The following is a 72,089-nucleotide window of genomic DNA, read 5'->3' on the forward strand; positions in this document are numbered from 1 at the left end:
TCATTGGTATATAGTGTTACTTGTCGTCTTATGAGACTGATACTTTTAGATTAGATGATTTTTTCATCAATCTTCGTCAATACTTCGAGTACTTCTCAACCCAATGCAAGTGCCATGGAAGAAGAAGATTGAGCTTATGATGACGAGTGTTAATAATGAATAACAAACTGTGAGACAGCCAGAGGCTGAAATAATGATGATTGGGAGCATTTAGTAGTTTGAAATATAAAAAGAATGTAATCCAGAGTAATGTAATATACTTAATAGTCGCATTAAAAGCTCGCGTCCGAAAGAAACTAAGAAATACTACACTGTTCTTAAAGTATAAGGTATTACGTATATAATACTTTCCAAATTAATGAACCATCATTATTAGTTCTTGTAAAATACAAATAATTGAAATTTTATAATAAAACAGGATATACCTAAAACACCATATTAAATATAATCCAAAACCAGTTTGTAAAATAGTGAATTATTAAACTTTAACTTCACCGCTTTTTTTATTCTTAATTGACTGTTTATTTTCTCCAGGAATTTATAATTACTGGCTTTGTTTCTTGAATTAACTTCTATTTGACTGACTGACTGGCCTATGTTCCTTTCGGCCAATCAGGACTTGTGCCGTAAATCAATTGTCACTATTATAAATCGATGTTCAACTGTTGACTTGAACGGCTAATGCGACCAAAGTACCTACACACATTCCCCGGGAATCGTTTACCTTCATTGCGATATACTCACTTCATCTCGCTCTTTCTCGTGCTTATTATACTTAGTGGACTTCAGGCGTGGGGGAAACCGGAGACAAAGTACTGTTACAATGATAACTTGTATAAATATATTTATATTGTAAATTATTCAGCTCAAATACAATGTTTTAAAAGATTTTTGGCATAAAACAAGTTACTAAAAGGTGTGCTGAAATTTTTGGTTTGCTTAGTTTATCAATCTTACACAGAACTGTTTAGGAATTCTTTAGTTTTGATTCAGTTATTTGATTTTGTTATTTTAGATACTTTTAGCATATACACATATAATATTCCTGCATATTTTTTGTTATTTCTTGCTATCCTCTTTGATTAGGAAGATTTTCAGTGTTTTACGTAGTCTTTTGTTGTAGCAATATCACCTTGTAACCCCTTGTATGAGAAGAGGGCAGAGAAATGTCTTGTGGAGTTCTGTATAGAGCATCATCTTACACCATCTTACGTAATTACAAACAAGTTCCTTCAGCACCACCCACGAAGATTGTACAGATAACGAAGCCTAGATAAATGAACAAGAAATCAAATAGATTACATCCTAATAAGATCATGATGTAAACCCTCGGTCACTAACTGTAAAACATACCCGGGCAAAGATTGTGGAAGTGAAAAGAACTCCTTGTATTAAACTTCCGACTTCAATAAAGTCTCGTTTAAAGTCCTTTAAACGAGACGCCTAAGAAGAATCATATACCAAAACTCTCCAAAAATCGATTAATTTTATAACTTTATAATTCTATAATTGAACACTACACGACACCGGTTTCCACAAACCGTAAGCCATGGATAACTGATGGTACTTAAACTGTGATTCAATGCAAAAAAGAAACTAAATTTGCAACGAACGATGAATACAAAGCGATAACGAAAGAAATAAAAAGGCAGTGCCGCAAAAATAAAGTGGATTACATCTACATCTTCCAAATATGCAGAGAAATAGAACAACAGGGCTGTCGGAATGAACCGAGAGATTTATTTTAAAAGGTAAAACTTCTCAACAGAGAATTTTAACCTCAATCGTGGTTTGTGATCAATAAGGAAGGTTATAATCTAAAGACCAATACTGGCGAAATATTGGAAATACGGCAAAATTATTGTAGCGATTTAGACATAAATAAAGAAACTTCAGGAGAAAATCTATGGCCTTTCCACTACCCTAGAGAATTTACTGCCTTAATCTCTCTAATTTAATCGCTAAAGAGAAATAAATTCCCAGGCATTGAATACAAGGAGATGTTCTGAAGTCACTAGGTGACAAAAGATTACATGTCATCCATTCTATGTCGCTGTTTGAAAAATGGCCATCTGACTGGAGAAAGCGAAAACTGACATCACGGAGTTGCCACCTGAGAAATAAAGTCTGTAAGGACTTTATTTATAGGCATTTTATATATGTCTATGGCATAGAATAGAATGTAGTATAGATTCTAAACAAGTACAAATTAAAATTGTATTAGTAAATAGAAATCTCAAGGTAAACTCTTTTTAGAATAAAAATAGTAAAATAAAACAGAAAGTTGACAAATGAATAAAATTAAAAGAAATTGGAAAAAAATAATTATTTGAAGAAAACTAACAAACATGTGACGTTACAAGAGAGATAATTCCCTTGCCTAAAGAGGAGATCAAGATCTTGGCGCGAAAATTTTAAAGGTTTGGTCTTTTTATCCCACTCCGTAATCTAGTATTTTAGTACTTGTTAAACGTGAGTTTTATGCACAGCGAAGATATATTATTGTATTTTTTTAAATTTTATTGGTAATAACTGTGTTCACTTGTGACCTCCATATCAAATTGGACATCAATTGAATCTTGGACACTTCGGGAATTTTGGAACCTTAGTTTGTTTATGCTTTTGACTTTTTTGATCAGAAACCTTACTTGGTTGTGCACATATCATGCTACATGGTTATTTTTTGGTACATTGTGGAAAATAAGGAGTGAATAATACATAATAATAATAAAATAAAATAAAGAATTAATGAAGTGGAAAAAGTCTAAACATCGGACAAATTTAAGATTCTTGATCGGGAAATCTCTTGCATTATTGAATTGCATTGTTTTGTTTTCTTTTCATGGCAATCTGTATTTTTCACACTGCTGATCTGAAAAGATTTGTTTATGTTGTGTTGAACCATGTACATAGATTTTTCAGCCAGGAAATATTTCGCCTTCCTTGGTCATCATTTTCCTTCTACTTTTTCTTGTAGAATTAATTGCAGCAACCTATATCTTTAGCTGTTCCTCGTGATATGACCGAGGTATTCGATTTTGGCTGTTTTTGTTGGGGTTAACAACTCTTTTCCTTTGTGCATTCTTAATAAAACGTCCTTATGAGTAACGTGGTCGGTATAGGGTATCTTCAGGATTCGACGAGAAAGCCACATTTCGAAAGCCTCAATTTTCTTGCAGGTGCCATCTGTGAGAATCCACGACTCAACTCTGTAGAATAGTATAGGAAAGATATAATCATGGCATTTGAAAAGCTTCGTCATTTTTTAAAATGCAGATCTTGTTTTCTCTATCCTATATTTGATTTCTAGAGAATAGTCCCAATGTTAATTGACGTTACCAAGTAAGTACGTACCGAGTTAAGTGTATGTTTTTACTCTTTCTATTAGTTGACCGTTCACACTTATTCTTTCAATTTGCTGTTCCTTCTTAGAGATCATCATACACTTTGTTTTCTTAATGTTTAGTGAAAGTCCATATCTCTGACTCACTTCTGTGATTTTATTTATTAACTCCTGAAGGGCTTCATAACTGTCAGCGAATACCACCGTGTAATCCGCGTATCGGGTGTTATTGATACATTCTCTCTCGTACCCACTGCATTCCGAAAACTAAACTGTGTACAGCTGATTTTTTCTTCGCATATTCCAATATATTCTTTGTTATATGATTTTTAGAAATAACTTTAAAATGTAGCTCATTGCTGATGGTCCGGAAATCATTGCGGGATACCGATTTTGTTTTCTTTGGTAGAGCGATAAACATTGACTTCAGCCATGATCTCGGTATTACTCCGTTTAAATATATATCATTGAGTATTTTTGTTAGTAGTTGAGTACCGTCGGTGTTAAATAACTTTATGAGTTCAGCATATGCATTGTCAGGTCCAGGAGCTTTGCCATCTAGTTGTGATATTGCCTTTTCTACTTCATCTTAATTTGTTTTGTTTTACTCGCTATGAATAAGTAATAAGTTCGAATTTATCTCATTAAAATAATAAGAAAAATTAATGGGAAAATCCCAGTAGTTGGCTGTATACCATCGTTTAAAAAAACATACAGAAGTTAAAACACTTCAGCATTGTATTTAGGTATATAAAAACATATAGTTAAAACTTTTACAAGTGTCGTCAAAATTTATACAGTATCATAACGTTTTCGAAGATGATCTAATTAGATCAAAAACGTAAATAACACGAGAAAAGTTATTGCTCAATTTATTATTAAATACAACAAAAAATATCTTTGCGAAAAATAATTATCAATAATTTAGTATCCTCAAAAATAAGAAAAAGGCAAGGAATATTATAATTGTATCTATGTCAATATTTGATAACTTGAAATAAAACAAATAAGTGATTTTTACGCTTGAGAATACGTAAACATACAATTACTAAAATGTTTGATTGTGATCACCTCAAATATGTGTAGAAAATTTATGATAAATATAATCTACATATAAAATAAATCTGTTCCTATTCATATGTATTTATTATTCCGTAGTTTCATACTAATAATAGTTCGTTCGGTTGGATTCAAAATAAACAACCATAAATAAGGTAAAGGTACTGAACTGGAGCCATAATCAACTTTAGATAAGCTTTAGTCAATAAAAATATCGGTACTTACAATACAGTCGGCGACAGGTAGGCACAGGTAATGACGTTCGTTCATAGAACGCTCTCAATAAAAGCACTTGATACGTTGTCCTCGCAGGTACATTGAAACTTCTCAAGTAGCGTAGATTATTTAGGTAAGGTAACGAATTACGGTGGCTTCAATCCGCACATTTAACATCAAATTAAAGTAGGTACTGGTAACATATCAGTCAATTCTCACACTAGACCAGACTGAACTGAATGGATGCAGGCAGAAAGAAAAGGGAAAAAGAAGAAGAAGAGAAAGTACGGCAAACAGAAGTGACTCCGTGTCCTCGAATTGGAAGACGTCTGTTTGACAAAAGAGAAAATGGTTAATATAGGAAGCACTGTATAAAGATATATGGATAATGGTGAATTGAAAATACACTTACCGCCGTTTGTTGAAGATAGCCGCATGCCACAGGAACCAACTCGGAAATGAACTCGATTTCTGATACTTGGACAAGCTAGGGATAAAACAACAGTGGGCGTATTGGCCGAAGAGTGCCACGCGAAAATTATACTTAATTGACAAGGCTATTGTGGTCGTATTTCTAACCTTACTTCTTTCTCTCGACAGGAAAGATTATTTCATAGAAAACCAACCTCTCCGCTTTTAGTAGAAAATAGGCTGGGTGGTTCGACAATAGAAACTAACTTCTTTGTTAAGAGGAAGGGTTTCTATTTAACAAATAAAAGATAAAAGAGCGATGAACATATGGCGAACTATTTCGTTATTGATAAAAAGGCATGACAAATCGCTCTTTGCTTATGGGTTATTTTTAAGGTTTCTAGTAAGTATCTTACTATGCTGAAACACCCTATGTAGATTCCGTTTTATAATACAAAAACGTTACTGAAATAAATACACATATCTATAAATAGTTTTTATTTATTTACTGTTATTTGCCAATTATCACGATTATATATTGTGACAAGACAGAACACATTATATCAAACTTGTCACAAATAATTATTCATGCCATTTATTAAACTTATTATTTAACTTGTATACATTATAGTGATTTTTAAACATTAAACCAAGGATATATTATCCCACCAACTAGATACTTTCCATAATTTACATTACACCCCTAGCGTATGTCGTCGGGAGATGACTATCCACGGAAAATAAATCTAATATTTTTATTCGCAAAGGGAAAAATACTTCTCTCACTTGATCTACATTGTATCCCTTTTTTATTCTATTCAACCTTACGAAGGGGAAACTTTCTAATGAAAATACACAAAACTTCAATACGCGGAAGTTTCGTAACTTTTTTCTGGCTTTTTTAGAGGTTACCCTAATAATATCTAATTCAAAATTGGTGCGATATGGTTTTGTTGTCGAGTTATTAATATAAATTATCTGACTACTTTTCAGTAGTTCCTCCTCATTTTTGGAGATAGTTTTTGCAATTAGATGCAGTTATGTACGATGGAGGCTGCGTGGTTCCTCTTCCTTGTTTGCATTGCTTATTTGTTCTTGGTCTAATATTCCATGAGAAGCTAGGAAATTAGTGGTCACTCTCGGCGTGCTAGGAAAAAGCTAATGAAACCTGGATGTCATCTGATACCTAGAGTTGACCCATCTTTAGCTTCCACTAGGTCACACAGTACAAGTATCCCCAGTCGAGTCCTCCAATGTTAGGTAGGTAACAAATTTGAAGGTTTTGTATTAAGAAATACCTAGTCATTCTTTACTTGTAATAACAAACGCAATGCTTTATGTTATTCTACAAAACATTGTATTTGTCAATTATTTACATTATACCAATGTGTAACCTTTTTTATTTTATGTTGCTAAAAATGTTGGTATACTAGATACTGCGAACGGCAGCTAGATGGTTGGTGGAGAGCGAGTTGTGGGTTCGAAACTAGCTTTGAAAGATAGAATTTGGTTTAACAGAGCAAATTATTACAAATAAGAAAAAACAGATAGAAAATGGGCGACAATTTTATACTTAAAAGGAAGAAGTTAAAAAAACTTGGATCTTTAACAAAAAATTACTTTCTGAAAACCAAAAATGTAAAAGATATGGAACTTACAATTGTTGATTAAATGTTGTCAACACACTCTAGAAATAAATAACGAATATGTTCGGTGGAACTAATCCACACACTTACATAAGGCTGACACAGCCTGATCTTTCTTTCTATTCAAAATATAACTCTCAAATTGTTTAAATTTGTTATCTAATCAGGCACTTGTTCTTATTGTTGTCACTAAATGGAATAAAGACATCAGTTCAAAACAAGATAATAAAATTAAGTAAAAGCTATACCTGCAAAAAGGCTGCTATACTGTTTCTGCTTCATTTCTCATGTAAAATCCCATGCTATATATAAAATGCTAATGTTCATTCTGCTCATTTTTTTAGCATTTTGTGATGGGGGTAGAATGATTCGTTGGAACGTGATACATCATTGGAAAAGAGAGAGGAGAGTGAATAGGTTGAGACAGAAAAATCACACTTTACGGCATTGCCAAGAGGGCATTACATCATATCTCCTTTATGATTGGTTCGATTGGAGCTTGTGATGCGTTAAATGAAAGGAAAGGATATAACGAATATATTTAAAAAGAACAAACAAAAAAGGCAACTACCAAAAGTGCACTACAAGGTATCTTCAATATTAATGAACGTATAGCGACATACGAGATATCATAGGGCACTATGATAGAAAGATACGTCGGCTTCCCAAAAGGACACATGCAGAAATGAATCTTTTTTTCCTATTCCAATATATATTGAAATTTATGGAAGAAAATAGATGTATCTAATTGGACCTTTTCGAATTTACCCCCGTGGTTTTAAAGGATGCAATTTCTATAGTACTGTAACCGTTTCAAAAGATTTAAAAGAAACTCATTATATATTTCGATTATATTTTTTTTTAATAAAACTAATAGCCCCATCTATCTGTCAAGTACCTACCTGTAGCCGACTCAAGGATTCTTCTGTAATTCCCAAATATATCCGGTAGATGAGCATATTTTTCAACTTGTCACTCACGCCCAATTTCCAGATTCAGGCGCCATGACAGCGCTTCGCTCTTTTCTGTTAAGACCGTCCAACCGTTAAGACGTGTTTCCAAAGTGGGTCTCAATTCAGAGGTGAGCTAATAAATCCTTTTCTTGTCCATATTTCAGATAGATATTTATTTTTTTAGACCCTTATTGGAGAGGCTATAATGCCGATATTATATTTCTAATACTCGTCGCAAGATAGTATTGCTATGGAGTTATTCCAGATCATGGCTCAGTAGCAGTACCTTTTTATGGAATCCCTAACCCCTCTTATCTAGGATGGTGGTGATTTGATATAGTACGTAGCTGAATCAATGGTTAATTTGGTGACTGATTAAATAAGAAGAGAAACAGAGCAGATTAAGGTTGTACCAATTTTTATTATACCTACTTTCAAGAGAACAGAAATGATTATGAACTCAAAAAAAATGAAAATATAGTGAAGTGTTCTAATTTAATTTAAAGGTTTATTTTCTTCATTGTTCCTAGTTGATAAATAACTATATTATTTTCAATGTAAACAAATTTCGAAATTTGGGGTTAATATATATATACATTCATTTTCTTTATAACAAATTCTTAATTTAATACGATACAAAGATTTTTTGTTTATGATAATGTTAACATAAAATAATATTTTGGAATCCCTTTGGGATGACGTAACTTTTAATGTTTTCTTTTTGTTCATTACTAAGAAATAATAAAGAATAGTTTTCTTGTAAACTTTCAATAAATCTTAATTTTTTTTTTGCTCTTCCCCTTCGAGGATAAACCAAGGGTGGCGTCCAATAATAAATAATAATTTCATATTATCTAATTGTGCTTGAATTTAAAATACGATATAGTTTCTATAACCCCGCCCTATTCTCTTCGACAACGAGCGATTCTGGCCTTGTAATATTATTGTAGCACGGCAAGTGTTACAAAATGGCGCGCCAATCGTGGAGCGTGTATCTTCATTATAAAAACAACGTAATATGTTTATGATTTCTGTTTACATTTCGTATTTTAGACTCAAGTTGTTTGTGTATTTGCTTTTACCCAATTTTCATTAAATCAACACTGCTACTATTTTAGAATTTTTTGCAAAGTATTTATATGTATTCGTTTTTAATCTTCGTAAAATTGCGTAGAAATATTCTCGTCGTATTTTTAATTTTGTGAAATACATAATACGTATTTGGAATGTTTATTACGTGTGCATTTTAATGGTCGTATTTTGAATGGTAAGATAATCGTCTGTTTATTCCCCGTCTGCCTAAGGTAAACATTCCATAAGTGAAAAATGAATTTTGTTTATCTCTTTGAAGTGTTTAGCTTGAATTTATTCGGGCTTATATGTTCAAGCATTTTAATTTTATATTCTAGTCCTCAATTCATTTTCTTTGCAGTTCAGTCTTTTTGTTTATAGGAAGCATAATAATTATATTCCTCAATGTGTTTATTTTAAATAAACGAAATGGCTTTTAGCGTTTGTTATTTGAAAAATCAATTAAGTGAATTTTATTTCTTGACCTTGATTCATGGTTTCTATTTACGGCAAACAGTTGGGAATTATATCTATATACAGGCTGTCCCGACCTACCTAATTTTAAAATGTGTTATCTGGTTTCGTGCAGAATACTTACGCGAAATATTTTTTTGCGAGGATTTGAAGTTGAGTTCTTTGATATTAGGATGTTTTTTTAATATCTAGTCTGTTTTCTGTTAAATTTTCTTTTTAATTTGTTTTTCGTTTATTTTAAAAATTTATTTTTTCATAGTTTAACTTTTTCGTACTTTGAAAAGAAAATTTTATTTCCTGAAAAGGAAAATGCTTTCTATATTTTACAGTCCATGGTTCTTTTGTTTTGAATGTATAAGGAAGTAATGATATGACTTCGTTTTTCTCTGCCTAAGGCGTCTTTGTTGAGAATATAGAGCGGAAATATTGTTATTCTCCTTCTGTTATGTTAATTTTATGTCTTTGTGTGGTCGGATGTAGTAGAAGTATGTTTTTGGTACTGGAACTTATTGTTATTTGTGGTTTTACCTTTTTTTTCTCGAGATGTCCTGTAGGACGTACAGGCACGTGACCTGTATTATTGTATCTTGAGTTATTTGTGTGATGTCAGACTACTGGTATATCCAGCAGCTTTCTTTTTTTGTCGTTGACATTTTTGCGGTCTTCTAATAGTTTATTAGACCACATATATCTTTTTGCTTTGAGACTTTTGGCTAAGGCTCGAAAGCTTTCATTTATTATCTTGTGTTCACGATATGGTACAAGTGAGGTTGAAGTAGTTTGCTGTTGTCTATTGTGACTCTTTGTATATACAGAGGTGAAACAACCCGCTGCCGCCTATTGTGAATTTATCTTTTATCTTTATGTCGACGTTAAGACCACGTTTGTTTAACAATTGAAATAGTTCTGGTGCTACCGTAAATGACCCACTGAGAATTAAAAGTTTATATTATTTTGACTCTGTTAGAGTTCTGCTAAAGAATGGTAAACATTTCTTTGTGATTTGTATGACGACCATATTGGATTCAATTAGGTGTCAAAAATGTTTTACTGTTCAACCTTTTTTATTGTTATGGTGTGTTACATCCAACATCATGATTTTTTATTATTAACGATGGACTGTAATATTTTTCTATTTCTTTGGAAAACGGTAATGATTCTTCCGTTCCTTTTAAGTCTTTTCGTAAGTTTTTGTTTCGTGGAAGACTCTTATGATTTTTTTTTGTTTCTTTTGGAAACAACAGTTTTAGACTAAACTGTTTGTGTATCGATTATGGTTTGTATGCCATAAACCCATTTTCTTTCTTCTTCTCCAAGATTGTGTATTAACGGTTTGGATTTATTTTCTTCTTTTGTCCTTCTGGAAGTCTTCTTGCTTGGAAATCTTCCACTGTGATCAATCCCAGAGGATATTCTTATGGAACTATTGGCCATCCTGTCTTTCTTCTTTTGCGTTAGTTCAATTTTCAACCAGTGGTTGGAAATTCATTCATTGCTTGACTGTCATAGTCAACTTTATTATTGTTTGATGCTATTTAGGTTGTCTACCTAGTGGATAACCATAGCGAAGCTTGCTAAGACTACTTAGTTGGCCACCCGCCTTTGTTGAGCTGGAAGCATCCCTCTTTTCGCTCCCAGAAACTTTAACACTGGTCTGTTCCACACTTTTGGTTAGGCTAGAGCCATGTTTATAGAAATCTGCCATTGGTCGTTGTGCCTAACAGCCAACGAACTGTACCTAATGTCGATTCATCAAATCGAGCATCCAGTTTAATTTTGCATGTTAATATGTCGTGATTTTTGTTTATTTTTTTTTGTTTTATTTAGACCTAAAACTTATCTAAGTCAGTGTTTCGTCGGATAATTCAGATTTGTCCGAAACCGAATAAATCGGTTTTCTTAAATTTTTAATACCTTTCTTCTAAAATGTTCAGTCCATTCTTAATTTTTAATTTTTTAGTTGATTCCCTTTACGCCTTTGCTTACTTAATCTTTGCTACCTTCTCCAGCGACTATTCAACCCCTCCGTGGCCCGTGTACAGGAAGAGTTGCGCTAACGCGAACTTTATCCTGGAGAGGATTCGTTTCCTTTCCAAATTTTTTTGGCGTGGGGTCAGTACAGCACTGATACCCTAGTACTTAGTACATTGAATACCACTTTGCTTCGGCAAATCTGTCCCTTAGTGCTTCTTTCCCTTCAGGAAGTTGACACGTTTCAATTTTTTTTTGAGCTGTCTCGACAACCCTTGTTTTATGTCGGTGGTGTTGACTATTAGTCAGGGAGCATCCTGCTATAGTCAAGTGGATTAGTGGACCTATCCCTATTCCAATTAATAATTTTGTGTATCTCAGATGTTGTCGCAAAGAGACGAGCCTCTGGAAGTAGTGTAGGAGACTCCGCACGTCGATCTCCAGAGCAACTCAGTTTGGCTCGCACCCCAGTTCGTTGAACTGTTTTACTTTTTATTATTATAATATTGATCATTTATTCTGTTCAATATGTCTATATATATATATATATATATATATATATATATATATATATATATATATATATATATATATATATATATATATATATATATATATATATATATGTATATATGTCGTATTTCTTTTCGACATAAATTTTATTTTTATCTTATCTTATTCTACTTCGGTATTATTCTCTCTCTAGTTTGTATTGATCGAGATCTTGAGTTTGTGCTACCCCGACCAAGAACCTATATTGATTTTAAGGGTGTTTGCAAAATTTAATCTCATTTTATTTTTAGAATGCCTTGGTAGAATGTGATTATTTTATGCTTATGTTAGTTTATATTACAATAAATTGTACATACCTTTAGTTGTCTTCAAGTGGATACAAAATTCAATTTATCTTATTTTACGGATTTATAAATCCAAGTAATTTTTTTGGTATCTATACCAAAGATATCAAGATTCCTCTGTCTAGTTACCAATGATAGTTCATTATAGTATCTGTTCATTTGCCTAAGTTTTACTCTTAGTGTGAAGACCTTCGAATTTCGACTCTCTATTCGAAACCCCCCAAAATAATGTTTGAAAAGATTATTGCTATCTAACATCCTATATTCTGAATGGCCAGACACTGAGGAAGGCTAGGGATGAAGTAAGCGGATTCCCGCTAGTTGACTCGTCGGAATGATAAGCCATTCATAATTTTATTTCAGTAATAAATCTAGAATAACAGCCTCCCGCGTCAGGAGACTTTTTTAGTTCTCCAATACTTGTTTAGTTATGTAATCTAGAATTATTTAGACCCTACCCGAAGTTAACCCTACCCGAAGTTGACCTACCGATGTTGTCCCTATTATAGGCGGATGATACACGTTAGTTATCACAAATTCTAGTTGTCATACTAATAACTAAACATCAGCCTTTTTTTTGTTTCTAAATATAGATGTGTCTTACAGAAATTCTGATGTCTACCTTTCCCAGTAAACTTATTAAGGCTTGTCTTTGTAGAACTTTAATGTACCCAATTTTGAACTATTAGTAACTCTTTCCTTTTATTTGTGTATTTCTAAATGTGTCTATAATGACGCGCTGCGTTATTACCTTATGTTATTCGTGGATTAAGTCATAGATGAAAGACTCTATGCTTCCGAACAAACGATGACACATTTGTATTTTGTATTTTATGGCGTTAATGATACGATTGTATTATTATTCTTATGTTATTCGTGGATTAAGTCATAGATAAAAGACTCTACGCTTCCGAACAAACGATAACATTATTTTTTTTTTTTTGTGTTTTATTGTGTTAGGTCTCATAACGACTACGCAGTAAATTATCTGTTTTGTATCTTGGTGACAACACTAGTATGTTTTGCTTTATATTACTTATGAAATTTCAAATAATAATATCTTAATTATATTGTTTCAATTGAATGCGAGCATTTGGTCTCAAATAATGATTTGTAGATATGTTTTGTTTTATTCCGCTTTGTTCATGATATTGGTTATAGGTGAAATACCCTATGCATTTTGAGAGTGAGCATGCAATTTTTTTTGTTTACATTTTTATAGTTGAGTCATTTCTATGCGTTCTGTTTCGCTTTGTTCTGAAATCTTTGAGTTGTTCCCACGTGAGTTGTGAAAGAAGGATTCTGTGAGTCCAGATTGTAGCTACATTTGTCCATTCTGTTTGTCTTACCTCTCCGTATATCTATTCCCACTTTTGAAAAGGTTAGTATGGTGTGCCACCATGCCTAGTCCGATTCCACGCTGGTACCCAGTTGAAATCGTGGGGAGGGCTGTGTAACCGTTTCAAAAGATTTAAAAGAAACTCATTATATATTTCGATTATATTTTTTTTAATAAAACTAATAGCCCCATCTATCTGTCAAGTACCTACCTGTAGCCGACTCAAGGATTCTTCTGTAATTCCCAAATATATCCGGTAGATGAGCATATTTTTCAACTTGTCACTCACGCCCAATTTCCAGATTCAGGCGCCATGACAGCGCTTCGCTCTTTTCTGTTAAGACCGTCCAACCGTTAAGACGTGTTTCCAAAGTGGGTCTCAATTCAGAGGTGAGCTAATAAATCCTTTTCTTGTCCATATTTCAGATAGATATTTATTTTTTTAGACCCTTATTGGAGAGGCTATAATGCCGATATTATATTTCTAATACTCGTCGCAAGATAGTATTGCTATGGAGTTATTCCAGATCATGGCTCAGTAGCAGTACCTTTTTATGGAATCCCTAACCCCTCTTATCTAGGATGGTGGTGATTTGATATAGTACGTAGCTGAATCAATGGTTAATTTGGTGACTGATTAAATAAGAAGAGAAACAGAGCAGATTAAGGTTGTACCAATTTTTATTATACCTACTTTCAAGACAACAGAAATGATTATGAACTCAAAAAAAATGAAAATATAGTGAAGTGTTCTAATTTAATTTAAAGGTTTATTTTCTTCATTGTTCCTAGTTGATAAATAACTATATTATTTTCAATGTAAACAAATTTCGAAATTTGGGGTTAATATATATATACATTCATTTTCTTTATAACCAATTCTTAATTTAATACGATACAAAGATTTTTTGTTTATGATAATGTTAACATAAAATAATATTTTGGAATCCCTTTGGGATGACGTAACTTTTAATGTTTTCTTTTTGTTCATTACTAAGAAATAATAAAGAATAGTTTTCTTGTAAACTTTCAATAAATCTTAATTTTTTTTTGCTCTTCCCCTTCGAGGATAAACCAAGGGTGGCGTCCAATAATAAATAATAATTTCATATTATCTAATTGTGCTTGAATTTAAAATACGATATAGTTTCTATAACCCTGCCCTATTCTCTTCGACAACGAGCGATTCTGGCCTTGTAATATTATTGTAGCACGGCAAGTGTTACAGTACTTATCCAGTGACGGAAGTTCATATTACACTGTTATAGGTTACCAAAGGCAGTTTAAAATTTTCAAGGAGAATGGACCTCAGTAGCGCCTTATATTCAAAACAAAAATTAAAAATAAAAAATTACAAACATAAAATACTATATGTTAATAATGTTGAAAATACTTTGTTGGTCATTTTATTTAATATCTCAATATTTGTCACTTGTCTATTACTGATATCTTCATATTACCCCTTAACAGAGTTATTTTTTTCAACCTGCTCAACACTGTGTTTTAGCTTATAACTACCACGTAATATGAGTTAAAGGCAAAAACAGAGATAATCTGATATGCAAAAAATCGGATAAATAAATAAAAACAAAATTAAATAAAATATACTACAGATCGAGAATACTGAAAGATGCAGATGGAAGACGAGACAAACAGAATAAATCTAGAGTTCTTTAAAGATAATAGAACAGAAAAAATGAAAATAGAAGTAGAAGATGGTGTAGTTTTAAAAATATTAATATTAGTAATAAAAATGTTAAAATGTCAAATCGGTAGACTGTGACCAAATCCCATTAGAGATGTTAAAATGGATAAATGGCGAAACCTTAGATATAGTAGTAGACTTATCTAACACAATATATAGGCTAAATAAGTTGATAAACATTTTTTTTCGTCACTGCTATATCGACGGATTTGACAGTTGAAATGTGTAGTGTGAGATACTACAAAAAGATTAAATCTAAGATTCGTCAATGATATAGCCCAAAAAAAGAATAATAAGAAGAAGAGATTCGTAAATTTTTTAGTGGAACTGTTATTAAATAAACAATTAAGACGCTTTTCCGCCTAAATTAAAAACTTGTCTGTTTAGAGATTTGACGTCAACAGAAAACATTTTTTTTTTTGATACGCCAAGATACGACAAGATACGCAAAATGAAATATACTAAATTAAAATCGGTTACTAAACAAAAAAGTTATTGCAAAATGAACAAAAAAAATGGCTATTTTTAAATAATGTTAATAATTTTTTTATTATTTATTAAAATTTGTTTCAATGTATCGGAACTTGAGGGCCTTATCGTTTTTGAATTGTGTACAAAAGATGGGCCGGATCGCTTACATAGTTTTTGCGAAATTTAATTTGTTTAAATTTTTTTCAAAAATGAGCTAATTTCTAAGGCTGGTCTAGATACTTTGACTTAATTGATCTCAATTATACTGGGATTATTTGTCTCGTAAGACGTATACGTACTAATGACCTATGAAAAATTTTTTAATATTTTTTTTTTATTACATTTATGTATACAAAAGCATTTAATAATAAAAAGCACTTGTTAAGAGTATACTTGGATCTCTCCGCAAGATCAATCGGGAAATATAATACGGAATCAAATTGATTACATAATGGTGAACCAGAGATTCCGTAATGATTCCTATCAGTGAAAAGTTGCTGATCGGCAACTTACGAGTTGGCAACTCAAGTCACAAAAGTGACTCGATCACCCCGATGTTGACATTATCATCAGATAATGTTCCTGTTATTGGTAAATTTAGGTTTTAATTTAAAAAGGTGACAAAAAAGAATAGTAACAAAAAATGTGATATAATAAGACTAAAAGATAAGGAAAAAAAAAGAGGCAATGGCACGGATTCTTCCAGAAAAGCTAACTAACATGGAGCAAACATACAATTCAGAAGAATTATTCCAGAATATATGTGAAAACTTTAAGAACATCAGAGAAGAACATGTAATAAAAAAAATAGAAGAGAAAAAGCTAGATAAATGATAGTATACTTCAATTCAGTATAACAAAAGTAATGTAATACCAAAATCATAGCTGAAGTCAAAGTTTATTGCTCTACCTAAGAAAACAAAATCCGTATCCTGCAATGATTTCCAGATAACCAGCTTAATGAAGCACATTTTAAAGCTATTTCTAAAAATTACACATCAAAGGATATTATGCGAATAAAAAATCAGCCGTACACAGTTTGGCTTTCGAAACGCAGTGGGTACGATAGAGGCTCTCTTAAACATACAAGTCTATTTCAACGATGTAGACATGTACATTGCGATATGTATGCACGCTTCATTGATTACCATAAAGCGTTCGATATAGTAAAGCATGACAAGCTGATGGAGATGATAACAAATATTGGTATAAACACCTGTAATCTAAGAATTATTAGCAATCTTTACTGGAATCAAACATCGTCTCTTCGTACAGATACAGGAGAATCAGATGATATCAAACAGCAAATTGGAAGAATCAGTGTGAATGGTCAACAAATAGAAATAGTAAAAACATACATCTACCTTAGTACGAACGTCAATGAAAATTAGGACTATTCCCTATAAATCAAATGTAGAATAGAGAAAGCAAGCTTGGCATTTCAAAAAAATAACTAAGCTATTCAAATGCCATGATTTTTCAGCACCCATAAAAATCAGGTTACTACGATGTTATATCTTTCCTATACTGTTTACAGAGTTGAGTCGTGGACTCACAGACGCTACCTCCAGGAAAATTGAGGCTTTACTAACCACGTTACTAGCCAGGACGTTTTATTGAGAATGCAAAACGGAAAAGAGTTTAAAATCATGGGGTTTAAAAATAACCCAGTTTAAAAAAAGAAAGAGCAAATTTGGTCCAGTAAAATGCGAGATATGTCATTTTTTCTGAGCATTCTATTTTAAACGTATGTTGGATTTTTTGAAGAGCGCGGCTGGCCCTTCAGTGGGCTACCCACACTCCTTTTACTCTAGTCGGAACGCAAATTACTCTTTATTTAAAAAAAAATTAATAATTTAATTTCTTAAGTTTTGTTAAAAACTTAACTACTGGTTAATTTCAGCCCTTAATGTTGTTAATTAACGAAATAGTAATTTTTTTAAAGGGCTATCTTCGGAGCTCCGAATATCTCTTTTAGGGTGAAATACGTATAAGCGGATACACAGACGCACTATACGTGAAATCAAATCTTAACTGTCTTTCCTTTTATTTCGATATACCCTTTATGAGTACGAGAAACCAATTCTCTAAGGATTTTTACTTAGTTGAGGAGATATGTTGTGGAATGCAATTTTAGATTCCATATGTCTCTAATTACATCTTTATCAACGTGTATTTTGCCTTGCAATTCTTAGAAGGCACAGATTAAAGCAGAAATCTGAATTTGGTTTCGAAAATTAGTTTACGGATATATTTTATATCCTTTATACATTTTTTTCTTCGCCAGTTACATGATTTTCCTCATGCAGTCGTCATCTTTACCTGAAGAATCAATATTATATTTCAAAGCCTGAGACCACCAAAAAATAACAAAAATTTTAACAATAAAATAAATTAGAGCTGACAAAAATTTCAGATTAAACATGAAAAAATGAAAAATGAATAATTTGGTAGAGATATGAATATAAGGATAAAAAAACATTACAAAAAACCACCGCTAAATAGGTACAAGACAAATTGAACACAGACCGATACATCGGACATTTCAACTGAAAAGCGCAACCCTTTGCAGAATCTTTACAGTAATAAGAAACTCCTCCTCCAATACGGAATACGAAGCGAGATCAAAATCAATCTTGTAACCCTCCACATGGCACTATTTCTGGCCCTCTTTTATGCAGCTTTTCAACCAGCTATTTCGGGTGAGAGAGACGCTAACGCGGATGACGGAAAAAAGGGCCGTTCGCGTTAAATTTGGCGTCTCCTTCGTCTCGTGACAGAACTGTGTAAAATCCAAACAAACGTCGTGACAAGTAAATACTCTGTTTCGTTTTTTTAGTTTGTTTCTGGATAGTACACAGGATACAACATTAAACTAAATGGTTTTTGAAATATCAAAATGACTGAGACAAATGAAACTTTCTTATTTATGGCTTTTTTACATTTCTAAAAATAGTTAAAAAGCTTTTGAGCAAATTTTAAGGGTATAAATACTAAATATCTCCTTCTTTAATGTTATCATTATAGCAGACCTGTTTTTCAATATGCCTATAGTATAATTATTATCGTTAGACAGTTTGCATAGTCGTGCTGATCGCCTTTTTACTGGAGAATGATTTCTCACTGTTTTTACTACTCTATCCTCACTCATTCAGCTTAAGTAATTCCACATAAGGCATTGAGCATAAGTTATTATTGGCCTAACAACTGTTTTGTAAATTCTGCTTTTGACTTATTTTCAGATATTTTATTTGATGCTCCATATTGATCGTTCAGACAAGCAGCACATTGTTCTGTTCACTTAATCTTCTACCTTTGTCCCATACTTTCCTGGCTTCATAAATTGGCGTGAGAGATGATAAAGGAATTTGAAGTGAATACGTTGTCCATACGTACCTCCATTATGACCTCAGCAGGTCATTTGAAAAACCATACACTTTATAATGATCTGATGAAATTATCATATTAAATTTCCTAGCAGTTATAGTAAATTCACGAAGCCTTTGTTACTCTTCTTTGTTGTATTTTAAGTTGTTTTCTTCTGATCTGGTATTTTTTAATCCATAGTCAAAATAAACAGCCAAGAAATACAATATGATAATATCAATAGAAAAAACAAATGTATGACAATATCTAAATACCCACTACGATGTAAAATCGAAATTGATGGAAAAATTATAAAGCAGAAAGCAAGGTTTAGATATCTGGGAATATTATATAACTAGTTACGGAGATGTTGAAAAAGAAGTACGACAATAAAGTTTAAAAGCAATTAAAGCTGCGGAATCTCTTAATAACACTATCTGGAAGAACAAACACCTAAGACAAGACACAAAAACAAGAATCTATAAAGCAGCAATTAGACTTATATTAACATACACGGCGGAGACAAGACCTGACACATCCAAAACGAGACGACTACTAGAAACAGGGATGAAAATTCTTCGACGAATATCAGGAAAAAGTCTGTTAGATAGAGAGAGAAACGAAAACATAAGAAGAGCATGCAATATAGAAGACATAAATGGATGGGTGACAAAATGAAAACAGGAGTGGAACAAACACATAGAATCGAAGATAGTAGAATCGAAGAGGATAGGATAATACGAATACCACGAAATAAGTCCCCAAATGGACGAAGAAGTATTGGCAGACCAAGAAAAAGGTGGTGCGATAATTTAAACAATTTAGAAGGCTAATATTGAAGAAAAACCGGCTTTAAAGCCTGTTAGGCCTACATACAAGAAGGAAGTAGAAGAAGAAGAAGAATAAACTGTAGTGGACTCAAAGAATTTCTCTGTCTTATCAAAGTTTCAACTTCGATCAGGTTCGTTATTTCTTTAATATTTGCTTTTATTGTATTGCCTTAAAATACGTTTTACATCCCTTACTTTTATCCTTGCGAAAGCCTTTTTTAAGCCCACAAAACTTTTAATAATTGTCTGGATATGTTTATGCAGGGGATATATGATCTTTCAGATCTAAATGCCTCTTGCTAATATTATACGTTCATTAAGTATATTTGCTTTCAGATTTGTCGTTATTTCTAGCATTATATTTAGTAAGTTAATGTCCATATACTTTTCTGGGTTTTCTGTTAATTTTTTTTATTATTAAAATTCTTAATTTTCATTCAAATTGTGCTATTCTATTATGCATTGTATTGGTGTATATAACTATTTTCTGAATTGCTTTCAAAAGTGGCTTCGTTAACGTGGGTTTCCTGTATATTCTAGCTTATTTGTTATTCCTTCCCTGCAGTTGATTTATTATTGTTTAATTTTCTTGTGCTTCTTGTGCTTCTTGTGCTTTCACTGGCTTCACTTCTTCAATAATAAATATTTTTAGCGCCTTACTAGTTCTTGTGTAGGTGATTTGGTTTGCCTTTAGCAAATAAGAACTATGACTAATCCATTTATCTATTTAGAGAAATTTTGCCCGTACTACCCTTTTAAGGCAATGAAGCACAAAAATCGTCTCAACTTTTGAAAATCGACGCCATAAGATGGATTGAGATGCAGTTGGGTGCATTCGATTCGTGAAAGTGTCAGGCAATTGTATGAACTAATGCTATCAAAAAGAAATGACAAATTGCATTTGGAAAATGCATTTTCCAGTGTTGCAAATTAAAAAAATTTTAACTCGACAAAAATTTAATAAAATACGTCTAATGGTACTACTCGTGCAATGCTGAATGTGAGCCTCCGAGACCACATAACAAACCGACAAATCAGGCAAAGATCAGGAGTTCAAGACGTCATCGAAAGAACCACGAGACTTAAGTGGAACTGGGCAGGACACTTAGCCAGAACACAAGATGGACGATGGACAAGACGAATTATGGAATGGAGGCCCAGAAATTATAAAAGAAGCCGAGGACGACCACCGACTAGATGGACCGACGACATAAAAAGAGTAGCGGGAAACTGGCTACAAGCGGCCCAGTGTAGAGAACACTGGAAAGAACTGAGGGAGGCCTATGTCCAGCAGTGGACGGGATTGGCTGATTGATGAATGGTACTACTCGGAGTTTCTGCGGGTCGCTGAACACCAATTTCATGCCGGTGAAGGCCTCCTATGTGTCTGGTGCCCAGGGCGTCATCGTACTCACCTCGTCTCCGTGAGTTTTATGCAGACTCCATACAAAATCATTGCAACCACATTTCTCGTGGGTTTTTGAGGTCGCTAAACATGAATCTCATGTTGGCGAAGGACTCCGATGTACCTGGTGTCCAAAATGGCCAGAACATACCACCTGGTCTCTGGAAGTTTTATGCAAATTCCATAAAAAATCATTCGAAACTCGTTTGTTGTAGGTTTTCGGGGTTGTTGGACACAAATATTTCAGCATAAGTGACAAATGCAATAAAAATTTGATAAATATATGAAATTTTTTTTTAATTTATTTAAAAAAAGTGTAAAAAAAGAATCAATTGTTATTTATGGAATCACAATAGAATGTTCTATTGGTAATTAAGCAAACAACTTAAAAATTCGAAAGTTTTATATATCTTGCACGTAATAAGTTTAATACATAAAAAAAATAGTTAGTTATTAATGTGATTAAACCAATTGCTTACTTAAATGTATACAAATACTGAGGTCGGAAGGTCCGCCAGATCGACATTTAGAAGCAAGTCACATAGTCCTACTAGAAGTACTAGTAGATAAACGTCTACGAGAAATCGATTTTAGACAACGTACTACAGAAGTGAAAAAGATACTCTGAAATCTAAAGTTGCATATCTGAGGAAGCATCTAGTGATTAGTAAAATAGTGATTAGTGAAATAAAAAAGTTTAGAGAACAGATGTCAATTTTTCAAAATGAATAATTACAAGAATTCCAAGATACTTTAAACGAATTGCAGCCTCAAAGTTGCTGTCAGCGTGAATTAAGAGATTATAACTAAGGAAGTAAGTCTCCAGAGGACCATAGATACACAGAAAAAAGATAATGATCAAACTTCCCTAGAAAACCCTTAAAAACAGTCCTAATAAAGATAATGAGTTAAAAGCCATGCGAGAATAGCTTAAAAATCGAGTAAGACCTATTTGGAAGGAAATAACCCAATACAGTGGAACTATAAAGTAGTATTGGGCTCAATGGGAATCTCTGTATCTTTTTAATGGTCTACTTTATCAGAAGTGGAAAAGTTCCGATGAAGTACGTACAGTTCAACAAGTGGTAGAGTGGTACTGTCTAAATCACACATTAAGCCTTCACAGAACTTCATAGCAGCCTTTCTGGAGGACATTTCGGAGTCAAAAGAACACTGGTTAGAGTTCCAGTAAAAAAGATTTTACTGGATTAATTGTCACCGAGATGTAGAAGATTGGTATAAGATATATAATTTATGTAATGGTAGAAAAGGTCCTAGAGCAAGAAATCGTGGTAAAATGTCACAATATCTTTAAGGAGAGCCTTTGGCAAAACTTACAATGAATATTCTCTGTCCACTTCCGATGACAGAGAGAGAAAACAAGTACTTAATGGCTGCAATGGAATATTTTTCAAAATGGACTGACATTGCATCCCTTTCCAATTAAGAAGCGCCTACAGTAGCAGAAGCATTGATAACACACGTCGTAGTAAGAAATGGAGTTCCATTCTGATCAAGGATAAAATTTTAAATCAGAATTATGACAAGAATTCATGAAAATCTTGGGTATTAAGAAAACTCGCACTACGCCTCTCCATTCTCAATCCGACGGAATGGTCAAAAGACATAATAGAACTGTTAATCAATACCTTTCAATGTTTGCAACTGATAATCAAAAACATTGGGATACTTTAATTCCTCTATTTCTGTTAGCCTATAGAAGTTAAAAACATAAAGCAACCAGTTATTCTCCATTGATGATGATCTCTGGAACAGAAATGAAGCTTCCTCAAGATCTTGTTTTTAAAATATTGCCTTCCTGTGAAGAAGAACGTTCATCCCTGACGTATATGGAAAATTTGAAATAAAAATTGGAAAAAGTCTACGAATTTGCTCGTAAAAGTTTTAAGCTTCAAAGTAATGAAGCCAAGACCAGGCTCGGCATGCCTACTACAGGTACAACTTTCGAAAGAGGTGACCCAGTATGGTTATACAATCTTACACATAAGAAATTACTTTGTCCGAAAATTCAACAAAACTGGAAGGCCCACCATCCGGCACAATATAAACGATCTAATCTACTGAATTCAGTTTTTAGCTAGAAGTAAACCCAAGTTAGTTCATATCGAGAGATTAGCGATTAGAGATTACCATGGAACTGATCCACCCTCTTGGCTTCAATTGGTCCCTGATAAACCAGTTATTCGAGACTAATAACTATAAAGGAGGTCAAACAGCAAGAGCAAAAATTGGCAACGAACTCACTGAAAGTGTACAGATCAAAAGAGGTGTCCGTCAGGGGTGTATATTATCCCCACTCCTATTCAATATTTATTCCGAAGAAATATTTAACAAATGTATGAAAAATGCAAATGAGGGCATAAAAATAAACGGCGAGTTAACGAACAATATAAGAAATGCCGACGACACGGTGATCCTTGCCAGTACCATAGACGAATTACAGCAGGTAATGGAAAGAGTTTATTCAGTTAGTGAGGAATACGGACTGAGCCTCAACTTCAAAGACAAAGTGGATGCTGATAAGCAGGAAGCAACAGCCTGCTCGACAGTTACGGAAAAGTAACATACTAATTGACCATGTAGAATCTTATGTGTACCTTGGCACCAACGTAAATGCAAAATGGGAACAGGCCACAGAAATTAAGGCGAGAATAGAACGAGCTAGAGCAGCATTTAGCAATATGAAAAAGCTTCTCATAAGCAGGGATTTGTCTCTTCCCCTAAAACTACGTCTAGTTAAATGCTACATTTTTCCGATCTTACTGTATGGTATGGAGGCCTGGACGCTGACGGAGACGCTCACGAGAAAACTAGAAGCATTCGAAATGTAGGTGTACCGACGCATTCTTCGTATATCCTGGACCGAACATGTCACCAACATAAAGGTAATCCAAAGAATCGGAAAGGAGAATGAAATCGTGAATACAATTAAACAAAGAAAGCTTGAATATCTAGGCCACATATTGAGACACGATAAGTACCGTCTACTGAAATTGACTGTCCAGGGAAAAATAGACAGTAAGCGCGGGCCAGGCAGGAGAAGACACTCATGGCTCCAAAATCTGAGGAAGTGGTTCGGGCTCACATCGGTCGAACTATTCAGAAGCGCCTCAAACAAGATCAGAATTGCCATGTTAATAGCCAACGTTCGCAACGGACAGGGCACTTGAAGAAGAAGAAGAAGAGCGAATGGTGTTACAGCAGTTTCGTGAGATTAATTTTATATGGAAAAAGTCCATTGATGAATTGAAGAATGATATCCAAGATGACATCGAAAAATCCTGAAATGTCAGGATTGAAGATTGTATACGTATGTTACGATAATTTTCAATATTGTCTTTCTGACCATTTTTAAATATAGGAACAACATAACTTTCTTTCCATGAAGAAGGAGACATAGAGGTTTCTAGAGATCTATTAAACAATATAACAAATGGCATTACAAGGGTACAGACACACTTATTTAATAAAAAATTAGGCACTCCATCTGAACCAGCAGTAAGCTTATTGAGCAGCTCATTTATGCCATTAACAATATCAGCCATGGTAATCTTAGAAGGATAAATATTTGTACTAAAGTTGCTATTTAATGGATGGATAGGTACGTAAAGGTTGTTGTAATTTGGTGAATACACAGTTTGGAAGAAGTTCGTAAATAAATTAGCTATGTCTTGAACATTTCTTGCAGATTGGACTTGATAAAATAAGGAGTTAGGTAAGTTATGACTATATCGCTTATCATTGATGTACTTCCAAGATGATTTTGGATCATTTCTTAGGCCAGTATCTATACCTTTAATATAGTCGCTGACACAAATTTCACACAGCTGTTTACATTCAGCTCTTAGGTGGAAAAATCTAATATAGTCATCATCAGAACGATAATTAACATAAATATAGTGAGCATAATTATTTTTTCTCCAGTCAGTCTTCTAAGATTAGCAGAGAACCACTTGGGAAAAGTTGAAGTTCTATATTTCTTCAATGGCACAAAGTAAGCAATTCCTATAAAGAGAACTTCATAGAATAATTTTGTAGCAACATCAATATCATTAACCATACATACCTGCCAGTCTATGGAAGCAAGGAAGTTCTTAAGCGCAATGTAATCGCCATTACGAAAATCATAAAACAACTCATCATAAACCAACTTATTTCTATTTGTTTCTTTTACATCGAGGTTTAAGCAACATTCATAACCCACATGATGGATGCTAGGATCGACAAGGGGATCACTTGTTTTTAAGATATTTAGCTCTCTAACATTAGAAAAAACTAAATCCAACAATACATTACGATTATTGGAAATATTATTATGTTGATACAATCTTATTTAAATATTATTGCCATAGGATAAAGGTGTCCAGTTGTTTTGTCCTTCAGTTTGTACTTAAGAAGAAGTTTTTAACTTCATATCTATCTACAATATTTGTATACATAATATTATTAGAAATATGTTTTTTTTACTGCGAACCCTTTATCTTTAGGTAATTACGTTGTTATACATTTGTACAAATTTGTTTACAAGTTATATCTGTAAAACCAGTAAAACTATGTTACTAATTATTATGAAACCAAACGATAAATAAAATAAAATTCATCAATGACATGTTTACAAAATAGTACTAATATAACATTCTAAAAATAGCACCACATACTTCTGTAAATATGTGTAACATAATCAGAAAATCTACGCTATTTGAGGAATGACGTCAGTGGGAACTACGACCCTGGCTAAAGAGTCTTCGTGTCTAATCGACCTTCTAATAGAGGCCGAGGAATGTACAAAGAAGCCAACGCGACGGGATGACATTGGGAATGCCAACAGGACCTCACTGGTTAGCGGCGTAATTGTCACCGTAACTCAAGAATAAAGACACTCCACATCGACCAGTCTGTAATTTAATTCATTTCTTTGTCGATGGAATTGACTTCAGGCATGTGAACAAGTCAAATATTATTGCAATAGAGAGTTTTTACTATAAATAAGAATTAATACGAAACGCGTTAAATATTTTGACTTAAACGGAAATGAACTTTGATAAAATAAAGGCAGATATCGAGCACAGTTTTATTAATTAAATCTTACCCAAGTACTTTCGCTTCCTAGAGCATCTTCAGCGGCATTTCGTCAATTTTGGGCTATCTAACAATCGCAGAATGTCATAAACATAAAATTGTACATAACACGACGCTAAACAAGGATAAACAGTTTAAAATTATTTTAAAAATAGTCGAAGCTACATTCTGATCGGCAACAGGAGAGAGAATTATTCAAAATACGTATAAGGGGATGGTGCAAGCCCTGTATTGAAATCAAATCTCAAAAGTATTTCTGCTTGGCATACTTATTCATTTAAGAATATTTTTAAGCAGTATTAAAGTGAGAAATGGCAATGTTAAAAGAGAGAGAAAAGTTAAGAACTTTCATATTAGTATCTTGAACTGGGCCCCAAGCAATTATTCCATATGTAGGAATACTGTAACAAATCCCATACATTACAGATGTTGACAAATGTAATATATTTATATTGTATGTAGAGTAAGTATTGATACAAGTTTACTGCGCATAAGCGTTTAATGTATATGTGTGAGGCTGTATGTGTGAGTAAGCGCTTATGCGAGACAAGACACACTACTCAGCCTTTATGCAGACGACACAGAGATTGCGGCCAAACACAGAAACTTAGAAATAGCGGTCAACAATCTACAGACAGCATTGGATAACATTAAAGAATTATGTATCCAATGAAAAATAGCAATCAATTCATAGAAGGCACTAGCAATCACATTTAAAAAGAAAAGAGAAACCCCAGAGGAACAGCTGTTAGTGTAAGATAATCCAATCGAATCGCAAAGAGAAGCGAAATACTTAGGAGTCATTATGGACCAAGGCTTAACATTCACGCAATACGTGGACACAACCATCCAGAAAACAGCAACAGCCAGAGCAGCAATAATAGGACTCGCAGGTAGAAAAAGCAAACTGCACATAAAAACGAAAATAAGACTGATAAACAGCATCATACTTCCAATAATCAAATACACATCTCTCGCATGGGGACACATAAGCAATTCAAATAAAAAGAAAATACAAGCAGCCCACAATAAGATCCTCAGAAAAGCAGCAAATTTACCTAGATATGTCGCTGAATCCTTTCTGTTTAGATAACTGCAACAAGTAAGGGTGATAGATAAAACGGTAGAAAAAGCCAGAATAAGATTTGTAGAATTAGAGAATCACATAATAAGATGATAATAAGAGATAATAAGATATGATGCGTTCCATCGATGAAAGCACAAAAGACCAATACAGCAAATACTGGCAAACACATAAAGTGTAGAAAATTCGTAGCTTTACTAACAGAAGAAGCCACGCAGCACTGAAAATTTAAATAAATGATGTTTATTACTTTACTATTATTATGAATAATTAAAAAATTAAAAAATACCAACACGAAGGCGACAGCCATTCAAAAAAATTAACAAAACCCCAAAACCACGAAGGGCCCACATCCTCGGGCAACGAGTCACCAAACTTCGCCCAGCCCGGAGCGGAGAATTGAGGCCAGAGCAAGCCATTTCAGTTTGATGATACATTACTAAAAAAAGCAGAAAACGAGCGCCTCACTCTAGCCTGCATTGATCTTGTTAGGATATCGTATTGGAGTTCTTCCCAGAACTTCCACACGAAAAGTATTTGGCTGATAGTGACTATCTATCGCGCATCAGAATGCTATAGGAGGGAAAGGTGTTCCTGATAACACGAATCAATACACCTCGCTTCAATGAATTGTAACACCCGAATGTCATTCTAAGGAGTGTGCAAGTCTCTGAGTTAATCAAATTACTTGCTTGCGAGACAAGAGCGAGTAAGCTTGCCTTGGTGTGGAGCGTCAGAGATTTGTGAGACATCGTAAGAGTAGCACCGCACCGTAGTATGTAATTATGTATTGTTGTAGGCAATAAAGCCTCTTTATTATTGTTAATAAATAGAAGTCTTCTCGTTCTATTTCAAAGCTCATCATCATCATCATCTTGGTGCTACAGCCCTTAGAGGGCCTCGACCTTCTCAATTCTATTATGTCCCTCGCTTGCATTTTCCAGTTGCCGACTCCGATCTTCTAGGCATCTTGTGTTACCCCGTCCATCCACCTCAGCTTTGGTCTACCCCGTCTTCTCATTCCCACGGGTTGCGCTGTTAGAATCTTTTTTATCATGTTTGACTCAGGGGCCCGGGCTACATGTCCTGCCCACTGCAGGCGGTTCGCTTAATTATAGTGGTAATATCTTTACCACCAAACGTATGCTTGTAGATATTCTGCAGTTCAAAGTTATACCTACGCCTCCATATTCCGTTCTCACAGACCGCTTCGAATATCTTGCGTAGCACCTTTCTTTCAAAAATGGATAGAGCGGATTCATCTGTTTTCGTTAGCGTCCATGCCTCTGATCCATATGTGAGAACGGGGACTATCAGTGTTCTATACAGCCTTATACGAGTTTTTTGAGACAGACGTTTGTTAGCTAAGTACTTTGATAGACCATGATAACACCTGTTTGGAATTATTATTCGCCTTTTTATTTCCTCAGATGTGTTATTATTGGGGTTAACCGATGTCCCTAGATATATGAACTCTTTGACTGCTTCGAAGTTTTGGTCATTGATGATTAAATTTGTGTCAACATTTCCAGCTCTTGTGTTTGTGTTAGTCGCCATGAATTTGGTTTTATTTTGATTTATCTGTAACCCCATTCGTTCTGCTGCTGCTACTAGCTCGGTTAGGATTAAGTTTTTGTATCTATCTATTGTTGTTCTAGTTTTTCGTTGTTGCATGGTCCTAAATGCCTCGTTCTTCTCATCTGTTATTTTTTTTGCAGTCTTGGTTGAACCAGTCGTTTCTTTCTTGGGTTCGGGATATTCCCAATGTACTTTCGGCTGCTAATTTCAGAGCCTCCTTGCAGTTGTTCCACATTTCCGTGCTTGACTGGTCGACTGCCCAAGTGTGTTCTAGGGTTTCTTTTCATTTCAAAGCTGAACAACAGATAATGTGTTACTTCGTGACATCATCATCATCATTTTGGCTTTACAACCCTGTGTGGGTCCTAGCCTCCCCAAGAATTTTTCTCCAGTCGTCCCTATCCATCGCCTTCCTCCGCCAAGCACGTATTTCCATATTTCTCATGTCTTCATCGATGTTATCTAGGAATCTTGTTCTGGGTCTTCCTCTTCTTCTTTGACCAATAGGTCTATCAAGGAGCGTTTTTCTAGCTGGGTCGGTTTGCTCCATCCGCATTACATGGCCTACCCACCTCAGACGTCCTATCTTTATGTGTTTTACGATATCTGGTTCCTGGTATATCCTATTATAGAGTTCGAAGTTATATCGTCTTCTCCAGACACCGTTTTCATTTACCGCTCCATAGATGCGCCTTAGTATTTTTCTTTCGAAACATCCTAACATGCTTTCATTGCTTTTTGTTAAAGTCCAGGTTTCTGAACCATATGTTAGGACTGGGCGTATTATTGTTTTGTAGAGTTTTACTTTTGTATTTCTTGATATAACTGTGCAAATTCTGCGGTTTATCTCTGCGGTAGTGTCATTTTCAGTATTGACGAGCGTTCCCAGGTATACAAATTACTTCGTGACATCATTCCTATTATTTTAGCTAAAATAAGGAGAGCGTATTTTTACTTTATGATTTAATTCATATACCTATCGAAGATGTTGATCTAGTAATATGCATAGATAATTAAATCTAATAATTGACTAGAATGAACTTACGAAATGCTTTTTTTAATTTTTTTTTCATTTTTTTATTAAAACTAAATATTTTAGGGTACGAAAAATATATTTATTATTTATTAATGTGTAGTAATATTTTAATCTTGCTTATTTTATAAAGGTTTACTTTTAATTTTTTTAATGCTAATATCAGATTTCCAGTGCATTCGATATGTAAACATGTTTCATTGGAGACTCAGAATATCTTATGGCAGTGCAGCTAAAAAGTATGTAAGATGCGGGATTTTTTCCAATAAAGTGCTAATAAGATTGTTGAATCAGAATCCAAAGCTGAAAAATTATCTGATTTTTTTGATGTCGCTCTAGGACGCTATCTATTAAGAAAATGCTACACGAGGTATTCGTTTGATTCAAAGTCGACTTTAGAGGTGAAATGTGAAATTCAAGAGTTAAAGAAGTAAAAAGCAGCCAAGAATCGATACTCCATCCGATTTTTTAGTCTTATGGCTCAGTATCTGAATGTAATGTTAAAGAAGAAAAAAGAAATTGAATATGTTTCATTACTGTTTCAAAGAATCATAGCTACGCAAAGAAAATGTTTCATATGTGAACATTAAGTCAAAGGCCCATTTATATATTTTAGCCCAGAGGGCCAAATCTAGGGTTCAACTCCATAACTCCCGCTCTAAGGGTACAAAATGGTTTATTTGAAGTCCAAATTAACGGTATTAATGGCTTAAATTAATGATTTTCAGAAGAGTAGTGCCTTTCTAACTAAAGGTGTTACTCAAAAACTGTCAAAACGCCAAAGAACCGACGCGACAGTTCTAATAAGATTTTCATTTCTTAAAGTCAAAACTCAGGTTCTAAGAGTCCAAGATGGTAAACGTAGCACCTCACTATCCGCATCTTTGTTCCCAAACTGAGATCACTGCGGCACAGCAAGGATCTCAATTTGATAAATGTAGACCGTGCCATTTCAATTCTAGATCTAGTCTCTTGAGCGTAAGCCCATTGTGAGTTGAGGGTAGTTCCGAGGAAAGTGAATCTGTCGACTCTCTGGATCTCTTCGCTACCTGCCATTAGTGCCCCGGGATCTAAATTTGCACGGCTGACAACCATGAATTTAGTTTTCTTAATAGTAAGGTCTAGTCTGTAAGTTACGCTCACAGTTCTCACTCGGTCTAGTAAGGCTTGTAGATCATTTAGGCTGGTTGTTAGTAACACAGTGTCATCGGCGTAGCGGATATTATTGATGTATTCACCGTTCACTCGGATTCCCATCTCTAGGTTTGTAAGGGCTTCAGTAAAAATTTCCTCGGAGTATATATTGAAAAGAGTCGGCGAGAGCACACAGCCTTGCCTTACTCCTCGCATGATCTTCACTTGGTTGGTCAGCTGGTCTTCGACCTTGACTTGAGCACGCTGGTTCCAGTATAAATTTATGATGATCCGAATGTCCTTCTCATCCAATCCTACTCTTTGTAGGGCGGCGAACATCTTCTGGTGCTGACAACGGTCAAATGCCTTAGTCATGCGTAGGCAATAAAACAAATATGAACATCACAACTGACATCGCGGCATCTCTGAAGTAGGACTTGTAAGGTGAAAAGTGCTTTACGTGTACTCATGGAATTTGCGGAATCCAAATTGCATCTCACCGATATCCCCTTTGCATTTCTTCTAAATTCTGGCATGTATGATTTTAGGAACAATCTTAAGTGCATGATTAATTTAAACCACACAAACTACATTTGAAGAAGGATGAAAAGTTTACTGAAATTAAAAGAAAACTAAAGCAAGATGCCCAACAAAATAAGATAATGTTACTCATCTTTGATTTTATGCAAAACCTACCTTTGCCCAACATACGTAGCAGTGATGTTTTTTATTGTCGCCAGCTGTGGATGTAAGTTGTTACGAATGAATTTATTAATAACGTTTTGTTTGAGATTTTTCACAAAAACAACATATATTCCCTTCATACCCTATTAGTTTAGCATACAAACTACATTATGTAAAAAAATTTTTAAAAAATTACATAAATGTTAATGTAAAATATCTGTTTATTTTTATAAAAAAGACCTTTAATGGAAATTAACCTACACATTCAAACAAATTCTTTCAAAGAAATTAGGTTTTTTTCTGTTTTATGTAAAACATTAAAAATACATATGTATTTTAATTATGATATGTTGTTCTTATAATTAAGTCTTCAATACGATCCTACTTTCTCTTGATCTTCTCAAACTCAAATACCTGTCTATCTTAACAGCAATTAATAATAATAAGATGGGTCTATTAGTTTTTTAGTCAAACCGTACAGTCGTGAAATATAACCTGTAAGTGATAGTAAATCTGCATTCAATGATATTTGACCATTATCTATTTTTTTCTAATCCAGTATAGGACAATAAAAATTAATAAATCCACACTTAAGCAAGTGTAAAAACGTGAGACTTAAATACAACTTTGTAAATTCAAACAAAAATAGTAGGTAGTCAGAAATTTATGCCCGTATTAAATAAACCTCAATCAGCAAATGAGTGATATAATTCGTAAATACATGAAATTTGCTAATATTATAAGTCATAAAAATATTTTAAAAATTTTACCCAAATTGATAATCTTCCATAATATGTTTATTTATATTTTCTATCTTTATGAATTGATAAAAATGTAACTAGGCTTATGATCGACTGAAATGACCTTTAACGAAATTATAGCGTTTTTACACCTACAAATATTGAAAAATAGGACAACGGAGAATGTAAAATTGCATTGGTATTACGAACGCACCCCACCCGCCCGCTCGTCTCGTCGTCATCGTCGTCATCGGATTATTTTCAAATGATGATTAAACATGTCAAGGTCGAAACGCTTGTCAAATTTTTTTAAGTGCAAACTGTGTCAGTCTTCAAGGCTGCATTCGTTGTGATGTTGTTTATTGCATACACCACCGTCAGCTCACTAACCTTTTCCGTATGTTCAATGTTTTGTGTGATTGCAGAAAAGCAATAGCTCTTTCAAATTGTGATGTCACTATTCATTGCAAATTAAACTTTATACGAGGATCAAACAATTAAAATCTTTTGGCATAAACATCTTGATTTTTGTTGAACTTATAAATACAAAAAAAGTGTTTTGACTTAAACAAAAATACGACTAAACAATTAATTCTCTTCCTTTATTATGTTCTAGTTCTTGAGCTACGATTTACAATTTCTTAACCTTGGTTTGAAAAAATCCGTTTTATTTCACTTCCTAAGGATACAAAATGAAAAAAATTAACAATCACAAAAACAAAATATAAAATGTTTATTAAACTACATCTCGAAAAAATGTTATACAGTATACTCCCTCTATAACGAACACGGTTATTACGAGTTTTCGCTTATAACGAGGTACATTAGATGTAACGTGAAATTTCGATTATACTATAATCCTCTATAGCGAGGTAAATTTGCTTATAACGAGCGAAAATAAGATTGAAAAACGTGTTTTTTACGTTTTGTCCCGACCGTAGCTATAAATAAATACCCTTTTTAAATGCCGTCCGCAATAAACTTCTTACAATTTATGATTCTTAGTCGGAAGTGTCATTTTAGAAGGTTGACCATTCACACCTAATAATATAGGTCCTAATAGACAAGATGTGGAAAGTGTTTTAAAGGTTGTCATAAACTTTATTCAAAGAAAAAACGCTAATGAAGAAGCATAAAACTGTTTCATATCTTTAGAAAATATGATAGATATAATACTGGATAATTTAAAGTAGTCAAAAATGACAGACTTACCAATTGCAGACGCAGTAGTTTATGTTATTCTTAAAAATACGCTTTATACAGATTTACAGAATACAGATTTTTTGTTTTAACGTATATCATTGACAATAAAGTTAAACAACTCTTACTCTTTTTTGTTTTAATGTATTTCATTGACAATAAAAGTAAACAACTTTTTTTCAAAAACGCCATTCAAACAATATTTATTAGCATCTTATATTGCTCCGAATGGCTTCACTATAGAAAGTTAATGTTTTAGAAAACTACATATTCATATGTATGCACAGTATTATTGTTGTTGGATATAACGAGATCCGCTTATAACGAGGTAATTAGTCTGTCATTTCAGTTCTCGTTATAGAGGGAGTCTACTGTATTAAAATATACAGATTATAACTATATTTTTAATGTCTGTCCAGTCGTCAGAGATTTGATCTTTAATACCGAAACGGGCGAGCTCAATTTTGCTCAATTTTGAGACCCCAAAAATATGCCAAACATTTTGTTACTTCTACCCCCGGGCTTCTCCCTAAAACCCTCTCGTTGCAATTAAACTGTTTATTAGCATTAATGACTAAATTAATAAACATAGCATTATTAGGGCATGTTTTTAATTTGAATAAGTCCTTAATTACATTCTGTTTGTGCATACGTAAATCTTGAAAACATCTCGGACGAAAGTAGCTGTATGAGCTGGTCTATTGTCTCTTCCTACCACTTCTGGCGCGTGGTAATGTATAAATTTTTTTTTATTATTTAACATCCAATGTTTATTGCAATCTGTCTCATTATAAACAATAAGCAATATGTATAATTTATGTACAATAACATAGTGGGAAGCTGCCCAGTGGCGAGCATCCAGGTAAAATATAATATAAATATAATCTATGATATATCAATTAGTTTAAACTTTCACTTAACAAACAGAGTTTAATACAGGTAAACATCACTGACACACATATGAGAAATACAAGGCTAAAAACACAAATTAAGCAAAGATTTAGAAAACACCAGAATAGAAACTTGTTATTTCACCGCACCATGACACTATGCTCTATTTTTCCTGATTTACTAGAGGTCCAAAGGGTCTGGTCGTTTTAATCTTCTTACGTGTGAAATGTTGAGCAGATCCGTGGCCAGCGGATTTGGATGGCAGCATAGTCTGTTCTTGTATACAGAGTTTACAGCAGATATTGCTTCGCAAACTGTTGGCAGCTGTAAATCGTGGTGTAATCTATGGTTCGTGATATACCAAGGGGCATTACAGATCTGGCGCAGTACTTTCGATTGAAAACGTTGAAGTTTTTGTATGTTGGTATTACTTGCTGTACCCCAGATTTGTGCTGCATATTGCCATACCGGTTTTAAAATACATTTATATATCAGAAGTTTGTTCTCCAGGCTAAGATTTGATTTTCGACTCATGTACCAATACATTTTCCTGTAGATTAAGCTAAGTTGAAGGCGTTTCTTCCAGATGTGGATGCCCCAATTAAGTTTGCTATCCAAATGGATTCCCAAGTATTTAACGACGGTATTAACTGGTAGTGGAGTGTTGTTTATAGAAACTGGTGGCGCGACACCTTTTTTTTAAGTAAACGTTATTTGTGTTGATTTTAAACTGTTAACTTGGACTCGCCACAGCTTAAGCCAGCTCTCTAGTTTAAGTAGGTGATTTTGTAATACCTGGGCTGCTTCAGCTGCTGTAGAATTTGAAGCCATGATAACTGTTTCATCGGCATATGTAGCAATTGTTGTATTGGTCGTCGTTGGGAGATCTGATGTGTATATTAAGTAGAGGGTGAGTCCTAGTATGCTTCCTTGTGGAACTCCGGAACAAATTGGAATCAGGTTAGTGATTTCCCCACCTCTTTTGACTTGAAAGAATCGATCTGTCAGGTAGGATCTTAAAAGTGAACTTATGGGATGAGGAAATATAGATTTAATTTTGGAGATAAGACCTACATGCCAAACTTTGTCGAATGCTTGAGAGACATCTAGAAATGCAGCAGTACAGTAATTTTTTTGTTCAAGCGAATTTCTGATAGTCTTTACCACCCTATGAATTTGCTGGATAGTACCATGTTGTTTCCTAAACCCAAACTGATAATTCGGTAAAACATTACTGTCATATAAAATAAGCTCCAGTCTTCTCAGAAAAAGCCGTTCAAATACTTTGGATATATTAGGCAACAAGCTAATAGGGCGGTATGTAGATACTTCCGTGTGATCCTTATTAAGTTTTGGAATCAGAACAATTTGAGCAACTTTCCATTGGAGTGGAAAATAACCTGTAATGTATAGATAACGTTGCAAATCTCTCGGCTGTTAATTCTTTATTTATAAATGATCATATTGTGATCAGGCTCTTAAAAGAAGCATGTTGAAATATTCTTGTTCGGGTGTCAAACACCGGTCTTGATAAGGTTTCAATAAATGTTGAGGTAGAGGATTTTCATCTTCTACGAAAACGAAGGGAGCTGTGATTTGTGTTCTCGATTGGTCGTCATCAGAAAGAATATTTAAACTTTCAGATTCCATCAAATGAAAAAGCGATGAATTACGGAACGTTCCTCTGTTTTCCATATCTACCAACCTCAATTGCGACAAAGCGATAGTCTGTATCGGCCACGACTTGCAGAACGATTGTTGGAAAACAAGGTTTATAATTATAAAACATAGTCCCAGAATGTAGAGAAAATTTTACCTGGCAGTGCTTGTCATCAATAGCCCCGAGGCAACGGGAAAATTGCATCTCTCAAAAAAATCTTTGGCAATTTTCTTAAATGTTCCTTCCGTGGCCACTGGTATGTGAATAAGATGGAGTGTTTCCCAAGTTGCGTCTACTATTTCGTGTACGATCCCGCTGACTGTACTTGCTCCCATTCTGAAGGTGAATCCTAGACTTCTGAAAGATGCCCCAGTAGCAAAATATCTAAAACAAAACTTTAAAATATGTGTTAATAAAAAATTCATCTGTCTTTTTCTTTCAGGAGAAGCTATTAAAGTAAAGTGGAAATCACTCCGAGACAACTTCCGCAATGAACTAAAGCAGAAACCACGCATTTGCTCAGGTGAATAAGAGTCCCAGGCTATCTGAAAGTCAAAATGGAAGCATTTCGATAGCCTGCTATTCCTTCAATACCAATTCATCACCCGATCAGCTGGAGGAAGTTTTCCCGAAATGGATACTGATTCAATCGTGATTGATACCAATGAGACTACAACCGATCCAGTAAACATCGGTGATTTTGTAAATTTATAATATTGTATAACTTATAGAGTTAGTATAAGATATATGGAAAATTAAATCAAAATGTGATATTTTTCAAGTCATATATAAATTATAAAGAAATAATATAATTATAAATTTTTTAATAATTTTTTAATAATTATAATTTTCCATATATCTGTTACATTTTTTTAGACATCTATCAATGGTGAATCAATCTTCTTCTTTTTTGTTACTAAACAAAAAATAATTTTTAAACACAATTTTATTTTTGGCAATATAATTGTCAAAAATAAAAATTTTAAGTTGGCATTTATGACATTGAGGCTTATTTGTAATTGGTCGCTACTTTAAATTATTTATAAATTCAATTGTTTTTGTGTTAAGAAAATGTTTTAAAAATTATATTAAAATTTCAGAGAAGCATTTATTAGATAAGGACATTTTTGTATTAATTCTTTTTGAGATGTATTTGCAGCAATTTTATTAAACAAACTAATTTTATTTGGTGAGTTAACAAAATTTTTTTTTTTCTTTCTAGCTCAACTTTGTAAGATATTTTGTCTTTTTTAGCAGCTCTTGATAATAGTTGTAAACACAATTGAAAGCTCGAGATAATAAATAGTTAACCAATAGCCCCTTTTATTGACTCCAACCCATCCAAAACATTTATATATTTTTTCCAAACGAGTCACAAGTACTTCTTTTTCCTTACTCTTATATATATATATATATATATATATATATATATATATATATATATATATATATATATATATATATATATATATATATATATATATATAAATTTGAAGTATTATTTCGCCGTTCAAAATCATTCTTGTGGTCTATTATAAGTATCATATCCATTGGAAAAGAGATGAATACATTTCACTCTAAGTCTGTGTCGCGGCTATAAATACCGAAGAATTTCAGAAGCAGATGACTGTAAATATGAGGGTGTTTTAAATAGATGTGCCGACTATTTTTGTTTCCGGAGGTAAAAAGATGAAGACAAACTTAAAGACGCGAAGTAAAAACATTCTCATCATTTTCTGTCTCGAATCTCACTCGAATTTGTCATCGCTGGTTAAACTTGGCGAAAGCATAACGTGGTTTTTACAGATTGTTTCTCAAAAAAAAAGGCTAATGACCTGATATATGGCTGCAGAATAATATTTTTGAGTGGAATAAAATAATATGTCGTTTCTTTAGAGGTGTGACAAAAAATAATTTTTTAATTTTTGTGCTGCTACTACTATACCGATATAATAAAGAAATAGGTTAAAAAGAAATAACAATTTATTTTAATGGTTTGTACCTTACCTACAAATCAATTTTGACAACCTAAAACGATATTAATACATGTGAAGTATATGAAGAATAAAACATCATCCGAGTACCAAAACAAACAACCACGTAAACAACAGTCAGCTTCAACAGAATATAGTCACCTTCCCTATTTTTCGTGTGTATAATTTAAATCTGGAGCGTGCACGGCACAGGGGTTAGCAGCCAGCACTTTAGCTGGCTGGAGTGAATATATGGCTAAGTTCAGAATGGAACCCAGGTTCGTGGGGTATAACACGAACATCTGCCTAGGAATACGGCTGAAGACCTTAATAGGACGACGGTGTAGAGGAAGACCTTCACCCCAATGGGCGGCTGCAAACAGCGGAGAGGTACTTTCTGTCAGGACTGTCTGAAATAACAGTAGAAAAACCAAGGGGAATTCCTAACTAATCCTTTCGCTCGTAATTTGCATTACCAATAGTGTATCAATATATAATATATAATAAAAAATAGAATTTCTGCCTATGAAATGGAACTTGAGTCTATGTGTAGCAGGAAATCTGGATAATACCGTAAATGTGTTAACAAGAAGATATAGCGTTCTGCTAGTCAGAATCTACAAAGAACGATAAAACTTATTCACAAAAAACAGCTCAGAATCTTACAAGAAGCAGCGTTTGCCAGAGATGTGACGACCAGACCCATTTGTACTTCTTTACCATATCATCATTAGAGTTTTTCTGGAGACATTAAAAATCGCATCATTATGAACTAATCTCACGATTAACATCCAAATTTCTTTCTACCCAATAGTACCCAACAGTACCCAACAAGTTGGGTCAGTATCTCACCAACTCGAAAAAACCTATCAACGGAGCGGTGTTTACAAACTCAAATGTTCCAACTGTAGTGCTACATATATAGAGAACCTGTAGATCACTGTAATCATGCTCTCTAGAACACACTAAAAAAGAGAAAACATTTACAGTTACTCTTAAGATTTGAAACAACATAACCACACTCTCAATATCCCGGAATCTTTAAGATTGGACTTGTACGAAGACTTGAAGTAATTCGTTAATGGTCCTCATTCCACCGAGATTACTTTCTCTCCATCGTCAATTATTCTCATAACCTATATCTCATACAACTTCTCTTACTTCCAGCTCTCTTCAATTATTTTTCTTTGTTCTTTTACAAATTTTCTAATCTGTCTAATCTTTCATTAAAGCCAATTTCCAATCTTCTGACACCTAAGTTATATATGTCAAACATTTTTTTATTTTTCCACGTTTATTACTTCTCTCAAGTCACTTTATTATTTATGCCTAATGCTCCCTCGCCCTGTCAGATAATTCTTCATAAGTATATCCTCATCTAATAACTATACTCCCCCATACAATTTTTATAACCACATAACATCATACTAATCATATTCAAATCATAATCATATTCAATTTGACTAACCCATATCCCTAGTTTATTAGATAATTCGTTTAAGGTTCAACCATACAAAAGCATTTAATTTTCATTTTGAATAATATTACAATAACATCCTATCCACATACATAACAATTAAAAAGATTTTCCGGGTACCAAATATTGTCTTGTAATATAAAGGACCTACAATCTTCCACATAGTGTTATTATAAGCATATTTTGCTCCACTTTCTGCCATACAGAAAGGTGCTGGAGGTATTTTATCCAAGATTCGACATCCCTAGTTACTGGCAAGTACTTTCCAATTTTTCCATGCAAAATAATTTGTACAATTTGCGTTCCACGCAGAATAGAAACCTTGAACATTTGATTGGTACGAATCATTCTGAGTCGTACTCTGATTTTTCCAATATATTAGAGAAAAGACTTATCGAGACACATTTTCCAATTTTACGGAGCTATTTATAGAAGCAAGAAAAATTGAAGATTTCGATAAACCTAGTTCTAAGGGGGATAAAACCTCTCACAGTAGACAACCGTACGAAAAACGACCACGTTGTAATTATCGTCGTATTCCCGGTCATTCTAAGGATGAGTGTCGAAAATTACGTGATCAACAATCTAAAGACAGACCGACGTCTCAGAAAGTAATTGAAAGTTCTTCGCGTACGGTTAGTCTGTTAGACGGTTGTGGTAAACCGGGTTTCATTCGAGCCGAATTGTCCAGTGTGTAGCCACACGGAAATATCCTCAATAGATTTCTCTTCTGTAGATACACTTATTTCACCTCAACCTAGACCGGTTTTACGTATTATATAATATATTTAAGGGTTAATAGATACAGACACATGGTGTTGGTAGAAACAAACGAGTTGATGTACGCATAAGAGATAAAATGGTGCCTAGAAAGTTAAGTTTATAGTTTTTCAAGATGCACCTAATAAAACTCTTCACGACAGCCGTTGTTTTTTAAAGAAAAAGGTACAGTACCTATTAAAATTCATTCTTGTGAAAATTTGAGACAAGATGAAGGAATGATGCTAGCGGATTATGAACAAACTCGACTCGATGAATTTTAGGAAAGTAGGAAGAATACCTTGAGAATAGGTGAGAGCCTACAGCCTATGCAGAGCATCGCATTAACACTGGAAATAGCGCACCAATCGCACTGCCACCATACCGAATGTCAACTGCAGTAGGAAGTGGTTAAAACTGAGTTAGGTAAACTCCTGGAAGAAGGCATAATCGATGAATGTGAAAGTGTATGGACCGCGCCGGTTGTATTAGTGCCGAAAAAAGTTATAACGAGACTTTGCTTGGACTATCAACGTTTAAACGCCGTGACTACTAGTGACTCGTATCCGTTACCGCGTATGGACGATTTATTACACGCGAAGCGAACATTTTATATGTCTACCATAAACTTACGATCGGGATATCATCAAGTTAATGTTGTGGAAGCTGACCGTGATAAAACTGTGTTTGTGTCACCGTTCGGGACTTATCGGTACTTACGGATGCATTTTGGTGTAAAAAGAGCCCCAATGAATTTTCAAAAACTCATGGACCGTTTTCGCCGTGGTTTTAGTAACTTAAATCGGAAAAAGTGCATGTTTGATCGCGAAAAAGTAAAATATAAACATGCTGATCGCCGTTTGAAGAAACTCAGTCCATTCAAAGAAGGAGATTTAGTATGGAACAAAACAACCGCTCCAAGTAACAGGTCTAAAGGTTGTTGCGTTCTGCACATACGATGACCTCAATATAACAATTGGGGTCATCCTGAAGGGGGAGAGAAGATATTTTGTTCAATCTAGAACACGCTGGTTGCCCCCTTTTGGATTGGGTATGTATATTAAAATAAAAGAAATGAAAGCAAGTGGACTGTATAAAACTCTATTTTAAAAAGAGGTGAAATAAACCATAAATATACATAACCCAATATACCTACAATTATAAATAAAGAAGAATATAAACTTAAAAGAAGAAGAATATATGTAGTACAAACTTACACACAAAAAGAGAACCATAAACAAAACAAAACTGTCGATTGTATATATACCACGTTATAGATAGAAATAATATACAAAAAATAAAAAATATGAATATATATGTCATATAAAAACAAATTATTAAACTCAATGCAAAAGTATACTCATAATACACATTATGAGTTAATATTAGGTAATAAAATACACAACACTGTGATATATATACAAAAAGAATAGTGAAATTATTATAATATGAAAAATATACAAATCTACATAAAGGTAATGAAATGTTCTCAATCAAGTTCAATCGCGATCGCGGCACAACTGATAAAAAGTTCGAAGCAAATATGACATCTATATACCAAGTAAACGTACTTGATATATGCAGCAACAAAATTATGGTGTATTGTAGCTTACCCCATAAATCACAGCACCAACGACGTCTTCAAGGACGTACACCAGGAACCACAAAATTTCTAATTTCAACTTTTCTGCATCAAACCGACTTCCTCGGTCAATCGACCGCTGGCAAGTGTCTTAAGGTACTCTTCTTAACCCAAACGCACACACATGTGTGTGGTTTGAGAGATAAAACTCGACTCTGATTTTTCTTATCTCAAATGTGTGTCATTTTGCAGATGGCCCGTCTCGTAATATGTAGTTTTTAACACAGATGCACCCTTGAACATGGAATCTTGATATACGGGGAGAATCAAAACTACCACAAAGTCTGTTAGTATTATATAAATGTTTATATCTCGTTGCGAAACTGCAACATTCTCCCCGCGTTGGCATACGTGCCAATAAAACATAACTGTACTTTGCACTCCCGACGCACTGTACAAATTCCGAAACCGTAAACACTTCTTCGGTTACGAAACGAACGCCACACTTAAAATTCTACAAAGCATTACATTAACAAAAGAGCACAAAGAACAATAACTTATACATACAACAATAAACTTATACAACAAACGATAATAGAATAGAAATACATAACTACATACTAAATATACATCACTACAATTATACAATTATCAGTACTATACATAAAACAGATTTCCTCTCTTATAGGAAGTGCATTCCTCTATTATCCTAGGATACAATACATGAACTTGACGCCATCGAGATGTGACTACTCAAGCGAATCCTCAGGATATCATGGACGGACCAGTTAACCAACGGGACCGTATGAAAAAGAACGAGGAAAGAAAGAAAAGTGATGTATATGATTAGAAGGCAACAATCAGAAAGTCTCGGACACATGATGAGAGACGTCACTCAATACAAATCCTACAAATAACTTTCTTATAGTTCTCGAAAAGCAAGGAAATGGGAGAAGACAAATATCCTGGTTAACAAACCTAAGGAAATGGTTCTCCGCAACAACAACTAAGTTAAGGACAAATAAACAGAATAGTTATAGCCCGAATGGCCATTACAATATTCGAAACGAATAAGCAGCAAAGGCAAAAGAAAATAACGTATGAATTATAACACTGTCCCTAGATATTAGCAATCTACCTGGACAGACATAATCACGACAAAAATGTAAAATGAAGAAACTATATTCTTCCATAAGCTTTATCCATAAAATATAATTATGATAATTTGAAAAGCAATTAGCAAATTATATCTCAGGTTGAGTAGAGTGGAGTAGTGAATAAGCTAGTAGTAGACTTAGTCAATTAGAATAAATCAGAATTACGATAAATAATAAATAAAGAGAATAGATAAAATACGAACATTTATGCTATTCAATAAACAAGGCTTTCTATACATAATAAGGCAATTTTGAAACGAACGAAAAACAAAAGTGGTGCGACTTCTAAGAATTCTTTGTACTTTAAAGAATTCGTACAATGTCAAAAGAAAATGTCATAAGTCTCCAAACATTAAAACCGTTATTTTTATAACGTGGCGCAAATAAATGAACAAATAAAGCTACGCAAGCTTTAAGCAAAAATATATCCCATAATCTATGGCAATAAAAAGATATCTCGAACAAGTAACACAATGATGGATGGGACTTTCAACATTATAAAATGTGCAACAACTAAGTCCGAAATGATCTCTACAATTGGACGTACCATGGGGCCCTACATGGCCCAACTGTACGTGTGTTTTAAACATCTTTAAACCAACTAGATTGTTCGAAGAAACAAGAAAAGGATGCTTTTTAGCATAAGGAATGGTAGCATTCCTCAACATACCGCTAATTGTCGTACGGTGAATAATTTCCTCTGGAAATAAATTCGGAATATTCAACTGATTATCCGGATTGGCAATACCGGATGGCAACGATTCCAATATACGAGGAAACGAGAGACTTTTTAAGTGTTGAACAATAAGCAATTCAGCTTGCTTTTTACGAACGTTTCTGATGAAACAAAACACAAATTCCTTTACTCGGCGTAAACGAGAAAGATAGGAGTACATTTTAAACGTATGTACCCCGAATGTTAAATCTAGAGATGGGTGTAGTACGACTCTAGGAACTTTTGACCCAATTATGGTAGCAATATCTAAGTTATTAGATTCTTTAAACTTGTCTCTGTCACGAGACGACAAGAATTTTGGCTCACAATGCCAAGATTTTGATCGAGCAAGTGTATCGGGGTTAGCTCCCCGCGAAGCTGTATTGGCAGCGTCATCATCAGACACCCCATCATGGAAGTCGTGCAAAGAAAAATCCTTGGGCAAGGATTGAATATTAGAATGGGCCTGAGGCCCAGAGAGATGTAAATCATTAAAGGATAGCCCCGTAGAAGAACTCGCGTTTGTATGAGCGTCACGAGTCTTATAGGACTCACTATCATTTACCACTGCAACAGGTGGAAGGGAATATGCAATACTGCTAAGGCCCGAAGGTAACGCCTTAGGGACAGTATCTACATGAGCTAAAGTCGAGGATAGCTGACCTGACGAACTAGGCGCCATCACACGAGGTATTTGAGACGTGGATGTCTCGAAAGAAGGTTGAGGTTGTGAAAAAGATGAGTCTTTTAACATATAATTTTGAGAAGATTTAACTACATTGAGTAGATGGCATAAATCTGAAATAAGTGTGGAAGGTCTTTCCCCCACATGTAACCTAGAAGAACAATGGGATGCACTACCTACTTTATAATACGTAAATGATGAGAGGACGGGCTCCCATATTATAAGTCCCATTGCCTTACAAAACAAATCATCTACAATGTTTCGATCCTCGCTATCTTCAGCGGAATCTACCAATAAATTCTCGATTGCATCCTGTGCGCATTCATATTTATCATATTCAACCTGTAAATACTCACGACGAACTTTCAAAAGATAATCAATATCGACCAATGAAACATTTTCTGCAATCCAATTACAATGACGAATAATTGCATTCTTTGCAGACCGTCTCTTGAATTTGAGGGTGTCCATTGTTTAGACAAAAATGGAGCAGCTAATATTTAAAACTGACAAGACAAAGAAGAAAAAGATTGTGAACGAGTAAAAGTAATTGTAAATCCCTGGATTTGTTACAGAAACAAACCAAAGAGATACTTGTATTAGTCGAAAGCAGGTCTCTATAATAAGACAACCACAAACAAAATAAAAAAAAAACAGTCTCCACAGACCAGGTATCTTATCATTGAAAAGAAATATCCCAACATAAAACGATTACAATCTGTTACTAATGTCCCTACAATCAGGAAAATTTCAACAAAGAAAAATGGTTGCATTAACCGTAAATATTTTTTCCACCCTCACAAAAACACCAGCGAACACAAAAGAAGAAATGTCTCTACAGACTGGGTATCTTTTTTCACAAAATAAATACCCCAATGTAAATGGTTATACTAACCGCAAAAAGGTTTCTAGCATAAGAAAACCCTGAAAAAGTAAAAGTAAGAATGTCTTTCGGCAGACTGAGTATATGCTTAGACAAAAGAAATACAATACTCCACTAAAAGCACTATGAAAAAATCAGCAAGAAATGTGTATACAAACCCGAAAAAGGTCTCTGTCATAAGAGCACCTTTAAATAAAGTATATAAAAAAGAAATAGTCTTTCGACAGACTAGTTATCTTTCAGTATAAAAGAAGTCTCAATGTAAGATGGTTATAAAAAACCTTAAAAAGGTCTCTGTAAAAAGAGCACCTTGAAAATTAATTAATGTAAAGTACAAAATCGTTTTTCTGCAGATAACTGGATATCTTTTAGTATAAAAGATATACCGTAATGTAAATGGGTATAACAACCGCAAAAAAGGCCTCTGTCAGAAGAGAACCTCGAAAAAGTAATGTAAAAAAAAAGAAATAGTCTTTCGGCAGACTAGGTATCTTTTAGTAGAAAAGAATTATATATACAATAAATGGTTATAACAACCCCGAAAAGAAGGTCTCTGTCAGAAGAGCACCTGGAACAAAGAATGTAAAGAAGAAATAGTCTTTCGACAGACTAGGTATCGTCTTTCGACAGACGATTAGGTATCTTTTTACATAAAAGAAATACCCGACTATATAGTTATGATAACCGCAAAAAGGTATACAGTAAATAAACCTTGTACAACGTAAAAAGTAAAATGTCTTTCGGCAGACTGGGCAACTTTTCAGATAAAAGAAAACCCGACTATATATTATGGTTGTGATAACCGCAATAAGGTCTCTACCATAAGAGAACCTCGATAAAGAAATAGTCTTTCGGCAGACTAGGTATCGTCTTTCGGCAGACGACTGGGTATCTTTTCAGATAAAAGAAATACCCCAACTATACTATGGTTGTGATAACCGCAATAAGGTCTCTAGCATAAGAGAACCTCGACAAAGAAATAGTCTTTCAGCAGACTAGGTATCGTCTTTCGGCAGACGACTGGGTATCTTTTCAGATAAAAGAAATACCCCAACAAATAGCTATCACAACCGACTAGGCTCCTACCATAAGGAACCCGTGAGCAAGACACATAAAATGGTTATCATAATTGATAAGGTCCCTACCATAAGGAAACCGTAAACAACGACATATTAACTGGTTATCATAACCGACAAGGCTCCTACCACAAGGAAACCGCAACTACACATGGAAAAGAACATGGAAAAAAGGTATCTACTATCAGAGAAACCTAAACACACAAAAAAAAACAGAAAAAGAAGAAGAAAAGTTAATATTAGGTAATAAAATACACAACACTGTGATATATATACAAAAAGAATAGTGAAATTATTATAATATGAAAAATATACAAATCTACATAAAGGTAATGAAATGTTCTCAATCAAGTTCAATCGCGATCGCGGCACAACTGATAAAAAGTTCGAAGCAAATATGACATCTATATACCAAGTAAACGTACTTGATATATGCAGCAACAAAATTATGGTGTATTGTAGCTTACCCCATAAATCACAGCACCAACGACGTCTTCAAGGACGTACACCAGGAACCACAAAATTTCTAATTTCAACTTTTCTGCATCAAACCGACTTCCTCGGTCAAAGGACCGCTGGCAAGTGTCTTAAGGTACTCTTCTTAACCCAAACGCACACACATGTGTGTGGTTTGAGAGATAAAACTCGACTCTGATTTTTCTTATCTCAAATGTGTGTCATTTTGCAGATGGCCCGTCTCGTAATATGTAGTTTTTAACACAGATGCACCCTTGAACATGGAATCTTGATATACGGGGAGAATCAAAACTACCACAAAGTCTGTTAGTATTATATAAATGTTTATATCTCGTTGCGAAACTGCAACAAAGGTAAGACAGCTAAATTCTACCCTAAGAGAGATGAACCCTAAAGGAAGGAAGCGAGTGGTATGTGGAATGGAGTTATGAGCTTTGCGGAGTGGACACTCCTACTACTCTTGGTGTATTCAATGTATACGCGCTTACACAAGCTAGCCTCATTGAGGCTGAAGCTCTAACGCCTGTAGTACCAAGACGAAGACGAGTACGCCCCAGGTAGAAAACCACATCTTCTGCTGGTCCCTCCTCTAACAAGTTCGAGGCCAGAGGGAAGACTGTAACAAACCAGACTGTGTATATAATTAAAAAAGCTCTTTCGAGCTACATCACAGAACGTTTTCGAAATAAAAAGTCCACCATCTGTGTATTATTAAAAGGGATACATGAGTGTAGCCACTAAATGTCTGGGTACAAACCCTTAAAAAGTTACAAAATTTGTTATGTGTTACATTATTGTTGAATATATTATTATACTGTTAAAATTAGTTGTAATTAGTTAGAACATAAAATACATCCAGAAAACTTTCTGGGTTCCACATCCCAAAAAGGTTCTGCGATGTAGCCCGAAAGGGTCTTTTATATACCTCTAATATTTATATATATATTTTTATATACCTTTTATAAAAAATGTTTAAATAAAACTTATTGATGTACTTTTAGATGGAAGTGATGATGTGTATGAATTCATATATAGAACGTTTTCCTTAAAGTATGAAGTAGCAGGATCCTTTGTTGCCTTCTTCATTTTTGAGACCGATAATCCCCTCCCACTCTGACAAGTATTCTTTCTGAATCCTGGACTTTTCACGGATTTTCCTGAGCTTCATTGTTGTTATGTAGTTTAAGGTGATTTAGGCAACATTTGTACTTTTTCTTGTTTTTAAAGACCATAAAGAGCTCATTTATCAAGACAAGATCTCAAGGCTTTCAAATGGATAGTGGTGACGTAATAAAATGGTTCTATATATGATATTCATTGGAGATCAAAAAACAACGGAAGAAATGCTTAAATTAAAACCTCGTGGACAACTAAATGAACATTTATTTTCTAATTTCCATTTCTATGTCACATTGTGCTCATAGTAACCTATAAGATATATTAAAATTTTTTGACTCTTTCAATTCGTTCTTTATATTTAAATGTTTCAATTTCAGTATTCGCTTTTTCTCATATTATGTTTGTTATTTAATATGTGAAACTAAGTATTTTTCTTTAATTAATAAAACTAAATACATTTATATTCTTAATACTCAACACTTCTACGCTACTGGTGAGTTTGCAACAGGCGTTAGACTTGCTCGAATAGAGTCCCTTTCAGCATAACTACTTGTCTTTATAGTTTCTTTTCTTTGGCATATTTCTTGGTAATTGTCTTTAAGCTATTTCTATAAACGATTCTTCATTGGCACACCACAGACCATATTATTTTTAGAAAATTTATAAGATGTTGATTTGGGTACACTGGTGTACTAAATGCCGTTAGCTGAAATGAAATACAACGGTTTCTTATTTATTGACTGTTTATTGACTGAAAATTTGTACTACAGATCTTTGACGTATGGGGTCTAAGTTTGAAAAAATGTAATCAACTTGATCGATTTAATAATGAAATTATAATAAAACATTAATGCTTTTGGTTAATTTTACATATTTTTCTACAGTATATTAGTAAGTAGTCAGCAGTATACTTCAGCTGCTTATCTTATAAGTAAATTCGCCGTTATACTAACTGAAATGTAAACAATTACTTGTTATAGTTTATTTTTATGAACGAGAGAGCAATTAGCATAATTTTAACTGGTAGCTCCGACCACTCCATGGGCGTGCTCAAGATTAATTGAAAAATTACTTTGAATAATTGTAAAAAATAAATGAATTATTTCAGTGTTATAAAGTGTTATGTGTATGTAAACAAAAGTGACCTCTTTTACCACACACTATATTAGAACTGACTGGCCTACATTAAAAAGGGTTTTAAAAAATTCACATTTTTTTTAATTTTTAAAAATTACAAAAGAGAAAAAGAGTTTTTAAAACCGTCTAAGGTATGTTAAATAGATGAATAAAAATATTAATATAAAACTTACAGCTACTTGTTACAAATCCAAATCAGATTCAGAAGATGAACTTTCAGAACCAAGATTTATAATAACTGGCTCGATCATTTTATCAGTAATATTGTCCAGCTTCCACATTTTTTCCTCTTCTTTAATAGTGTGATTTACTGCCTTTTCCCAGTTTTCAGGTTTTACATTATTTACGGCCTCCAAAAACAACTGTTTAACATCATGAATTTTAAAAGTGGAATTTTTTCTTGAAACTTCACTCTTTATCTGTGCCCATACCAGTTCAATCGGGTTTAATTCACAATGATATGGTGGGGATCTAAGTACTGTCATTCCACGATTTTTGGCAATTTCATCAATTTCGTATTTTTTAAATTTTTCTTTATGAAGGGCACACAACGAATAAAGTTCCTTTCTTATAGATCCGGGATGGTACGTAATATTTTTTGAACTCAGTCAATTCTGCAAGTCTTTTTTTAACCACTTGGTTGTGGGCAGTCCTTCTATAAGTCTGGAGTGATAACTTGCATTATCCATTACTATTACACAGTTCTTAGGAAGAAGATCTATCATTTGTTCGAACCATTATTGAAAGACATCAGCGTTCATGTCTTCATGGTAGTCACCGGTACGAGTTGATTCAAAAGTTAATAAACCACCTTCAACAAAACCGCCTGAACTGCCAATGTGTACTATTATCAGCCTGCGTCCCTTTCCTGATGGTGGGTTTAAACCAGTAGATAAGTTATTTACAAAAGCGTGCCTTTGACTTGTAACAGTTTCATCCTGCCAAAATTTATTTGGTGTATGACCCTCGTTGATCCATGTTTCATCAAGATAAAATATTTTTCTTTTTTGGTTTCTCATTTCCTTTATGGTTCTTAGAAAATGTCTTCTCCATATGACAATATCGCTTCTTTCTAATAAAATAGACTTTCTGGGATTCTTTTTCCAGCGGAAGCCTATTTCTTTTAAAAGTTTCCATAACGTACTTCGACTCATTTCTGGGTAATACTTATCATCTCGAACTGAGACAAGAACTTTATCCAGTGTTGGAAATTCTTGTCTAAAGAAGAATTCATGCACTTTCCGTCGAAGTCCTTCTTTAAAATGATATTCTATTTGAAATTTTGGTTTCCCTGGAGCATTACGTGGCATTTGAAAACTACCACATTTCTCTTCTTTAATAACTCTGTAAATCGTAGATTTCCCAACACCAAGTGTACTGCTAACTAACTCAACGGTCTCATCAACACTTTCACATAAACGTTTGTCTGTAAATGATTTAAAACAATTAAATATTAATGTTTTTTCATTAACTGTTAGAGGACCAATTTTTCGGCGTTTACACGGCACTTCCAAATTTTCCATAACACTAGTATACACAATAAACTGCACCTTGCAACTGAAGTACCTACTTTTAGTGAACTGTTAAGAATTTTGAATACGCCACTTGGACCTTCCTATATACAAAATGGAAAAACCCACTATCACATTTTCTGTGGAATAAGTTTAGAAGGTAATTATCTAGTCAATTACTGTAGTAGATTCCTGGAATTAAAGAATTAAATGTTTGATTGTTGAAACCCTTACTTCGTCGAATGCACTCATTTCAGATAAAATAAAACGTTTTATTTTATTTAAAGAATTAAACTTTATTTTGCAAATAGGCAAAGAATTAAACTTTATTTTGCAAATAGATAAAATAAAACGTTTTATTTTATCTAAAGAATTAAACTTTATTTTGCAAATAGGTAGGTACTTATTAAACTTTTATTGGTTATATATAACCAATAAAATAAACATCTTACATTTCTTGCAAATTCATTAGTACCTGTTAACCTCCATCACTCCGACACTGGCAACCTTATTTAGGGATTAGTAACCCTCACAACTATTGTATTCTATTCTGCTCCAACCTTAATACCTGGTGGTCATACTCAATTTAAAATTGTTTTCCTATATACTTCTGTAAACTTGTTGACAAATATCTGTTTTTCATTGAGTTACCCGTATCAACAGTTTAGGGATTTGCATACATAATTTATTGTTTTATTACTCTCTCATACATAAAAATACACTATAGTTATAGGCAAACTTGTTTGTTTATTTAATGCTAGTTGTACTTAGTAATAAAGCTATAAAATTTAATTTATAAAATATTTTCCTTAATATTAAACTCCTCCGAACTTAACCGACCATATACCAAAAATTCATGGAAGTGGTGTTCTAAAAACAAGATGATCTAATTGTAATGAAGGGTGTTGAGACAATTAACAGATTAGCTCAAGCTTTCTGTGCTCAAAAACGTTTTATCTGCTAAATATGGATTATCAAAAACTGAAAGCTGTGAAACGACAGTCTTATGGCTTTCCTAGCCAAACTCAACCATTAAGGATCTAAACTAAATAAATAGTTATATCAACAGTGAACCAGTTTCCAAACATTTGTTTGAGATGTAGTGTTTTATTTGGGATGTAAGGGATAGTGATGCGCAACGTATAACCTCTCCGATCCAAATGTCAACCTCACCTGCCCGTGTAATGGTCTTGATCCTCACTATTCGATGCATCCTGTCAGATAAAAAACGAGGCTCTGACGTCCGACAGATTGCCGGTATAAGCAATCCCCCACTTACTGGCCAACAGCTTTGGGCGGATGAGCTGGTAAGTGGCAGGGCACTCCTTTGTCCTAGGGTTGGGAAACTGGCCCTAAAGGCAGATGAGCTAAGACATTAGCCAACTGCATAAGTATAAAGAAAGCAACGGGAAACCACTGTATTAAAGATCGTAAGATATCCGTAGTCGAATTATCATGAAATGAGAAGACAAAGTAAGCAGACGTCTACTGATCATGGGTATCGGAGACCCAGATCCGACAGGAAAGGAGTCTTGTTATTAATTAACATCAATATTTTAGGAATAAGTGAAACCCGATGGATAGGAAATGGAAAATGTAAAGATAGAGACCCTACGATATACTATTCGGGTAATAATGACATACAACATCGACATAGCGTGGCAATAATACTGAACAATGAAATCTCACAATACGTCCAGAATTTCCTACCTTTTTTCGAAAGCGTTATGCTTCTTCTTCTTCTTCTTCTAATGGCGCTACAACCCTTTGTGAGTCTTGGCCTGCTTACCAATGTTCTTCCATTCTGCCCTGTCGGATACTTTCCTTCGCCACTGCCTGATGTTCATGGTTTTAAGATCCCTCTCTACGTCGTCTATCCATCTTTTACGGGGCCTTCCTCTTGTTCTGTTTCCTTGGGGCTTCCATCTCTGGACTACTTTTACAGCTCGATTATCTGGCATTCTTTCTAGGTGACCAAGCCAGTTTAGTCTTTGTGACTTTACAAATCTGACAATATCTGCGCTCTGCATTAGTTCATCCAGCTCGTGATTCATTTTAATTCTCCACGAACCATCGCTGCATTGGGTTGGTCCAAATATCTTCCTTAGTATTTTGCGCTCAAATATTCTCAGTTGATTTTCATCAGTAGTTGAGAGGGTCCACGTTTCACATCCATATGTGACCACTGGTCTAATTACTGTTTTGTAGATTCTCAGCTTAGACTCACGATTCAGTAACTTACTTTTCATTAAGTCTTTGTATGCATAAAAGCACTTATTACCGCTAAGAATCCGTGCTTGTATTTCTTGACTGATGTTGTTGTTGTCATTTATTATTGAGCCTAGGTAGGGAAAAGTGGAGGCATATTTGTAGGTATGGTTGTCTACCTTCAGATTCTCATGTTCATTCGATTTTGTGCACTCCATATATTTTGTTTTGCTTTCATTTATATATAGACCAAACGTAGCAGCTTCTCGTTTCAGTTCTATAACTTTTTCGCTCAATACCCTTTTGTTGCGGCTTATTATGGCAACATCATCCGCATATGCGCATATTTGCATAGATCTTGTATTAATACAGCCGTTTATATCCAGTTTTCTAACAACAGCTTCTAAAGTTAGATTAAAAAGTGTTGTTGATAAGGCATCCCCTTGTCTAACTCCATTTTCAATATCAAAGGCCTGCGTCATATCTCCATCTATTTTCACCATAGCTTTGGAACCCTCCAGAGTCATTCGTATAAGTTTAACCAACTTATTGGGTATCCCTAACATAGATAGTTGCTTTAACATCTTTTGTCGATCTACTCCATCAAACGCCTGTTTGAAATCGATATACAAGTTGTAAATAGGTATGTTATATTCAACACATTTTTCATGTATACCTCTTAACATATGTATTTGGTCAATAGTTGACCTCTTTGGTCTGAAGCCACATTGGTATTCACCAATAATCTCCTCCGAAAACGACTCCAGGCGGCTATATATAATTCCTGATAATATCTTGTAGATGACATTTAAAACTGTTATGCCCCTATAATTTTTGCAGAGTCGTTTGTCTCCCCCTTTGTACATAGGAAGTATGATTCCCACTTTCCAATCTTCTGGGATGACTTCTAGTGTCCATATGCGGTCGATTAGTTTATGGATACGCCTCCATAGCGCATGTCCACCATTCTTTATCAGTTCTGCAGTTATTCCATCTGTGCCAGGTGCTTTGTTATTTTTTAGATGTTTTATGACGTTTATCGTTTCTTCCAATGTTGGTTGCTCAACTAGTTGTTCTGCTGTGTGGTGAATTATCTCTTCATCTTCGTTTTGTTCTTTTTCTGGGTTTAACAGCTCTTGAAAATGCTCCTTCCACCTTTTCATTATTTCCTCTTTCTCGCTGATAATTGCCCCATTTTTGTCCTTGCAAACTGTTGATCTTGTTATGTATCCTTGGGTGCATCGCTTGATTTCCTTGTAAAATTTTCTAGCCTCTCTTCTGTTATTATAATCTGTATGCGAAAGCGTTATGCTACTACAACTAAAAACGAAAGATAGAAAAATAAACATAATTTAAGTCTATACCCCACCGGCCGAAAAATATGACGAAGAGTAGGAATCGTTCTACGAACAAATTGAAGCAAAACAACTAAGAGGCATTGAGAACTACCAAAGCACGTGACGTCACAATAATATTGGGTGACCTGAACGCCAAAATTGGAAAGGGTAGCACAAGCAACGTAGTGGAAAATTTTGGATTAGGTTTTAGAAATCAAAGAGGAGATATGTTGATACAATTCTGCCGAGATAATAATATGATTGCTACAAACACATTCTTTGAATTACCTAATAGACGTTTGTACACGTGAAAATCGCCAAGAGATAATCTATATCAGATAATGAGAAATCAAATATAAAATGATCAAAGAAAGATATCGCAATAGTATTACTGCATATTGTTCTGAAGCTTTTTTCTTGTGGCATTTTATAGTAATTACTATTTAAATGTGAATAAGCCACAATTAAAGGTTAAAGTATGTTTAATGACGTTTCAATTTTCACTTCGGAAATCATTCTCAAAATACAAACATTGGTAATTTAATCAATAATTTACTAATGTTTGTATTTTGAGAACGATTTCCGAAGTGGAAATTGAAACATCAATAAACATACTTTAACCTCTAATTGTGGCTTATTTCCATTTAAATAGTAATTAGTAATAGTGCAGTCAAAACACAACCTGGAGCAGATATAGCATCGAACCATAATCTCTTAGCACATATGAAAATTAAAATGAAAAGAATAGAGAAGACAGCAAAAGAAGAAAGAACTGATATAAATGCACCAAGAGATGACAAAAATCAGAGAAAATATCAAAGAAAAAATAAATGAACGTCTAAACACCGTACAGATTGAAGGGAAATGCAGTGAAGAAAACATCAACAAAAACTGGGAAAAGATAAAGGCTGACTTAATAGAACCTTCAAAAAAGTACCTACGCAAAATCAAAGAAAAGAAAAAAGATTGGATTACGGATGAAATACTAGACTTGATGAACAAAAGAAGAGTATATAAGGACAAAAATAAATCAATGTATAAGCAAACACAAAACGAAATACAGCGACAAATTCGAATAGCAAAAAAATTGGTTAAAAGTAAAATTTGATATAATATAAATGCTACAAAATAAACATTACAGCTTTAATTTACACAGGAAAATAAAAGAATTAACTAGAAGACCAGAATCCAAGCAAAATATACTAGTTGATGAAAAGGGAGACACAGTAATGGATACAGAAAACAAACTGATGGCATGGGCAAACTATATAGAACAGCTGTTTAATGACGAACGAGACAAAATAGATAACGAATATTTCGTTGAAGAGACTGGACCAGAAATATCAGAAAGAGAAGTAACACATACAATTAGAAAATGAAAACTGGGAAAGCAATAGGGAAACTGAAAAACCAGACTAAATACCGACAGAAATATTGCAACTTATCGCCGACTGCAATATACATGTTATTGTCGAATTATTTAATATCATATACAGAACAGGTATATTACCTAAAGAATAGCTTATATCAACATTCGCAACAGCAATGTTGCGATCATTGTACCATCAGTCTAATGTGCCACATACTCAAAGTATTCCTAAAGATTATTCATCGTAGAATATATAAAAAGTTAGAACAAGACATTGGACAAACTCAGTTAGGATTTAGAAATGCCCAAAGAACCAGAGAAGCATTATATGCAGTAAATGTGCTAATACAGAGATGTTTAGATGTAAACCAGGACATCTATGTCTGCTTCCTAGATTATAACAAGGCGTTCGATATAGTGAAACATATTCCGTTAATAAAACTACTGAGAACAAAGAACATCGACACAGGGGATATAAGAATAATAAAAATTCAGTATTAAGTATAAGGTTGTTGCAGCGAGTGAAGAATTTGGTCTGTCACTAAACATAAAGAAAACAAAATTCATGGTTATATCAAAGAAAAATATTAGACACATCAATCTACACGTAAATAATAAGACGAGAGAACGAGTTGAGAATTATAACTATTTAGGGGTAAACATTAATTAAACAAACGATTATACGAAAGAAATTACAGTAAGAATAGAAAAGGCTAGAAGTGCATTCAATAATATGAAAAAAATATTATGTTGTAGAGACCTCAGCCTAAATCTTAGAAAACGAGTACTAAAGTGTTATGAATTTTCTGTTGTTTTGTATGGTGTGGAGTCATAGACATTAAATAAATAATGTCTCAATAATATCAGACAAAGTAACCAATGAAGAAGTACTAAGAAGAATAGAGAACAGCAGGGAGATACTGGATTCCATTAAAATAAGAAAACTATAATATCTGGGTCATATAACATGTGGTGACAGATATAAATTCCTACTACTAATAATGCAGGGACAGATTCAAGAAAAGCGCAGCATAGGTAGAAGAAGAATGTCCTAGCTGATAAACCTCAGATAATGGTTAGGATGCAGCTCAACTGAACTCTTTCGGGCTGTAGTGTCAAAAGTTAGAATAGCCGTGATTATTGCAAACCTTCGTCGCCGAGATGGTACGTAAAGAAGAAGAAGTATTTTTATTTAAGAGTTAGTTTTTTCGCAATCGCAATTACTCGAAAAAATTTAAAATTTATTTTTCAATAAGGTTCTGGAACTGATTAAACCACAATTGATTGTATAAAAAATTACATTTTAATCTGGGTAAACTTTGACGTTACGATTTCTACTCCGAAAACCGTTTTCATAGATGAATCCATAATAATATCACCATGACAATGGCACTGCAACTGTTATTATGGTCAAAAGCCAGTTCAGGAGAAAATTCAAGAATTGGTCACAGATGGACCTTACACGAAAAGAACAAAGCATCCAGCCAAATCACTGAAAAATAACATATATTTAATACTGCACAGATTTAAAAAACACTTAACAGACTATCAAAGAAGAACATTAACATCACACTATAGTAGGACACCACACCTTTACGGAATCCCAAAAATTTACAAATAAAATGTACCCCTCAGACCAATTTGCAGCAGCATGGGTTCGCCTTGCAGCAGTTTGTCCAAGTTTTTGCTAGACGTATGTAATGTAACTTTAAGCTCACAATAAAACAATTCTATTAAAAATTCACACCAATTTTTACTAAAACTAGCAGAGATAGATTACGATTACAACATTATGCTATTTAGTTTTGATATCACCAGGCTTTTCACCAATGTACCTTTGCAGAAAACTCATAAAATAGATAATAAAAGTAAAATTAGAAAGGGACGATACATTGACAACAAAAACCAAACTGAATATATTAGCTATCATAAAGTTACTAGCACTTTCCACAAACAATACTTATTTTTAACTTAATAATGAATTAATTCACTTCCATTATTAGCAGTTATATTTGTGGAGGATTTTGAACAAAACATTATGCACAAACAAGGCAAATAGCTCGCAGTATGGTGGAGATATGTAGATGATGTATTCTTTATTTAGTTTCATGAACCAGAATAAATTATCACTCAAATCACAACGCAACGTAAACCTCAAAAAATGTTTTAAATTCGTATATGATAGAACCCAAAACACTTGCTCTAACAAAAGTTATAATAAAAAAAGACTACTTACTCATTGTCATTTATTAACAAGGAATTTCACAAGAGAAGAAAATAACAAAACACTACTAGCAATCCAGAATCACTCACAAGAAGGGACTTAAGCATGACAACAATCTGTTTTTCCAGATTTACTAGACGTCTAAAGTGTCTGGTTTTTCATCTTCTTTAAGATAAAACGTTGAGCAGTTCTTCTTGATGTAAACTCCTGGTTTGTAACATACCAATGAGCATTGCAGGTCTGGCGCTCATTGGAATCGTTGAAGTCTTTGTATGTTCGTATTACTTGCTGAACCCCAGATTTGTGCTATATATAGTCATATCTTAACATTTTGTAGTCACTACAAAAAAAAACATAAAAATCAGGTTTGAAAAGGTAGAAGCAATAGAGAAAAAAAGGAAAGAAAATTAAATACAAAAGAAGGTAAATCTTAAAATTTCAATGTAATTATGAATAACAAATATTATAACCACGATAAGCAAAAACTGCTCTAAATTTAAAAGTTTACTGTTTGCTATTCATTAGTAAATATTTTTGATAACTAGTAGAGATCGAGAAAGAAAACGAAACTTTACCGTTACAAGATATTTAAATTTGACAGTGCAAGAACAATTTAGATTGCACTTCTTGTATGAACATGGGACGATCCTAAGACTTAACAAAAAATTAAACTGAAAAATAAGTAAATTTCTCTTTGCACTGCAACAACGTCTAGAAAAAATAGTTATAACATTCTAAGGTGTACAGTATTACAGCTATTAAGCTCTGAAATGATTTCTATACCATGAGAGAAAAAAAAACAAATTTTTGTTACGTTATAGCATTTTTTAGAAGGCGGAACTATTGACAAATACATGCCAGGTATTTTAATGATCAACTCAACAAGACAAAATACGTTCCAATTAATTATCTTTTCTTGTTTCTATATAATTCGATATTAAGGACGACTCTTACTGCCTAGTTAATAACAAATAGTTATCTTCAGATAGATATACCGATAGAGATATACAGTGGGTGATCAAATTTATGGGACCTTTTGATGAAACAAGCGTATTTGCTTTAAAAAAGCATTGTTTTATATTTTAGGCCGATAACGATTTATTCCAGAGAGTTCTCATTAATTTATTAAAATTTTAACAAAATTTAAACGACAATTTTAAACAAAAATGTTTATTAGCACTTTTTGTGTAAAATAAACTGTTCTCTCGATGGTAAAAATTCGATATCTTTTGATGACAAAAATCTTAAATCTCTTTCTTATACAATTTTTGAATTTGGCTGCAATTAAGGTCAATTTCTATATATATATATATATATATATATATATATATATATATATATATATATATATATATATATATATTCAGGGATTCTACAGTATTCACTGCCTTCCCTCGCTTAACCGTCTCCATCTCTCTCTGTTGTCCCATTATCCATCGTTGTTTAGGCCTCTCTTACTCATGGCGTCATCATCTACTTCGTTCCTCCAGGATCTTCGGGGTCGTCCACTTTTCCTCCTTTCTATGGGGCTCCATTCGGTTATTCTCTTTATCCATCTGCTGTCGCTAGTTCTTCTTACATGTCCAAACCAGTTTAGTCTGTTTTGTTCTATATATGTTAGTATGTCTGTTTATATTGATGTTCTTTGCTTTATTTCGTCATTACTTCTATCCATTCTAGTTACTCTGCAGCATCTTCGCAGGCATTCCATCTCTGTTGCTACTACCCTGCTGCTGTTTTTCTTGTTTATGATCCAATTTTCAGCCCCATATGTCATAATACTTCGCACTAATGTTTTATAAATCTGTGTTTTTGTCTTCATATTTAGGTGTCTATACCACCATACTGAGTTAATTTGCCGGATTGCTGTTCTTGTTTGTCCTAATCTTTGCTAATTTCTTCCTCTGTTGTTGCCTTTTTTGTGATTATAAACCCCAAGTATTTAAATTTATCCTTTCCTTTGATTGTTACGTTGTCGTCAATCTGTAGAACTTCTATGTCTTCTTCACTTGTAGATAGATACTCTGTTTTCGCGAGGTTAATATCTAGGCCAGCCTTGGTATATTCTTCTTGTAGTTCCTTCATCATGTAACTGAGGTCTTCTTGGTTTGTGCAATCACTACTTGATCGTCTGCAAAGCTTAACGTATATAGGTATTCGTTTCATACCGGTACTCCCATGCCTTCACATTTTCTTTTCCATGTAGTCAAGGCTTTCTTTAAGTATATTTTGAATAGGGTTGGAGATGTGGAACAACCTTGTAGGAGACCTTTTGTTGTGGTGAAGTCTCCTATGATTCTTGTTTCTATTTTAATAGACGCTTTTTTTTTCTTTATACAGAGTTTTGTAGCTTCTATGAGTTTCGTCTGTACTTCTAATTTGTACATTGCCTGACCTTGGAACAAAGTCGTACGCCTTTCTCAGATCCACAAATGCCAAAGGTATATCTCTATTTTTTACTTCTTTCTTTTCCAACAGTCGTTCCAGTGTGTATATGTGGTCTATGCATGATCTTTCTGCCCTGAAGCCTGCCTGATCCTCCCCAATTTTGCCTTTTATCGCTTGCTCTATCTTTTCTTGCAGTATCTTCCCATATAATCTTCCTATTGATGATCTTACGCTTATTCCTCTATTTTCGCATCTTCTTTCTTAACCCTAGAATACTAACCTTAATCTAGATTCTCGTAGACACTAACCATTCGTAATACTTACGATTTTTTTTCCATTCCAAAAAAGTAAAACAAAAAATTAAGAGGAAATTTTAATAAATTTTTTAAATGAATAAACGAACATTTATATACCTAAAATATTCAAAAAACATTCAGAGGTAACGCAAGAACGAGCCCGGTGTTCTACGGAAAATACTCGTTTGCAGTGATTGCAATGAAGTGATGTCATTCTTCTTTTTTTGGAGCGACAGATGTAGCATGTAGTACGTTTGTTAGAAGGTTGATTGAGGTCAGCAACTTTCAAAGGAATTTAAATTAAATCGCTAATCAGAAGCTTCACCGAGTGTTGCAAAGTCGGCATTGCCATACGCTTTTCAAGCCATAATCTTGTGAGTTGTTGATGTAGATTTAACATAAAAGCCTTTCTCGTGATTGGTTTCTGATTATTTCTTGATAAATTATGATTATTAATATTCCAAGAGTTTATACACGCTATGTTGATCATACCATAGAATATACAAAGCAGCCATCTTCGAGTTTTTCTGGAGCAACTTCGGTGGCCACACATTTGGTCGAAAGTGTCCACACCACCCTTTGTTTGGTTATAGTGCAATATTATTTCTGGTTTTTTAGTAGTTACACAAATAACTGAACCTTCATGCACTGTCGATAAAACTAAAACGGCTTTGTTCTTTCTGGATTTATACGACCCTAACGTCTGCTTTCGGTCAAAGCAAAATCTTGAATTTCCGATTTCTCTATTTTTAAGATTAATAATTTCGGGGGGTATATCTCATTTATTTTGGCGCAAAATACCAATACTTGTAAGATTGTAAGGAGGCTTTAAAAGAGTATCTGCAAGGTTCACTGAATTGAACCAATTGTCCATTGTGACGTTTCGGTAACTTCCGTAAATAGTTTCAGCCAACTTTTTAACATAGTATTCTCCTAGAGATTCTCCATTTGTGTGCGTATGTTTTCCGAAGTAAGGGTCTGCGTTCAACATGTACTTGGTACCCACGTCGCAAGTCATCACAATTTTAATTCCGTACTTGGTCGGCTTATTCAGGATATACATCCTAAAACGGCACCGGCCTCTAAAATCTAATAACTGCTTTTCAATAGTAACATAGCTACCTGGTGGATAGGACCTATATTTACCGGATAGGCGCAAACCTATCTATATTTTTTCTTTTAGTTCTTGTGGTTTTAACATCGAACCTAAGATTATGTAGAAAAAAATCAAATCTTTCGCAGCTTATTGTTGCTCTATAAATGGAGTCAGACATTTTGGAATCAAACATCTCTCTACTATGAAGATAGTTATCTTTTTGTGCTCCAGAAAAATAAGTAGTCCAACAAGAACATTTAATTTATCCCTTGTTACGAGAGAATTAGTATTTTTAAAAACTTGATGTGCAACAGAAATTTTTCATTAAACACTGAAATACATCTAATGGTGTATTAGCATATTTTTCCTGTCCAGGTGGTCTTTGAAACTCCTCTATAAAGACGAAAAAAAAGGTGGTCTTTGAACAATACCCAAAATATTCCTTTTTGTAGTACATTTTTGAAGATTATATAGTACACCAGCTACGACCGTTTTTGCCTTTGAGACTCGTAGTCAAATTGGAAGTAAGCGGTTCAGAGTCGTCCACAATGTTTTCGGTTTCTCGCTCTTTAACTTGCTGAAAACACACTTCTTCACTATCTATTTCGTTTTGATGAGGCTGAGTTATTATTTGCTGAAATGAATGGTCTTGTTGAATATCGGTTTACACAGAAGAAATCTCATATTGAACTCTACATGAAGTGCTAGGCATAGAAACAGAAGTAGAGTGGTTATTAGGCTTTCTTTTTTTCGTTTAAGGAGTGCTACACTCAAAATCGCTGCTTTCATCACCAGAAAATTGTGGCTCGTACTCCGATTCAGACGGGCTGGAACAATTTCGCACTATGTCTTTACTTTCTGAATTACTAGAAGTTTCGTCACTTGATTGTAGGCTACCATCATCTAATTCACCCATCAATATTTTTTCGGCCTCCAATTCCAATTCTTATTGGGTAAGGGTCTTTTATCGTCAAATTTTCTAGCCATTCTAGCCATTCTAGCCATTTAATTAAATTGTCTGTGAATGAGAAACGGAAATAATAATACCAAGATAAAAAAACAACGACTGCACAAAGAAAGGCAACTACACTGTGAATGTACTCGACAAACTGATTATATACCAAAGCTACTCCAATATCTACGCTTCTACAATTCATGCAAGGTTGCCAAATTAAAAAAAAATAATCAGCTTTCGTAAATTTTACAAATGGTTAGTGTTCTAGGGTTAAATGTGGATGTCCTATATGCCATTGATGTCAATTTCTCTAAAAGTGTTAAATAAACGTTGCGCGATTTTTGCCATTTTTTATAATTCTCATGAGATCATTACAATTTGTCATTTTTTCATTAACCGGTCACTATGGACTTTCCATTGTTAAAGTCCATTCTTCAAAACCTATTAACTGGTATTAAGTGCTAATATGCATTTTTGTTCAAAATTGTCTCAGCTACATTTTTTATTTGAAATATTTTTTCTACGACGCTCACATTCTTGGTAAATCGATTTTTTTCTGTTTTTTCCCCTCTGAAGGGTGGTTTTAACGGGAAGCCAAAGGTAGGAATAGTAAACTTTTTTGCATTGCATTTTTTGGAGTTTCAAAATTAACATTCTCAGAAAAATTCAGCTTGTTCGTATGATTTGTAGAGATTCTGTCTCATTTTCGTCTCTGATGACTGGAGAAATAAATATATTTATAACTAAGGCATCTCCGGTATTTGAAAATGCGTTTTTTCGATGATTGAATTAGACTTACGTCGGATTAAACAAAATAAATAAAATTGCTTCATTGAAAGCTGATAATATATTTTTTTAAGTATACCGATTTTGATATTTGAAATTCAATTTACTTCAACCTAATAATTATTTTGGTATTTTTCACGCGCAATACCGATGGTTTTTATTATTATAATATATGTTCTGTATTAAATATCTTGAAGATATAAAAACTTTAATCGAGAAAGAGTTTTAAAAGAAAAAGGTAATGGTTTAAAGATTATCGTCTTATTATTGTTTATAACTTCGTCGCAAATCACGTTCAGGAAACATTGCTCCTAACTCAACTTTTTTATTTGATAAGAAACCTCCTGCCAAGTCGTTTACAACACCGTTTTCTGAATTTAATTTAAGCCAACAGTTACTGAGATATTTTATTTTTTTATAAACCAAAAGATTTTTTATAATTTTAAAACATTCCTGATACCGTCCAAATAGTTCGATTTCAATTCCATAAAGTACGTTAGATAGGTTAAGTACGTTTTCAAGCAAGCAAGCAATTTAATTAAACCCAGCCTGTGAGACATGTTCACCCCTAAGAATTACGTTCGGGTATAACAATTCATTGGAACGAAGTGTATTAACTCGAGTAAAAACAGGAGTCACTCCACCGCGCTCCAATGCTCCAGACCATCCCTTTCCTCCCTATAGCACTCTGATGCGCGATAGGGGCACAACTATCAGCCAAATGCTCTTCATGTGGGAATCTTGGGTAATAGAACTCCAACATGGTTTCCTAACCGAATTCAAAACTGAGGACAGCGCATTGTCGCTATAATCCTGTTATCTTACTGTGGCTTATCCGCGAACTAAAATTGCTTACTTGGGCTTCAGGTCTCCGCTCTGAGCTAGGCTCAGTTCGGCGACTTGGTGGTCAAGGGGTTGGGCCCTACGTGCCCGTTTTTTTATTTTTTTTTTATTGGCCGAAGCCGTTTTTTGTGTGTTTTTTGGATTTTTTTTTGTAGAATGCCTGAAACAAAAAATCAGAATTAGTGCATATTAGTATAATAATTATCTATCTAAAATTAACTGGGTCGACGCTGTACGTTGCGATTGTCCACGAGTTTTTTGAGCTACGAACTGTCTTCTTGGTGCGTTGTTTTTGTTGTTTTTTGTAGTGTTTTCTCTCTGGTGTTTTGTTTTCTCTCTGGTGTATTTACTGATTTTCTCTCTAGTGCGTTTGGTTTTATTCTACTATTTGTTGTTTGGGTGTCTTGTGCTTCCATCTGTGGAAAGCGTCGTACCTCATGATCTCTCGCAATATGTGACTAGGATGGTTCTCTATCTGTCACTCTAATTTGTTGTAATTCTCTGAAGAGGAATCTTTTTGCAACGTATCTCGGTACGTTGACTGCTTCTCTTATACTGCTGTTATGTGCCGCTTGTATTTTCTCTTTTGTCGTGTTACATATGTGTCCCCATGCAAGAGATGCATATGTGAGTATTTAGAATTATAATATTTATTATTTTTTTTATTCTGAGGCCTCATATTGATGCTCTTGCCATGTTGGCTTTTTGTATTGTAGCATCTACGTGTTTACTAAACGTTAAACCTTTGTCCATGATTATTCCGAGGTATTTTGCTTTGCTTTTCCACTCGATGGGATTGTCTTGCACAGTCACCTGTTCTTCTGGTTGTTGGTGCCTCTTTTTGAAAAGTACAGCCTGTGTCTTTTCGGAGTTTATAGCGATTTCCCATTTTAAACTCCATTCTTCTATCGCTGTTTGTAAGTTGTTTACCGCTATGTCTACATTTCTGTGTTTGACCGCTATCGCTGTGTCGTCGGCATAGAGGCTTAGTAATGTACCTGGTGTTCTAGGTATATCTGCTGTGTATATCGTGTACAGTAGAGGTGACAGTGCCGCTCCCTGTGGCACTCCAGCCTCCGGGTTCCCGAGTTTAGATAAGACTTGTTCTATTCGAACTCTGAAACTACGATTGCTCAAGTACGAAGAGATTAGTCTTGTCATTGCTCCGCTGTAGCCGTATCTTCTCATTTTGTAGATTAGTCCTTTATGCCAGACTCTGTCGAAAGCTTTGCTTACATCTAGAAAAGCAGCTTCTGTGTATTGTTAATCATTAAATCCAGCTGCTATGTACTCTGTTAATCTGAGTACTTATAGCTCACTGGAGTGTTCTGATCTAAAACCGAATTGGGCTTCGGGTATTATATCTAGTCTGTCTGTTTCAGCTTGGAGTCTGCTAAGTATTACTCTCTCTACAATCTTGCTGATTGCAGGTAGCAAGCTTATTGGCCTGTAGTTTTGCGGGAATGTGTTGGTTTTTCCGTGCTTTAGTAACATTATGACATGGGCCTCTTTCCGGGAATTTCTTGAATCTTAGCATCGCATTGATTATATTTGTTAAATATACTATGGCTCTCGCTGGTAAGTATTTAAGAGCCCTGTTCGTTATTTGATCTGAACCAGGTGCCTTTTTCGGCGAGCTGTTTTTAATTAGCTCGTTTAACTCCTCCGGTGATAAAGGAGGGATGATTTCGTTTGAATTTTCGGGTCTTTCTCTTTGTCTTTTGACTTCTTCTATGAAGTGGGTGTCCTCGTCTGGGTGGTAATTTAATGTATACTCTCTCTCGAGAGTACTCCTCATTACCTCTGCTTTTTCCACTGTAGTGTAGACTATTCCGTTTTCCCCATGTAATGGAGGGATTGGCTTTCTGTCATTTCTCAGTATTCGCTGAAGCCTCCAAATATTTTGCATATTTGGTCCTCGTTCCTCTTGTTCCTCCATATCTCTTATGTGGTTTTCCCAGCTTTCACTACGGTGTTGTTGTAGTGCTGTTTTGACCTCTCTGTTTAACCTATTTGCTCTATTTTTGTCCGTATGGTTCCTTGTCCTTCTTGCTGTCTGCTTTGCTCTGTTCTTTTCCCTTATCAAATCTTTTATTTCTTGCGTAAGTACGTTTTTATAAGTAAAAAAATTGACAAACTTTTATATGGTCTGGTTTTGGTCGTGGAAGATTTAAAAAATATTAAATTTTTTTAAACAAATTAAGATTGCAAAATTGTTATGCAAAATGTGTTCAATAAAAGTTAATGAAACTTACAGGGCTGTTTAACTGTGTTATAAAGATTTTCTTGACTAATTATGAAGGTCTTAAATATAATCTAGGTGGTTGAAAAACATTGAATACAACTAGGCTTGTTTCGTCCTATTTTTTTTTGTATAATATATTTATATAATATAATTATATAATATATTTGGTACTTTGCAGCAACGGTAATAAATTAAAACATTTTTAACCAGCCCTATCTTATAGAAAATTTAATTTTAGTTATTTTATTTTAGTACTAGTTTGCTCCAAAATGAATTGTTTTAAAGTTATAAGCAAGAAAAGTAGGAAACAATCGATATTTTTACTAATTTTTACATATTTTATTTTTTTATTAAGGTTCCCGACCTATTTAAAAAAGAGGAGTCAATTATTATTACTGAAGTTATAATTTGGCTATTTCTGTAAAATTACGAATGCCACCTCTCACGTTTTGAGAGAAATGTGACTATGGTAAAAATTTGATAGCTTTTGATCAAAGAGTCCTATCGACAACATTAATGTTTGTATTTTGAGGACGATTTACGAAGTGGAAATTGAAACATCAATAAACTTATTTTAAACTTCAATTGTGGCTTATTCCGATTAAAATACTAATTACTTTAAGATGCCAGAAGAAAATAGCTTCAGAACAATATACTGAGAGGTGGTCAATATGAAATACTAAAATTGATTTTAAGGAGTAGAATAAAACGAAGAAGAGGAGAGAAAGCAACATTCGTGACAGAGAAATACAAGGGGTTGGTGCGGAATTCGAAATACAGGTAAAATTTTTGCTCTTGCTAGAGTGGAACAATTACGAATACAAGACAGATAAACGTCTATACTCTGGAAGCAAAAGGTACTTAAAGAAGAACAGCCTAAGCAAAAACATATATATAGTGTTTAGTTTAGTTATAAACTCGTTTTAAACAAAAATGTAAATTTTATTTAGGTACCATTATTATTTGATCGCCCACTGTATATTCAGAGATATAAATACAACACCAATTAGATTCAATATTCCGTTATTCAAGTAAGTAGGAAATTTTATTCGGTACCAGAACGTGACGTGAGACAAACAACAATGAAGATCATTTCTGTTCTGCCGTTTATTTGGTGCTTGTACAAATCTTCACAGATCTTTTACAGATTAGCAATTTGTTAACGGTTGTCAACATCCGCCGCTTTTTGTTGTTTTCTCTATCAAACGGACTCACTCGCTTATATGAATATTTCTAGTTTTTATTCGTTACGAATGAGCTAACAAGCTTCTTTTGGTTAATTAGTTAACCGTGAATATTTCGTATAAATTTGTTCGAATTAGTAGGAATCTATTAAAGATACAAATTATTTTGACGGAGTCGACAGATTGGTATAATGAAATAATTCACTGCTTTAAAATATAGAAAAAAAATATATTTAAAATTTATTAACAAATGCTTTTAAATAGTTAATGATATATATTTTATTTTTATTGTTTGTTGCACATTTTACGTGATTTTTTCGTGATTTCTTCTCGTCTTTACATTGCACTTTCCAGTTCTTAATACGGATGATTTTCACAGCTTCTGCTATGTCGTCACAATAAAAATGTTTATTACTTATATATATATATATATATATATATATATATATATATATATATATATATATATATATATATATATATATATATATATATATATCCAGTGGTGTTAAAAAGCCCTGCATCACCTTGTAATTAGCATAAACCGACAAATCTAGTCGCAAAATAGCATCCGCAGTAAACTGTAATCAATCTACAGTAATTAGAGTAATTAACAAGTATGCTGAATAAGGAAAAATCGACGACAGACCGCGTAGTGCCCGACCAAAGAAAACTTCTGTTCGGGATGACGCTACGTTAAGCAGAACAATTCTGGCGGAGAGAAGTCTTAATTCTACCCAATTGACGAAGCTGTGGTCTGAATCTACAGGTGTAAGCGTGTGCACGTCCACTGTGAAAAAAAGACTGCTTAGTTTTGGGAAGAAGATGTAAGGCACGGAAGAAACCACTGCTTTTAGAAAAGCAAAGATTGCACCGTTGAAATGGGCATAGGAATATTGAATCTGGACAACAGAGCAGTGGCAGAATGTACTGTTTAGTGATGAATCCACTTTCAATATTAATAATCATGCTGGAAATGCCTACGTCAGAAGATTTCCTGGTAAAGAATTTTCTCCAAAATGCGTTCATCCCACAATTAAACATCCAACCTCCGTTATGATATGGGGTTGCATGTCCGCTCGAGGAGTTGGGACACGTTGTCTCTGGGATGATGAATGCTACCAAATACATTGAGGTACTACAGAATAAGATGTTCAGTGAAGAAAAATTCATTTTTCAGGATGATAATGCTCCTTACCATAGAGCAAAATTGGTTAAGGCTTGGATGGAGAGTGATGAAATTGATAGGATAGACTGGCCAGCGCAATTCCCGGACCTCAATCCCATCGAGAATTTGTGGCAAAGAATATCAAACATCATTTCCAAAAGCAAATCCACAAACAAAAGATGTGGCCATAAGTGTAAACTAGTTATTAAAAACAAGGGCTGGCCAATTAAATATTAAAATTAGTTTAAATTACTTTAATGTAATGTACAATATCGTCTTGATGTAAATAGCCAAATTTTTGTAATATTGAATAAAAAGTTTTCCGAACCCCATTTTTTTATTAATCAAAATTTTTGTTGTGTTTCCATTTTATAATATTGTGTTTAAGTGCTTGTTTGATGTAGATAGTAAATGGTTAAAAATATTAAAGGTAAAGACTCCGTTTAGAATTTCTAGCGAGTGCTGTTCACAGAATTGGATTAAGTGTTCCCCATTTTCATTTATTTTTGCATCTCCGCATTTACCTACTACTTTGTCATTTGTGTTTCTTTTTCTGTCCATGCATTAATATCTTCCAACAGTAAAATTTCTTTGCGGCTATTTATATTTTTAATGAGTTGTGATAAGGTTTCATAGAATATTTGTTTATCTGTTTTTGATGCACTTTCTGATGGCGCATATATTCCAATGATCTCGAGATCGTACCCTTTTCATATAATAGATACTCTAATAATTCTCTCATTGATTTGTTCCCAGTTTTTCAGGTTTCCTGTTAAGTCTATTTTTTATCAATATTGATACTCCTGCTTGTGCTCTCGTGCCTTTCTCTACTCCACTATAAATATGAATAAAACCTTCTATGTCTTCGCTACCTTGGCCTTTTTTCTTTGTTTTGGTAGGAACTGTAATATCTGATTTATTTTTTTTTACTTCTGCTATGACTTCATCTGACTTGGTTCTCCACCCTTGTACTCGTATATTCCATGTATTTATATTCAAAGTCCCTTGTTTTCTACATCGTCTTCGTTTTTCCGTCAGTGTTCCGAACATAGATACCATGTTTTTACCTTGTTTAGGCTTTGTTGCCAATTTAAGAGTGATGTTTTTATTTATTGGATAAACGTCAATTTGCATATTGCCGCTATCCGGAACTAAGTGGTGGCTGTAAAGCAGTAGTGTCAGAAGGATTTCCTACCTTTTGGGTGCTGGTTGGACCAAGCTCGTTTCCAATTACAAGTTCTGTTGAAAAAACGGTCTTTTTCAGATTGTTGGCCTTTTTGTTTTGTTCGGTTTAAACGCGTGGAGGATGGGAGGTGAATAGAAGCAGGTCCTACGCCCCACCTCTCTAACAGGAAGACCAGGATTTTCTGTTAGGGTTTTCTACCTTAGTCAAGAGTATGTAGTAGAAGAACATATAGTAAACAGTTTATGGTGAAGCCATAAACAACTTTTTTGTTCGCTAGCTGATTAGATAATCTGGATGAAAATATATTCTTAGGTTGAATTATTTTGCCCAATGGAATTAAATATACATAGAATTTTTTAAGACACTGGAGATGATCGCTTGCTCTTTAGATCGGAATTGCATATTTGTTGCTGATGAGTATGTTGAGTTATCGTTAGGTTTAGGAGCATTTTAGGTAGGGTGAACCACCTAGTTATTGGCACTTTAAAGAATAGAGTTGTTTAAACATTAGATTTGCTAATATAGATAACATCACAGGGGATATTTTGATTTTTTTCATAATTTACTATTATTACTGAACACAAATTAAATGTCATTTTATTATAAATATTAAGGAAAATAATGCAAAAATAGGTTATCTTAGTCATTATACACATTTCATAATTATTGGCAGTTATATCCTAGTTATTGGCATGTAGTAATTGGCAGTGTACTCAATCATTGGCACCCAGTAATTGGCATAATTTTTATATCAAAATATTGATTGAACATTGAAAACAAAACTAAAACATAAGTACTTACGTACAAACAAAGTGTCATTTATTTATATATTTTTTAAAAACAAATTTTAAAAAAACAATATTCTTTATACAAGTTGTTTAAAACAAGTTTTACAAACAAAATATTCTTTATATAAATTATATTTTTCAAGACATCCCTTGTGAAATGTTCTGGAACACTTCTGGCATTTAACTCCAAACCTAATCAGGGAAAAATTTCCAGTACATGTAAAACATATATAATACCCTTATTCATAAAAATATTATTTTTAGGTGGTGAGCAGAGTTCTGGAACTTCTGGATCAAATCCTTATACTGACAGATTTCTAACGTGCTTTTGGAATTGACCTATTTCCATATTTTTTTCATAGTGCTGTCGATCATCTTCTTTATTTAAAAGCTTGTTTACTTTTAATCCTTTAAAATACTAGGTTTCTGCCGAAATAAAGATGTTTCTTTGAGTACCTTAATCTTAGTATTTCGTTTAACACTTTTTCCTTTCAAGGAATTTTCTTTACTTGTCAGAAATCGTTTTGGTTTATTTTCTAACTTTGTTCGCTCCTTTTCATTTTTTTCTCGTTCCTTTTCCTCTAGTTCTCTTTTATAAACTGAAGAAATTACAAAACTAGATCTTTGGATATTACGTATTACCGTACGTTCGGGAGTTTTGACCCAAGGCAAACAATCTTCCATCTTACTGCTCTTATTTATAGAGTTATGACTAGTGGAGGGAACTGAATCAAAAGTGTGATTGTTTTTTGAGTATTTTCTTAAGTGCTAAACTTTGTGCCACTTTTGTATTTTGTTCAGGAACTTCTTCCAAAAGAACAACAGGTACAGATTCTATATCGTAAGTTAAAGCCATCGCTGCTCTCTCTTCTACTACAGACATATCTTCCAAAAATATTTCATCTATTACAATTTGTGAATTATCGCCTTCTTCATTATTTGAATTATTTGGATATAAAATGTTAAATAGATTAAGTAGTACCCTGAAACTTTTACTAGTGTTATCAGAGTTTCCATTTTTTCTGACTTCTTTTAAGAGCTGTAAAGTATCTTCATGCAAAAATTGGTCAAATTTATTGATTCTGTTGTGGTTTCGCCAAATTTATCTATGGTATATTTTTTACCTAGGCATTTGCTGTAGTCAATACTATCCGCGTTCCAAGGACAGAGACCACACACTCTAAAACCACTTAAAATAACCGATGATTTAAGAGTATCTACCGCTTCTTTTAAAATTGGAGCAA

The sequence above is a fragment of the Diabrotica undecimpunctata genome, chromosome 4 (assembly GCF_040954645.1).
Source record: "Diabrotica undecimpunctata isolate CICGRU chromosome 4, icDiaUnde3, whole genome shotgun sequence".
Classification (NCBI taxonomy): domain Eukaryota; kingdom Metazoa; phylum Arthropoda; class Insecta; order Coleoptera; family Chrysomelidae; genus Diabrotica; species Diabrotica undecimpunctata.